Source organism: Sorghum bicolor, chromosome 4, assembly GCF_000003195.3.
Source record: "Sorghum bicolor cultivar BTx623 chromosome 4, Sorghum_bicolor_NCBIv3, whole genome shotgun sequence".
Lineage (NCBI taxonomy): Eukaryota > Viridiplantae > Streptophyta > Magnoliopsida > Poales > Poaceae > Sorghum > Sorghum bicolor.
In genome coordinates this window covers 35,392,862-35,464,950 of record NC_012873.2, presented here as the reverse complement: position 1 = coordinate 35,464,950, position 72,089 = coordinate 35,392,862, and positions in this window count along the sequence as shown.

The window sequence follows — 72,089 nt, the reverse complement described above, 5'->3', positions numbered from 1 at the left end:
CTTCTTCCATCACTATCTTCTCTGTCTCCAATATGGTTGCTTGCACTATCATGAGGTGGACGATGCCTTCTGATTTCAGTCATAAGATTCTGAAGATCTTGTGTCAACCTCTCTTGCTTTTCTTCCATGCTTTGTCGGAGTTTATTAAATTGTGCTATGGTAACACGATCTTTGATGTCCACTCGACCCATCTTCCTGTAAGGTTAGCTGAATACAAATAATTTGTATTTGTGGAATATGAAAATTTGGTGGCTCTCACAACTCACCTCTCTAACCACCAAAACTCTTATGAATTCCTCTGCTGCGGATTACATAGAAAACAAATGTGTGGTGGCAACTGAAAGTGATGGCGAGGCGAATACAAGAACAGAGAGTACCGATTACCAAGGTTTTTATGTGGAGTTTGGTGGGGAGTAATACACAAGGAATGCAATCTGAATTCTAGTTGTTGTAAAGTTAAGTAACGATCCAAACTAGAAGTTCTCTGCCTAGTGCTGATCAAAAGATTCGAAGTGTATAAATAGATCACACACACGCAAAGAAATTTCAAAATTGATGCAAACAAGGAGTATAATTGGGATGCAAGTGTTGCAATCAGACCCAACCAAAGTTTTGCACCAAACAAAGATAGCAAACTGGTTGTAGAACTTGATATGAAACTTTCAGCACTTGTGCAAATAAACCAACTAATCTTTCAGACTTTCTCTCTGAACCTTTCTCAACTTTTTTTTTCACTTCACATTTTTTTGCACTTTCTTTTCTTTCTTTTTTGACACAATTTTTTTTATATATATAGAACTAAAAACAGGGATCAGATTATGATACTTGCACAACTAAAGACAGAAATGAAACAACAACCAGTAGCTAGATAGGATCAAAATTAACACAAAGGATGATATAGGCAATAGAAATTTTTTTTGTGGGGATTTTTAGATATAAAAGAGGCACAAAGAACACGCGAAGGATAAATGATCAGCAACTAAAACAAAGACTCTAATGGACTGCGACTTAACCGAACTCACTAAAATAAAAGATTGAAACAAAGGTCTAAACAATATATTTTTCTGGCTTTTTGGTGGATAGGTTGAAGCAAAATATATATGTAGCTAGGGATAAAATTCCAACCGTGGTAACGAAAGCTTTGATACCAGATTATGCGACACGTTGTCCCGATCTTCACGACGTAGGATGAACACCGATAACTAGCTGAAGAACAGCCGGATAACTTGCTGCAAGCAGCGATAACTAGTGCAACCTGGCAAATAAAACTCGAAGTCAACCACCGTCTTTAACCGGCAACCTGAATCGAGGACTCGCCCAACCACACTCTCAAGGAACCAACCAACACAGCCTACAATCAATCAAGGAATACCTTGAAGGGAGTAGGAGCACCAATTGGGAGCGGATGAAGCCGCCGCCTATGTAATCCCGCGAGGAAATCACAAGAGCAAAGGAGTAGAGATCACTCTCTGGATTTGTTAGCACGCAGCTAAACAAAGGGGTTCTGTATTTCAATTATCAAAGTCTGATATTACAATGAGTCTTAGGGGGTATTTATACTAGCAACAGCCCTGCTAGATAGGTATGAAAACGAAATAGAGTTTCTGAGGGAAGGCAATGTGAAAGGTCCCCTCGAAATGGATTCCCGAAGTGGCTTCGCGTGACTGTTGGCCTCCAGAGCAGTTTCCAATAAACTGACCATAACTTTTTATTGGGAAGTCCAAATGATGAACTGTTTCTTAGGTGTGAAACTAGACTCAAAGGGCTTTCTAGCAAAGTATGCCAACCAGCACGAAATATTGTAGATTGGTATAATTTTACTTGGCAAGTTGTACCAACATTCTGTCACGACAGACTCTTGACCTTCTGAGCAGTCTGTACTAATTCTAGTCTACAAGCAATATGGAGTATCCAAACTGATCGCCACTAGATTCATTGGAAAGTAGACTCGTCAAGCTTTCCAACAAGTGCTCATGGACCTTCATAGCTTTTGTGAGTAAAAAGTTATGAAGATTCTTTGCACTAGTCCATTTTTGACTTCCACTGGTCTGTTTTTGACTTCTTCTGGAACTCGCACTGGTCCGTTCTTCATGGTCCGATTCTTCCTTCTCTTCTTTTATATACCTGAGTACAATCAAGGTACAACACTTAGGTAGTATATAATTCTCATTAGTGTGAAAATGAATCTCACAAAGTAGCGCGTGGACCTCTTGTTGTAGCTTCTTTGCACGACTACGTGTAATCGGTCCATCGATGACTTGAGCTGGTGTCGGTGTAGGTGAAACTTGAGTCGGTGTAGGTGAAACTTGAGTGGTTGTAGCTTGACTTGGAGCTTGTGACATCTTGCTTGGTGGCATGGTCGTATCACTTATGTTAATGTAATGCTCATGGTTAACATGCAAGCTAACACTAGGAGTGTTACAACCCTCCCCCCTTACAAAAATCTCTTCCCGAGATTTGAAAGACGTACCATTTTTCGTAGAATAAGGGGTAGGTTACTTGTAAATAGTCTTCCCTTTCCCAAGTGGCATCTCTCTCACTTTGACGGTTCCACAAAACTCTAAAAAGCTTGATCACTCTCCCACGAGTAACCCTTTCCTTGACATCAACAACTTGTACGGGCTTCTCTTCATAAGATAGATCAGACTACAACTTGATATCTCTTGTTTCAACTCTCTCTTTGGGCACACGAAGACACTTCTTGAGTTGAGACACGTGGAATACAGGGAAGATAGCTCTCATTTCGGGAGGTAGATGTACCTTGTAAGCTACCTTGCCGCTCTTCTCAATGATTTGGTAGGGACCCACATACCTAGGGGCAAGCTTCCTCTTTACACCAAAGCGATTCACACCTTTAATGGGCGATACTTTTAGGTACACAAAGTCACCTACTTCGAACTCGAGTGGTTTTCTTCTTCGGTCAGCATAGCTTTTCTGTCTAGCTTGGGCAGCTTTCATGTGTTGCTGGATAAGGAGAACTTGTTCTTCGGCCTCTTTGACAAAGTCAATTCCGTAGTACCTCCATTCGCCAGGTTTGACCCAGTTTAGAGGAGTTCTACACTTGCGGCCATACAAAGCTTCAAAAGGAGCCATTTAGATACTCTCTTGATAACTATTGTTGTAAGAGAACTCAGCTAAGGGTAGCCATTTCTCCAATGCACCCTTGGAAGATATCACACATGCCCTCAACATATCCTCTAAGATTTGATTCACACGCTCAGTCTGGCTAGAGGTTTGAGGGTGGTAGGCCGAACTGCGAACCAACTTTATACCAAGGAGTGAATGCAGATGCTCCCAAAAGCGAGTAGTGAACTGTGGACCTCTATCAGAAATAATAGTGCAAGGCACTCCGTGCAATCTAACAATCTGAGAGAAGTACAACTCAGCATAGTTGGAACGTCGGTACGTAGAACGTACAGGAATAAAGTGAGCTGACATGGTTAAACTGTCAACAATCACCCATATGGAGTCATGTCCCTTTTGGGTAGGGGGAAGGCTAACAATAAAATCCATGCTGATTTCTTCCCATTTCCAACCCGGAATCGACAAAGGTTGCAATAAACCCGCAGGTTTAAGGTGAACTGCCATTACCCTGCAGCAAGTATCACACCTAGCAACATAAGCTGCTATCTCCTTCTTCATCTTGGTCCACCAGAAATCAGGTTTCAAGTCTTGCTACATTTTGCTACTACCAAGATGAATGGACAACTTGGAAGAATGAGCTTCATCTAAAATTTTGTTGCGTAGGTCACGGTCTTTAGGTACAACTAGTCGATCGTCAAACCACAGTACACCCTTCTCATCTACCCTGAAGTGCTTGGTGTCTTGCTGTTGCATTTTTCTTTTGATATGGAAAATACCAGGATTAGACTTTTGGAGCTCTACGATTTGACTCTCTAACGAGCAGCTGACTACGATGTTGTGTAGGACCACCGGATGCAATAAATTGAAGCCTTCCTCTAGGAGAGGTCTAACATGTTGTTTCCGACTGAGAGCATCGGCCACAACATTGGCCTTACCCGGATGATAGTGTACTTGAAGATTATAGTCCTTTATCAATTCCAACCATCTTCTTTGCCTCATGTTCAACTCGGGCTGTGTGAAGATATATTTGAGGCTCTTATGGTCGGTGTAAATGTGACATAGATTACCCAACAGATAATGCCTCCAGAGTTTCAACGCATGTACAACGACTGCTAACTCTAGATCATGAGTCGAGTAGTTGGCTTCATGTTTCCTCAACTGCCGAGGGGCGTAGGTAATAAATTGGCCTTCTTGTATAAGTACACAACCTAGGCCAGTGCCAGAAGCATCACAAAAGACGTCAAATGGCTTTTCAATGTCAGGCTGTGCCAGAACAGGAGCGGTGGTCAGCAAATGGCGTAAAGTGGTGAAAGCGACTTCACACTCCTGGGACCACACAAACTTCACATCTTTTTGCAGTAGCTTGGTCATAGGCTTAGCTATTTTAGAGAAATCTAGAATAAAGCGACGATAATATCCAGCTAGACCGAGAAAACTCCGAACCTCGTGCACTGAAGTCGGGGCCTTCCAGTCTAGAACCTCCTGCAGTTTTGACGGGTCAACAGAAATACCCTCTTCGGATAGAATATGGCCTAGGAAAGGCACTTTCTTCAGCCAAAACTCACATTTGCTGAACTTGGCATAGAGCTGATGTTCTCGCAATCTAGTGAGTACAATCCGAAGGTGCTTCTCATGTTCTTGGGCATTTTCAGAATACACCAATATGTCATCGATGAATACCACCACAAACTTATCCAGTTCGGGCATAAACACCGAATTCATCAGGTACATGAAATGAGCAGGGGCATTAGTCAGACCAAAGGACATGACCAAATACTCATACAACCCATACCTGGTAGAGAAAGCCGTTTTAGGAATGTCTTCGGGTCGGATCTTGATTTGATGATACCCAGATCGCAGATCAATCTTGGAGAATACTTTGGCCTTAGCTAATTGATCAAACAGGATATCAATGCGAGGTAGTGGGTACTTGTTTTTAACAGTCACGGCATTGAGCGGACGATAGTCTACGCACATACGTAGAGACTTGTCCTTCTTCTTAACAAAGAGAGCCGAACAACCCCATGGAGAAGAACTAGGCCGAATAAGACCTTTCTCTAGGAGTTCTTGCAATTGCTTCTTCAACTCTGACAACTCGTTGGGTGGCATTCGGTACGGCCTTCTAGAGATAGGTGCGGTACCCGGAATTAGATCAATTTTAAACTGTATGTCTCTGTCCGGAGGCAACCCAGGCAGATCCTCTGGAAAGACGTCCGGAAACCACACACTACAGGAATCTCTGCCACAGTAAGTGGTCTAATAGCATTGGCAGCGTGACAGATGTCATCATTCTTGGGAAGCTGGACTAAGAAGGCTTCTTTGCTATCAGGCTCTCGCAACATGACTACCCTTGTGGAGGTGTCTATTAACAACCCATGCTTGCTCATCCAATTCATTCCCAGAATAACATCTATCCCTAAGCCTGGCAAGATTACTAAATCTGCTGAATAATCACGCCCTTCAATGGTGATATGTACGTCCCTCACTACTTGTTTTGTAGCTATTTGATTACCAGCAGCGCTAATGCAAAATTTGCCACTGTCAAGATCAACTACATGCTGCCTATGCTTAGATGCGAATGCTTGACTCATAAATGAATGCGAAGCTCCAGAATCAAACAAGACAACTACAGGGTTTTGATTAACGAGAAACATACCAGCGGTGACCACTTCACCTTCAGGGATTTCTTCAACAGTGGTATAGTGCACTCGGCCAGTACGGTTGTTACCTCCAGCTACAGAATTCCTCTTGGGATAAGGGCCCAGTGACCAACTTGTTTGCAATTGAAGCAAGGGCGGTTGTCAGGGGGAGTCTTGGGACCTCCTTGACCCATAGCACCCCTAGGAAGAGGAACTATGAAGGACTTACGAACTCCTGTTTTCACATTTGACTTTTTCTGCGGCGGCCTGTACCTAGTCACAGTATTGGGTGAGCGATAGGCCAGTTTGTTTGTCACCGGAGCCTTGGACTGCGAAGCACCTGCCTCATAGGCCCTTTTGCGGTTCTTGGACGTGGCATACACGGCATTGGAGTTCTCCTGAGTCAATGCATCACTCACAAACTTATTAAAGGTGGTACTCTTGTTACCAGCCATGTTCTTGGACAACTTGGGTCCCAGTCCCCTCTTGAAACTTGCAAGCTTATTGGCTTCAGTATCAACCATTTCAGGAGCATAGCGAGACAAATTATTAAAAGCATGAAGATACTCAGTCAAGCTTTTAGTGCCCTGTGGTTCATGAACTCCGTGTGCTTGATAGTCATTAAGCCTTGGGGAATATAGGTGTTCCTTAAAGTAGTTTTGAACTAATCCCAGGTCACAATAGCATTGGCAGGCAAGCTGGTCCTGTAATGACTCCACCAGACACCAGCTTTGCCCTCCAACTGGTGGGCTACATATTCCGCCTTTAGCTCCTCTATCACCCTTAGCAAGCGGAACTTCTGCTCGAGAGTGTTCAGCCACTCATCCGCTTCCAGAGGTTCAACAGCTTCCTTGAAAAGCGGCGGCTTTGTGTCCTGGAAGTCCTTGAAATTGCTATACTGATTTGCATCTCCGCCTTGGCGGACATGGCGTCCACCCCAGTTCTGCTGCGCCATAGTCTGCATGGCTTCATTGAGCAGTCGCTGGCCCTCAACAAGAGTTGCCAAGAGCTCAGCAGGCGTAGGCGGGGGAGGAGGTGGTTGTGGCGGCACCTCATTGTGACCGGAGCGAGTGTTGCGAGTCATCTGCACAAGGCATACCGAGTGACCGTTTAGGACAACAGATATAATTGCCATGAACCTCAATTGCTGCCATATGGAATTTAATGAAGTAAATTCACATAATGCAAGGCACGATAATCCATGTACAACAATAGAATATCGTCCACGACACTTGGTTATTCTCGCGATCAGTCACAGTCACAATCCACGAGGATTAAAGGCATTGCAGAAGATTATTTAAGCTCGACATAAACATAGAGCATCACAAATAAGTGCATAGGGTTACATAAAGTCATTGCCACAACTTAAGTCTTACAGGAGGGGCACCATGGCCAAATACATAGAGTCTCAGCTGAAATTCAGATTACATGTCCATTACATAAAGAGATGGAAACTGATACATGAGCATGAAAATCATTGCTAGGCTACATATCTTCCTCAGATTCTCCATTAGAAATGATGCCATCATTTCTGATCTTCCTCACTAGGAGCTTCTTCATGATTAAAGGGAACAGGATGTGGGATAGGATTTATGATATTATTTAGGCGATGTACATCTAACTGCATCTCAGCAATCCTATTGATCAGCTCTTCCTCTCTAATTTCAGCAAGGAACAAAGCTCTAACTCTAGCAGCTTCTCTATTCTCAGCCAAGCGCATAGCCTCATCTCTCTCCCTAGTCATTTGCATCATGCGGGCTTGTGCCTCATTGCGTTCCCTAACTGCGTTTTCAACTTGGTTGCGGCGGGCTTGCAAAGCGGTGTGATAATTTTGGATTTCAGCTTGTGCATCGCTAAAAGCCTTGCGGTGCTTACGCACACGCTTGCGCAGTTTGCGCTGCCCAACTTGAGCTTGCTGGAGCGCTAGCATAGCCTCTATGTAGGTATCCTGGCGTACATAGTACAACTTAAGTAAGCCAGCATGGCACTCATGGCGGGGCTAGAGCTATATCCTAGCATGGTTTCTCTCATTTCTAAAGGCTCAGTTCCTATCTGAGACACAAATGTGTCAGTCACACTCACTCTAGGAAATGATCCAGCTTGGCCATTAATTAGCTCATCCCCAAAGTCTTGGCATATCTCCAGCAATACTTCTAAGGCTGCTACTTGGGCACCCTCTCAGGGAGTTTGGCCATCGGATTCTACTATCCAACCTAGCCACTGTGGGTTGTTTGGACAAGGAGGAACTGTAATTCGGACATCTACCCAAGGTAAAGATCCCGCATGCTCGGCCTCTGTCCAAGTGTACCGAGGTGGTTCCTCATATCCAACTGAACTTAGCACCCTCCACAATAAGGTAGGAGTGCCAAACATGTCCAGAAAAGTCTCACTTGCGTGTGGGGCTGCCATCTGTAGGAAGACCACAATTGAGTAAGGGAGGTTAATTACAAGGGAAGGTAAATAGATATATTTTCAGAATTTAAGACTTAAGTAGTGCACAAGGAATGTATGAATGATTCATGATGCATGCACGTTCCATACGTCCTTTCCATTCCTAGCAGAAAGTTCTAACGGTATAGTCGGTGGCATACATACATGCACTCCTTATGCGCAACTACACGGTCTACACGTTTCGTTGTTAGTGTACCAGTAGAAAATTTCATTTCAACCCAACCCCACAATAGTATATGTGCAGAAATGAAAATCCAATCATGTACATTCAAGCTAGGTACTTTGATATATATTTCCGAACATATATCGCAGCACACTACCCATTTGGGATGCACCCACATATACATCAAATATGTATACATGGCTGCACCTACTACCCACAATTAAGTACCTTCATATATACATGTGTAAAACATGTAAATATTCCAGTAACCACAGCTAACACTCCCCTAGACCGACGGTTGGACGGTCATGCTCTCACAGCTCACACTTACCGTAGTGTAGAGGCATATAGATCCATGCATTACCACTCAAGTTAGTGGCATCCATACAATTTCATGCTGTATGGACGACGAAAGAAAACAATCATTGCTTACCATGGTGTAGAGGTATATGATCCATTCATTACCACTTAAGTAAGTGGCATCCATATTATTGCACGCCATATGGACGACGGAAGGAAAAACCCCCATGTTAGTAATATTAAGCCACCTAGAAGTCCTTATATGGGCATAAAGGGCATGACCACTGGCATGGTATAAGTTACTGAAACATTTTTAAAACAGCCCTATGAATAGTCTAATTTGCCAAATTATCTTTGGAAACCAAATTCATTTGTTTTTAAATACATCTATGATGGTTAAATGCTTAATCTTGCTCTGATGCCGGCTGTAACAGAACCGTCCAATTTATAAGAATTCAAGTGAATTAGCGACCACGGAGGCAGTCAAGCCAATGGACTTGAACCCATATAAACCCGGTAGTCCGACGAAATCTCAAAAGACCTCGATTCAACCAACATACAACCAAGATCGTACATGATCAAGCATTGCCATCATAGATTACATACATTCATCATAGAATATAGTTTTACATCACATCAGAGTTTTAAACAAGGTTATTACAAACTAGTTTAGTAGCGGAAACAAAGTAGTTTTTAAAACATCACATACTCAGTTTAAATTACATGCTAGTTCCATAGTCAAAACCCAACAAAAGCACAACTGAAGATAAAGAAGGTGATCACGCCCATGATCTATTCATCGTCCGCAGCCGGATGATTGCAGTTAGCACAGTAGCCGTGATAAACGACATCATCTGCAACATGGGTAAATAAAACCCTGAGTACGAGAATGTACTCAGCAAGACTTACCCGTCATAAACTAAAACTAAGGTGACACCAAAGGAGTATGCAAGGTTGATCTTTGTGGACTGGTTTGACTCACTTTTGCATAAAAAGCTTTAGATACAAGCAACTTATTTATAACATTTTAGCAGCAGGTTCATTACTTAACAACTATCCACTAGATTAGCACCTGTTCTAAGCACACACTTGAGTAATTAAGCATTTCAATAATAACCATATCTAGATTATCACTTTGCTATCAACATTCTTATCATAACCATTAAGTTTACTTAGTGAATTCTACGTTGCCGCTGCCCAAGTCAAGTTCTCACTATCCGGGAGAGACGGCGATTCGAATCGATTCCTATCCAGCTAGAGGGGTATTCCTAACACTCACCCAAGCATACTTCATGAGGACAGCTCGGATCACCTTTAGCACAACTCCGGACCAATTCGTGGGTCCGTACGGCGCCGCACCCCCAGGGACCGCCAATCTGCCAGGGTCAGGAGTCTAACCTGACACCTCGGTCTTACGCCATTGACTCCCCGCACATCCTTACTACCAACCGGGGTGTGCACTTTAACCAAATCGGGGTATCCGGCTGGAGATGCACTCGTAGGTTTCGCGGTCGGAACGACTTATCCGGCCAACTAAGTGATAGGCCTGCGTTCAACATGACACGGGGACGTACAGCGATTCGGTCCTTAACCGACACATACGGGGATAGATTCACACCCAAGACCTCCATGCCTTGTTGCTGCACTATCGTCTTCCCGCCCGGTCTCAAAGTTCATTATTAGCACATGGTTATTTCCACGATAGCAAATATAGCCAACCGTGATCAGCATCCACCTATCTCTCGCAAGTGACAGGAATTCACCCGACTTCTACCGAGCTAAGCATGGCTAAGCATTATTTCTATCCTGGACCTACTTAGGTAAGGTATGAGGTGGACAAGGTAGTCATTATGCAGCAAGGGTGTCGTATCAACGCCTAACACTTAGTGCAACAGTTCGTAAACATAGTCAATTGATAGCTGGATATGATATCAAAAATAGTAGGAGGCTTATAATGCTCCGGGGCTTGCCTTCAACATAGGTGGACGGGCGGTGGTCGGGACACTCCGGCAAGTCGTCCTCCTCAGCTCCTTGAGGTGGCTCCCCTTGCTGTTCTTCCGGCTCCGGCAGCTCGAACTCCAAAGCTGTCACGCTCTTGGGTACACCTATGTAAGCATGTCAAGGAGATAAATATAGAGAATGCACATATGATGCATGATGTCATGATGAAGAGCCAAAGAACACACAACAAGGTATAAACATGAGCATAAACTCCTACAATTAAGTGAATCATAGGATGACAAGTAAGTGCCTACTTCTTCTCTGGTAGAGAGGCTAACTAGACAATTAATCAACCTTAGCCACTCCTACTCAGTTACTGGTTTTATAGACAGACCAACTTGTCACAAGTTTCAGCTGTAACTTAAGCATCATTTGGCCAAACTAAACAAATAGATACTTTCTGGAAAGCTTAGTAAATTGTCCATAATTCACTTTTAGATATCCCAGAATGATTCCTAACCGAAATAAGCTAAAACATACAAAGTTGGCTGGCTGTCCTGGAAAATCCAGAGAGCAAGCACTTTGCAGCAGCTACTTGTAACATTTATAACTTTTAAACTACTCAACCAAATGTCATGGAACATGGAAACGAAGTAGATAAGCAAGTTAGCTACAAGTTTGTTGTAGACAAGTTTCCCAGAAAACATCATCTTTAATTAGTTCTCAAGCAATTGCTATCAGCTACTCAGAATTGCCCTAGGAAAGGCATAAATAGCAAAAATAATATTTTGTACATAACAAGAATGTATCAAAGGGTCAATCCAAACGCACCAGTAGATAGAACATGTCTAAGAAACACTAGAAAACATCATGGCAAGGTCTAAAATTATTTCTATCATCACCTATTTCATTTATTTAGTTATTAAGGTGATTTAATGAACATGCATCCCAAGTGTTCCAAAAAATTCTAAGAAAATTTCGGCAAGCTAATCATGCTAACACAATGCTACTGTAAAATAACAGATTTCAAGGCATAAATGTGAAACCCTATCAAAAAGTGTCAAACAACAGATTTTATATTTTTCCTAGCTTTGATTACACATGAGTACAACATTCAGCAAGTTTCACCATAAAAGAAGTTATAACTTATTTATTAAAAATACCACAAGAAACTCCTATTTGATCAAGAAATATTTATAACTTCACAATCATGCCTCCAAAAATCATGATAAATTTATCAGAGCCTAATCAAGTCAAAAGTAACAACACCCTAAATTTGCATGGCCATCAGATCAACAGATTTCAAGATATAATTGTCTCCTATAAAATCAAGATTAAATCATATATATTTATTTCTGCAAAAACATGGCATGTTTCATATTTTTAATAAAAATTAGACTTATACAGGAACCTAACAAAATTGGAATCACATCATCTGGATCTGTATTACTCAAGATATGAATTTTACAAAAACAACACAAGATCTGCAAAACAGTGAACCAGGGATGTGTGAGAGAGAGACAGGTGGGATCCGCTGACACACGGGACCCACGCGACAGAGAGACAGAGACAGGGGAGACGCTCGTCGCCGGCGAAACTCGACGACGGCGAGGTCTCGGTCGGATCCAAGGGCATCTACGTGTTCCTCTCCTCAAGGCGACTCTGTTGACCTACTTCACTCGCGCTCTACTGGACCATAGGGTGCTCGCCGTCACGAATGGCGGAGCAGCGGCGCTGCGCGGCGTTATGCCGGCGAACCTAGGCAACGGCGACACGGTAGAGGTTGCGGACGAGCAAGAGCGACTCAAGGCGAAGCTATAGGAAGAAGAATCATGGCCAGAGGTGAACCAGAGAGGTCTGGCCACATTGCCGGTGATCTCTGCGAACTCCGGCGAGGTGGAGCTCGCGGCGGGGTTGGCAATGCGGCCTCACCGTTGCTCGGCGAAGGGAAAGGAGTGGACGTCGAAGTAGAGGACGTCGAGGCAGAGCTCTGGACGGACTGGCTTGGCCGGAGACGTGGAGGAACGGCTGGGAAAGCTCGCCGAAGCGCGGCGGAGCTCGCCGAGGACGAAGGCGGACGCAATGTGCCGCTCTGAGCGAGTGGAGGTCGCGTCTGAGGCGTCCACTCGGTGCGTGGCGACTTGAGGACACCGTGGGAGCTGACAGGAGGGACCGTTGATGGCATACGGCTGACACCTGGCCGGACACGCGGCGGCGGACGGCGACTGTCCAAACTGAATCGTTTTCTGAATCGCCCGACCCCGACGACTGAAACCCGATCTTCATCAACGGTTTACTCTCAGTTCAATCGATGGTTTTGGCTCAGATTTGATCCTTTGGATAGAGCTACACGAGTTCTACAAGTTTGCTTACAAGATCAAAGTCTAACTTGGTCTGGATTTCAATCTACAAAGCTCCCAACAACCCTACCTCGAAACTGTGAGATTCCAGACTTAGCCAATTTTGGCTAAGTGTGAAATCAGCACTGATTTTTTGGCTTGGGGGCAGAATTTGAATGGGTTCCAAGCTTTTTCATGAAAAGTCATCAACATAACTTTTGTAGCTTAGGAAATTTACGACAACTTTGTTTTAGGTGTCATTTACATGCAAGGTCTCTAACATTAGTTTCGTAAAACATCTTTAAAAAGAGGTATAGGGAGTCAAATAGGTCACTATAGAGTTAACCATGACTTAGGGGCATTTTTGGCCAAAACTTCCAACATGAACTTTGTTCAAAATGTTGTTCTAAACCTGATTAAAGTATTTTTGAAGACATTGTACACTTGTATGCATTGGTCACCCACTAAAGTCACTCAAAACAAGTCACACAAGCAATTTAATTATACATGGGACACATAAGATGACATATGATCATGATGGATGCTTATGAATGATCATGATGATGCTTATGTTGATGCAATGCTCATTGTTAACATGCAAGCTAACACTAGGAGTGTTACAGCGATGTAACACCCGGCCCAGGGCTTAATAGGAGACTCATACCAATAAGTTGCAACTTCTTTTCCGGGAGTCTATCTCGAAAGAACTCTAAAGTTAAGCGTGCTTGGCCTAGAGCAATTTAGGGATGGGTGACTGACCGGAAAGTAGTTCCTGGGTGCGCACGAGTGAGGACAAAGTGTGCAGAAAAGACTAGTGTTGGTCTGTGGGGGCTGACTATGTCCTACAAAAGCTGCCAGATGTAAGCGGGCCTGGCCTCGTGGAGGCGGGACGTTACAGAATGGTATTAGAGCCGACTCTCGCGGTTTCACGGGCGCGTGTGTCGCAGTTGCGCAGGCAAGGTGTGCATGGCTGGTGTGGACCCAGAGTGGTCGCACAGCATGGCACATGCACTGGCACTGGATGCACGGACGTGGCCAAGAGGGGACGTTCCTGGCTTGGGGTTGATCGACGAGGACGTCGATCTCTTAAGGGGGTGAGGATGTAACACCTGGCCCGGGGCTTAATAGGATTAATAGGAGACTCATACCAACAAGTTGCAACTTCTTTTCCGGGAGCCTATCTCTAAAGAACTCTAAAGTTAAGCGTGCTTGGCCTAGAGCAATTTAGGGATGGGTTACCGACCGGGAAGTAGTTCCCGGGTGCGCACGAGTGAGGACAAAGTGTGCAGAAAAGACTAGTGTTGGTCTGTGGGGGCTGACTATGTCCTAGAAAAGCTGCTAGATGTAAGCGGGCCCGGCCACGTGGAGGCGGGACGTTACAGACGTATTCCACCTCGTTCGGATCGGTGTTTGTAGGACCGTAGTCAGAGCTTCCTAGCCCCCTTCTCATCTCTTTCTATGGTTAGTGTTTTGATGTCCCGAAATAAATAGTCTTTGAAGTAATTCTTGATTCTTAGATCAACTAGAGAACTCTTAGGAAACTTCCTCTCTTCCAACCAAAAATAATTATATAGTTATCCTTGGGCGATCTTGAATCTTAATTAGTACACTCACGTTCCCTGTGGAAAATCGATACTCTGGAATACTCCCGGGTGTACATCGGTATCCGTGCGCTTGCGGATTTTTCTGTTTGCATTTAAAATACCCAACACACCAATTGATAAGGTGAAACTTTAGTTGACCCATGACATGTCATCCGATATGACCATAAAGCCTCACTTTACAATGTATGCTACCTTCTAGGATTTTGTTGAATCTTTCGTTTAATAAGGTTAATAATTCCTTTGTTAGACGCCTCGGCCTGCCCGTTGGCTTGGGCATAATAAGGGGAAGAATTCAACACTTTAATCCACATACCAATTGCAAATTCATCAAACTCCCCTGATGTAAACATGGTACCCTGGTCGGAAGTAATCGTTTGAGGAATACCAAATTGGTAAACAATATGCTCTTTCACAAAATCAATCATATTGTCCAATGTTACTTTCTTCAAAGGAATAACTTCAACCCACTTAGTGAAATAATCAGTGGCAACTAAGATGAACTTATGCCCTTTGCTTGATGGTGGGTAAACTTGGCCGATCAAATCAATAGCCCATCCCCGGAACGCCCAAGGTTTAATAATGGGATTCATAGCCGATGCGGGTGCCCTTTGAATATTGCCAAACTTTTGACATCCTTTGAAATATTTAAAGCAATCTTCGAGTATGGTTGGCCAATAATACCCGTTTCTCTTAATCGTCCATTTCATTTTAAAAGCCGACTGATGTGCTCCACACACTCCTTCATGGATTTCACCCATCAAACTTTTAGCTTCATCATCACCCAAGCACTTGAGAAGAACTCCATCTATTGTTCGAAAATAAAGCTCACCCCCAAGGAGTACATACTTGGTAGCTTGGAACCTGACACGTCTCTCAACTTTTTTAGATGGATCTTTTAAATAATCAATGATCTCCTTTCTCCAATCACCGGCAAAGATTGTTGATAACGTGTTCAATATGGGTTGATATCCTGAGGCATGCTGAGCCAGCCAATTAGCCTCCTTGTTATGTAATCGAGGAACATGCTCTAATCGGAAATCCTTGAATTCCTTTAATAGCTGCATACTCTTTTCATAGTAAGTTATCAAGACCTCGCTTCGGCATTCATAAATTCCAGCCAATTGATTTATAACAAGCATAGAATCACCAAAGATTTCAATAGCATCAGCACAAACCTCTTTCAACAATTCCAATCCTTTGATCAAAGCTTGATATTCGGCTTGATTATTCGTTGACGTAGCAACAATCGGCAAAGAGAATTCATACTTTTTCCCCTGAGGAGAAACCAATACTATACCGATTCCTGCCCCCCGGTCATAGGTAGATCCATCAAAGAAGAGTGTCCAAGGAACAATTTCCAAAGACTCCACTACACCGCAATGTTGAGTCACAAAATCAGCCATAACCTGCCATTTAACTGCCTTAGCCGATTCGTAACATAGATCAAATTCCGATAGCGCCAAAATCCATTTGTCGATTCTACCACTCATAATCGGCATAGACAACATGTATCGGACTACATCATCCTCGCATCTAACAGTGCATTCGGTCGATAGCAAATAGTGCCTCAACTTAATACATGAAAAGTATAGGCATAAACATAAATTTTCAATTGCCGAATACCTAGTCTCAGCATCAATCAGTCTCCTACTTAAGTAATAAATCACACGCTCCTTCCCTTCAAATTTTTGAATGAAAGCCGAACTGATGACCACCTCATCGGTAGACAAATATAATCTGAAGGGCTTTCCTTGCTGAGGTGGAACCAGAACTGGAGGATTTGTCAAATAATTTTTTATTTCATCCAAGGCTAACTGTTGCTCTTTTCCCCATACAAACTCTTGATCAGCTTTCAATTTGAGTAAAGGACTAAAAGCACGAATTCTACTAGACAAATTAGATATAAACCGTCTGATAAAATTTACCTTACCGATCAAAGACTAGAGTTCAGTTTTATTGGTAGGAGCAACTATTTTGTTGATGGCATCAATAGATCTCCTGCTAATTTCGATTCCTCTTTGATGTACCACGAAACCAAGAAAGTGCCCTGCCGATACACCAAATGCACACTTGTTAGGATTCATCTTTAAACCATGCTTCCTTGTGCACTCCAACACCTTTCGCAGATCGGCAAGATGCTTTGTGAAATCCCCAGACTTAACCACCACATCATCAATGTAAATTTCTACTAGCTTGCCGATGAATTCATGAAAGATAAAATTCATAGCCCTCTGATAAGTAGCACCAGCGTTTTTCAAGCCAAAGGTCATGACTATCCATTCAAACAAACCAACATGACCAGGACATCTGAACGCGGATTTCGGAATATCTTCTTCAGCCATGAATATATAATTATGTCCTGCATTGCCATCTATAAAGCTTATGATTCGATGTCCAGCCGTGGCATCAACTAGCAAATTGGCAACTGGCATTGGGTAACCATCCATCGGCGTAGCCTTGTTAAGATTCCTGAAATCAATGCAAACTGGAAGCTTCCCATTCTTCTTGTAAACTGGAACGACATTGGAAATCCACTCGGCATACCGACACTTCTGAATAAATTTAGCTTTGATAAGTTTAGTTATTTCGGCCTTAATATCAGGAATAATATTAGGATTACATCGGCGAGTTGGCTGCTGATGTGGCCGAAATCCAGATTTGATAGGCAACCGATGTTCAATAATAGATCGGTCCAAACCAGGCATCTCAGTATAATCCCAAGCAAAGCAATCTTTATATTCCTTTAATAAAACGATTAGCTATTGCTTACACTCAGAATCTAACTTAGCCCTAATAAAAGTAGGCCTAGGCCTATCACCATTACCTATATCTACCTCTATTAACTCATCAGCTGATGTAAACCCCTGGCCCTATTTTCCATCATCGGCGAACCTATCCATTAAAACTCTTCATCAGAACCGACTGCTTGGATCGGTGGAATTTCATAATCGGCAACCTTGAGAAAATCCTTTTCCCAAATCTCCCCTGAAATGCATCTGGTCCTTTCATAGGTATCTGTCTCTACCGATGCTATAACATATGAAGAATCTCCAGGGATAATCTCAATATTGTCACCTACCGACTAAACCAAATATTGGTGCATTGTAGACGGGATGCAACAATTGGTATGGATCCAATCTCTTCCCAATAGTAGATTATAAGCACCCTTCCCACTGATAACGAAGAAAGTTGTCGGCAAGGTTTTGCTGCCGATGGTCAACTCGACACATATTGCTCCCTTAACCGGAGACACATTCCCTTCAAAGTCCTTCAGCATCATATCAATCTTGGTCAAGTCTTGATCTCCTTTCCCAAGCTTCCGATAGACTGCATATGGTATAATATTGATAGCAGCCCCACCATCAACAAGTATCTTGGTCATTGGCTGCCCATCAAATCTTTCTTTGACAAATAGAGCTTTAAGATACTGTCTTTCATTGTCGGCAGGCTTTTCAAAGATAGCCGTCATTGCATCCAGAGCCAACTGAGCTATCTGGTCGGAAAAATCCGCCAACTCGGCATCACTGGACGGCACAAGGAACTCCCCGGCAACATAAATACTATATTAACATCTGCCGATGGCCCTTCTCCTTTAGGATCTGGCTGCTGCTGACCTTCGGACTTAGCAGAATTCTCTCCTTTGCTCAGCTCTTCTCGTCTTTCGCGATGCAGTCTCCTTTTCTGTGTCCTAGTCAACACTTCTGGACACCACGGAGGAAGTTGCGGCTGCCTTACCGATTGACGATGATTTCCTCTTGATTCTACCCAATAAGTGTTAGCATCCCTGCAAAATATGAACTCATCGGGAACTCTTGCATCTGCCATTTCCTCAAGCTCTTCTTGATCCCTAGGAAAATATCCGACACGATCACCAAGCCTATCATGCACACTGAGCCTGCCCCCCAGCCGATCATGAACTGAAGCTCTCCCCCTAACCAACCCATTAAATCGCAGATCATCGTCTTGATACTGCCGGTTGGGTCTATCATACCGATCATAAATGTTGCACTCAGGGCAAACTCTAACAGTGGGCAGTTTGATGTTTTGCTCCCAACAGTGGATAAAGAACGAGCAGTTCCAGTGATCCTTGTGCCGATTCCACACTTGTCGGCGTCTTTCTTCTTCCCGACAACGATTCTCCTGTTGCCTCCGGTACCGATCTTCACGTTGTTGCCAGGTCTCCCGATGCCTTCTATGAGTTATCACAATGCCAGATTGGGTAGGTCTTCCTGAGCTAGTTCCTTCCTGAATCAGACCCTTGCTTTTAGTGTCATTGGTAGTAATCTGATGTTGGGGATCCACCGATGCGCTTCTTTCAGCTGCCTCTGACTTCAAGACCTTGGTTTTTCCCTTAGCATCCAACATATTGGGAAAGGATGTTGATCTATCTTCATCGGCTTCTGAGCTTTAGAATTATCAAACTTGATTCTCCTAGATTCTATAGCTGATTGCAGCTGCTGCCTGAAAACCTTGCACTCATTTGTGCTGTGAGATGTTGCATTGTGCCACTTGCAGTATTTCATCTTTTTTAATTCTTCAGCCGATGGAATCACATGATTGGGTGACAACTTGATTTGCCCTTCCTGAAGTAGAAAGTCAAATATCCTATCGGCTTTGGTGATGTCAAATGCAAATTTGTCTCGCTCTTTATGCTCAAAAGGGCAAGTCATCGGCTTCTTATTTTTTACCCACTCTGCCAAGCCGATGACTGGTTCTTCATCAGAGTCTGAGCTTGCTGCCTCATCGACAAATGACACCTTTTTATTCCATGCTCTCTTGGGTTCAAAAGGTTTAATATCTTGGTCAGAAATCCTCTACACAAAATGACTTAGACTCTCGAACTCTTGAGAAGCATACTTGTCTCTGATATGTGGCAACAATCCCTAGAAAGCCAAATTGGCTAGCTACCGATCATCCAGAACCAGACTACAGCACTTATTCTTAACCTCTCGCAACCTTTGCACAAAACCCTCAACCGATTCATCATTGTGTTGCTTCAACCTGACTAAATCAGTAATCTTCTTCTCATGAACTCCAGAAAAGAAGTATTTATGGAGCTGTTTCTCTAGATCGGCCCAAGTGATCACTGAATTAGGAGGTAACGAAATAAACCAAGTAAAAGCCGATCCAGACAAAGACGATGAGAACAAACGAACCCTTAACTCATCTCTATTAGCAGGTTCTCCACACTGGATGATGAACCTATTGACATGCTCCATAGTTGATGTATCATCCTGTCTAGAAAACTTGGTGAAATCTGGTACCTTGTACCGATTTGGAAGTGGAATTAAATCGTATGCGGGAGGATACGGTGTCCGATAAGAGTAGGTGTTGACTTTGGGTTTTATCCCAAATTGGTCTCTCATCACTTTAGCTATCTTATCGGCCTAATAGGCATCGGCATCTTGCCGATGATGTGGTTCTGGATCTGACACTTGCTGATAAGCTTCCATGTGTTTCTGAGGTGCACGATCTCCATGGAACATTGGATTAGCCATCACGTGCTGACCATCAAGCTGCTGGCCAAGATTCATTGGTTGGTTGATCAACCCTTGATTCTGAAACCCAGGTTGGACTGGTCCTTGTTGAAACCCTACAGCCTGATGATTCTGCTGAGGCATCTATGGAAAGACGAACTTCCCTGTCCATCCACTATTAACATTCATCAGCGTAGGTCCTGCCGATGAGTGGTAATTGGGCATCATCATTGAATTGACATACCCTGGCTGTGTCATAAACCTTTGTTGCATCAGCATAGGATCTGCCGATGCATTAGGCATCTGGAACGTTGGTGCTTTAGAATTCCTAGTAAAAGGTCTTGCAGTAGCAGTCGTAGAATACTGGGGGTTCTGATTCATCGGCGTGTTTCGAGGTGCCGATGCCATAGGAGCCTTGCCTGTCACGTCAGCCACTTGAGATGTTCCAGGACTTCTTGCCATCAATTCTGGGGGCATACCATTGCCCCACCAGTTGGGAGGAACAGTCCCTGACATCGCTGATGCCAATAGATCTGTGGCAAGCTTGATTTGCCCATCTGATGTTGATGGATTGGTTTTCATCGGTGTAGATTGCGCGTTAGTCATCCCTAATGTGCTTGGAGGGGAATTAACTTCTGCACCTGTTGATGCAAAAGCTGATCTGCAAGCACAAAGGGCTAATACCCGATTTAAACGTTAAGGCGTGCCAGCCGATTTGACCTTACTATCGGCAAGGATGATAACTCGAATACTTTGGTCCTGACAACAGCGATGCGCCCGGATGCCACGGCCAAGAGGTATTCACGCGGAACTTGAGAATACGCCGAGCTTAAGTTGACGAACTCCTAAGAACTCGTAGTAAAAGGAAAAAACTATGACGAAGTCATCGAAAAGTAGATGCTTGGAATATGAGTAAAAACGTGTGTTTGATTGATTGATCGATAGATTACAAAGCCCTAGGGTCTACATTTATACCCTGCTCCGAGAGCTACAACCAGACACGACTAGAATTCGAATTCCAAATTTGGACAGAATCCGTGTACAAAACGATTTAAACAACTAAGGAAAACACAAAACTATCTTGCCGTGACAGGCTAGAACACCACTACGGACCACTTGGTAACCTCCAAGTCTTCCTTCTATGCCATCGGTAGACCCCTCATCGGCAACGATCAATACTAGCCATCGGCACGAGCACATCACCACCCATGGACTTAGCCACATCCAGCTATCTCTTCATCGGCAACCATCTTGTAGACCAAGCCCTACCGTCTTGTCTTGCCGACCTGCATTCTACCGATCATGGACACGTGCCCAAAAATGGTGTCAACACATGCCCCCCAATTTCGGAGTATGAAATCATTAATGCTCCGAAATTCTCCGCAGTAATGATGTCTTTTCAGAATTAATTCGCCCAATTTGGTAACCGACAACCTCAATCTGAACAACTCTGATCCTATTCCTCTGCAGATTCCTCGAAATCCTCGATCTCCCCAAATAGACATTTCCACTTTAGTCGCGCATCGGCAATATTACCGTTACAGGGACTTGCCGATGGACGTCCGTACCTTATCCTGCCAAATGGCTATCTCCACTTTATTCGTCCATCGGTAATATGACCGTTACAAGGCGCTGCCGATGGACCAACCAGGAGATCTCACACAGTGAAATATCTATGGATAATGACCGCTTCCTGTCAAATCACCTGCACAATCCCTTGATTACCGTGCGAACAGTTACCATATCTACCTAAGTACCCTCGGATTTCACGGATATGGCAAGGAGATAAGTCAGATTTGCCCTTGCCTGTTTTGTATTATAAATAGTTCCTTCTCGGGTACTCCTTCCCCATCACATCATTCCACAGCACCAACTCCACTTTCCTGGCGGCGGCACTGTTCGAGAGCTCCAAGATCTCCAACGAAGTCCTTCTTCACCAACTCCGAAGCCCTCGATCATCCTCCTCGTGGCGATATGGCCATCAACTTCTCCGTTCCTGAGGTCAGTTCTTCACTCCACTTTTTGTTCTTTTTCTCGCATCCCTGTTCATTCGCAATCTATTTTACTAAACATCTTCTTTTCTTTCTTTGTTTTTTTTCTTTTACCTTCAAAACCATTAGAATCTGTCCAACAAAATCATCATCCCCACCGATCAACCACACCTCCAATGTCTTGGTCCGTTAGGGAATCCAGATCCAACCGACCTTGTTAACGCAGAAACCAACAGGATCCCTTTTAGAGCCGAGAATTTCTCTTTGGATCTATGGAAGGATACCTTCCGTTCCTGGCCCAGTCCTACCGTGGGATGGAAGGATTGGTTCTTGAGGGTGAGCCACTCAAATGAAGTCCATTGGGGCGAGAGAAAACTAGACCAATGCATCAGGTTATCTATTGCCGATATGCGTAGGAATGAATCACTGCTGATAGTTGCATCATACATCTGGTCAGACACGCTCAATGCCTTCGTCTTTGGCCACGGCCCAACTTCCCCTACACTTGCCGATGTAGTTATGCTCACTGGTCTAGATGTATCTTCTGTCGATAGCACCCATTTCTTTGACACCACGCCTAGTGCCAAGGTAGAAACCCGCTCCATCGGCGGCTAGTCCGGGTATATTCAGAAGTACCGCAAAACGGGGTCCGTCGATATAAAGGAACAAACCACCTTTCTGAACATGTGGCTGGACAAGTTCGTATTCTGTGGCCGATCGGCAGGCCCGACCTCCGTCTATTTATCGGCAGCAGAGAGACTGGCTAACGGTGGCCGATTTCCCCTCGGCCGATACCTGCTCGGTGCAGCCTATCACCTCCTTCACCAAGTGACCAGAAAACTCCTACTCGGCCAGCCCATCGGCAACTTGGGAGGTCCCTGGTGGTTCATCGACATGTGGCTCAGCCTCCACATGCACAAGCGTGTCGAGTTTGATCTTTTTGCACAGCGTTTCCCAAGGGACATAGCCGAGGACCATGAACTGGATGAAGAAGAATCGGCAACACGTCCTCCCCTAAACTTCGGTGAGGCTGCCATAGCTCTGCCTGGCACAGGAGGTAATCCAGATCAGGTCAGCCGATTCTTCCAAACCTTGTACGAAGGCTTGACCAGAGAGGAGCGAGCATGGTTGCCTTATGATGACCCAGACACCATGTTTCCTCTGGTTTTCAATCCGTTCAATGACGCTCTCAACAAGGATCATGAAGTGATGATGGCACTGATCACTCCTAGAGCTATACCAGTGAATTTCTTTGGCAGTGGGAAAACCTCTGTCCAGACCTATGAGTTTTACAATCCATCGGCACTAGCTCATCAATTAGCTTTCGGCCAGCTGCCGATTGCACTCTGTTATGCCGATGTGATAAAACCCAGGGAAACCATCACCAGCCTCCTTGAATGGACCCGAGTAGCCCAACTGCCATCAAGTGCCGATACAAATGTAGATTTGTCAGAGTGGGTTCCAGCCACCTTTATCTCTCAGGCGTACAAGCAATGGTGGGCAGAATGGAAGGAGCATCTGTTCTGCAGATCGGCTCTTACGTACCGCGGCATGATCGACCCCGAGTATGAAGTTCCCGATAATACTGTAAGTATCTTCAAACCGATGTTTCAATTTTCTCAATTTTATTTCCATCAGTGATTCACCTTTGTATCATCTTGCAGGTTGACAACACCCCTCCATCGGTTAGCAGGAGTGGCAAGCCGATTGACCTGTTTCCATCAGGCCCAATCTCTTCAATCGGCAACAACGCTCCCACCCTAGCCGCTATCATGCATCGAGGTGTTCACCTCAAGAAAGTTACCACCAAGAGGACTCAGATGTCCTCACCGGTAGCTGCCTCTACCTTGGCACAGGCGTTCAAGGTACACCTTCGATTTTTATACCGATCTTATTCTTATATTTGTCAAACTTGTACTTACGAGTCTTTCTTTCTGTATCAGCACTCCAGCGCATCGGCAAGGACCAAAAGCAAAGGTGCTGATGCCCCCCAGTCCAGCCAGCAGAAGAGAAAAGATACCAAGAGTACCAGAGCATAGACAAAGCGCCAGAGAGTAGCAACTCCTCCTCCTCCTCCGGTATCTCCAATCCCGGTGGAATCCTCTCCTTCTCTAGAAACACAGACACAGCAAGTACCATCTCCCTCTCCAATGCAAAAAGCACCACAAGTGGAAGAACCCCAACTAGAAGAACCTCAACCAGAAGTACCTCAGCCAGAAGATACATCGGCTGATGTGCATGAACAAACTACCGATCCAGCAGGTTCCATTATAGCATCGGTGGTCTGTTCCATCCCGACAAGTACTGCTCCTCCTCAAGGTGACACACTTTTATAAGATTACTGCCGATGAACTTGTCTTTCCTGCCTCACAACCACTTCTGTTAATTTTTCAGCTGACATAGTTCCATCGGCAACTCTGGCCGATCAACCCGTGGCCCTATCGGTATCTTCAAGTCAGATGCGGGAGATTGCCCTAAAACAAGTAAGTTATCCAACCTCTGTTTGCATCATTTATCAATAGCTGACCATAGAATAACTCATTCTATTTCCTTTTTAGGAGCAGGACTCCCCGATAGCTTGTTCTCTTTCGCCATCGACATCTCCGAAGACGAGGGTGAAGAAGCAAGCTCTGCTCGGGCAGTTGGGATCACATCGGCAGATGTCAGGGCAAAGCTGGAAGAATTATCAGCTCTCCTCCACCAAGACACAGCCCAGCTAGTCGACGATTCCGATCCGGCCAAGGCTTTATTCAAGACCCTGAGAGGCCAAATTCCCGCCGATGCCGAAGAAGTTCTCTTTCAAGCAGCACACCTGGAGAGCCGTCAACTGCATTACCAGAGAGCTGCCCGGCGCCTTGCCGATAGAGCCGCTCAGACTTGTCTTTCCGAGGAGATGATGAAAGAAAAGCTCCTGACCGATGAGAAGCACAAGAACATCGGCATCTTGAAGTCCTCAGGAGACGCACTGAAGCAGAAGATCTCTGATCTATCGGCAAAAAGAGAAGCCCTGTTGGCAAAACTCAAGCAAGTGGAGGATGCCCTATCCCAAGCCCAACAGGAAGAGAGTCAACTGCCAGAGACTATAAAGCTCTTTGAGCAAGAGCGAAATGCCCATGGTCGCAAAGCACTGCAGTTGAAGAAGAAGTTGAAGCCGATAGAAGGTTCTGCCGATGAAGACGTCAAAGAGATAGAAGCAGCCAACCAGATCCGCCTACGTGCCATATCGGCTATCCAAGCGCTGCTAAACATGTGAGCCCTTCATCGGCAACATACCCGCTTCTTCCTGCTTTCCAGCCTTCTTGATGTTTAGTCTAGCCGATAGGACTGTTATCGGCATCTTTTGAAACATTAAGTCCGGCCACATTTTAATCCAGCCGATAGGAGTGCTAAAATGTAGGCATTACCAGGAGCCGATTGACTTATCCGATAGGGACCCTCCCAATTGGGAGACCACTTCCCAAACTTTGAACTTTTAGTCCTGATCGGTAAAATTAATTTCCATACTAAGTCTCCATCGGCAAACTCATTAGCTTTTACCTTCTTATCATACCATCTGGCAACTCTTTTCTTATTCTCTTCTATACTCATCAAAGCCCTCAGCCGATGCCCTGCTAGATCATCCAACTCGTCTGTCATCAAAGTAGCATAATCATCGGCAGCCAACTGATCTTGAAAAGATAATCGCCTAGACCCAGCCTTAATCTACCAAGGTAACACGGCATCATGCCCATACACCAACTGATAGGGTGAAACCTTGGTCGATCCATGACAAGCCATCCGGTATGACCATAAAGCTTCATTTAACAACGTGTGCCCCCTTCTAGGATTTTCTTCAATCTTCCATTTAATAAGCTTAATAATTCCTTTGTTAGATGCCTCGGCCTGCCCATTAGCTTGAGCATAGTAAGGAGAAGAGTTCAACACTTTAATTCCCATACCGATTGTGAATTCATCAAACTCCCCCGATGTGAACATAGTACCCTGATCGGTAGTAATTGTTTGAGGGATCCCAAATCGGTAAATAATGTGCTCTTTCACAAAATCAATCATGTTAGCCGAGGTAATTTTCTTCAAAGGAATAGCCTCAACCCATTTGGTGAAATAATCGGTGGCAACCAAGATAAACTTATGCCCTTTGCTAGATGGCGGATAAATCTGACCGATTAAGTCAATAGCCCATCCCCGAAACGGCCAAGGTTTGATGATGGGATTCATGGCCAATGCGGGTGCTCTTTGAACGTTACCAAATTTCTGACATCCTTGACATCCCTTGAAATATTTAAAGCAATCTTCAAGTATGGTCGGCCAATAATACCCGTTCCTCCTAATCATCCACTTCATCTTGAAAGCCGACTGATGTGCTCCACATACCCCTTCATGGATTTCTCCCATCAAACTGCTTGCTTCATCATCACCTAAGCATCAGAGAAGAATCCCATCAATAGTTCGATAATACAATTCATCTTCGAGGAGCACATACTTGGTTGCTTGAAACCGAACTCGTCTTTCGACTTTCTTAGATGGATCTTTCAAATATTCAGCAATTTCTTTTCTCCAATCATCGGCACCAATTGCCGATATTGCATTAATCATAGGCTGATATCCCGAAGCATGCTGAGCCAACCGATTGGCCTCTTCATTATGCAATCGAGGAACATACTCTAATCGGAAATCCTTGAATTCCTTTAACAATTGCATACTCCACTCGTAATAAGTTATGAGAACTTCACTTCGGCATTCATAGTTTCCAGCCAATTGATTTATAACCAGCATAGAATCCCCGAAGACCTCAACAGCATCAGCATGAACTTCCCTTAACAATTCCAATCCCTTTATTAAAGCTTGATACTCAGCCTGATTATTCGTCGACGTGGCAGCAATCGGCAAGGAAAACTCATACTTCCTTCCCCGAGGGGAAATTAATACTATACCGATTCCTGCCCCCCGGTCACATGTGGATCCATCAAAGAACAGCGTCCAAGGTACAATTTCCAAAGCCTCCACTGCACCGCAACGTTGAGTTACAAAATAGGTCATAATCTGTCCCTTAACTGCTTTAGCTGATTCGTAACACAGATCAAATTCCGACAGCGCCAAAATCCATTTACCGATCCTGCCACTCATAATCGGCATAGATAGCATGTACCGGACCACATCATCTTTGCAAATAACAGTGCATTCGGCCGATAGCAAGTAGTGTCTTAACTTGATACAAGAGAAATACAGGCACAAGCATAGCTTCTCAATAGCCGAATACCTGGTCTCAGCATCAATCAACCTCCTGCTTAAGTAATAAATTACACGCTCTTTCCCTTCAAATTCTTGAATTAAAGCCGAACCGATGACCATCCCATCGGTAGACAAATATAATCTGAAGGGCTTCCCTTGCTGAGGTGGAATGAGAACTAGAGGATTTACTAAATGATTCTTGATTTCATCCAGAGCCAACTGTTGTTCTTTCCCCCAAACACATTCTTGATCGGCTTTTAGCTTAAGAAGAGGGCTGAAAGCACGAATTTTACCAGACAAATTAGATATAAATCTCCTGATAAAATTTACCTTGCCGATCAAGGATTGGAGCTCAGTCTTGTTGGTAGGGGCAACTATTTTGTTGATGGCCTCAATAGATCTTCGACTGATTTCAATCCCCCTTTGATGCACCATGAAACCAAGAAACTGCCCTGCCGATACACCAAATGCACACTTATTGGGATTCATTTTCAAACCATGCTTCCTTGTGCATTCCAACACCTTTCGTAGATCGGCAAGATGCTTTGTGAAGTCCCCAGACTTAACCACCACATCATCAATATAAATTTCCACCAGCTTGCCGATGAACTCGTGAAATATAAAATTCATGGCCCTTTGATAAGTAGCACCAGCATTCTTTAAGCCGAATGTCATAACTATCCACTCAAACAATCCAACATGACCAGGACTCCTGAATGCGGTCTTTGGAATATCTTCTTGAGCCATGAATATTTGATTATATCCTGCATTGCCATCCATAAAGCTAATAATCCGATGCCCAGCCGCAGCGTCAACTAGCAGATCGGCAACTGGCATTGGGTACCCATCCATCGGTGTAGCTTTGTTAAGATTCCTGAAATCAATGCAAACCCGAAGCTTCCCGTTCTTCTTGTAAACCGGAACAAAATTGGAAATCCACTCGGTATACCGACACTGCCGAATAAATTTGGCTTCAATAAGTTTAGTTATTTCGGCCTTGATGTCAGGAAGGATATTAGGATTACATCGGCGAGCTGGCTGCTGATGTGGCCGAAATCCAGACTTGATAGGCAACCGATGTTCAACAATCGATCGGTCCAAACCAGGTATCTCAGTATAATCCCAAGCAAAGCAATCTTTATATTCCTTCAACAAATCAGTTAACTGTTGCTAACACTCAGGATTTAACTTAGCACTAATAAAAGTAGGTCTAGGCTTATCACCACTACCTATATCTACTTCTACCAAATCATCGGCCGATGTGAACCCCTGGCCTAACTTTCCATCATCGGCGAACCTATCCATTAAAAACCATCTTCAGAACCGACTGCTTGGATCGGTGGAATTTCATAATCGGCAACTTTGAGGAAATCCTTTTCCCAAGCTTCTCCTGAAATACACCTAGTCCTTTCATAGGTGTCTGCTTCTGCTGATGCGATGACATAAGAAGAATCTCCTGGGACAATTTCGATCTTATCACCTACCAACTGGACCAAACATTGGTGCATTGTAGATGGGATGCAACAATTGGCATGAATCCAATCTCTCCCCAGCAACAGATTGTAGGCACCTTTTCTACTGATCACAAAGAAGGTCGTCGGCAAGGTTTTGCTGCCGATGGTCAATTCTACACAGATAGCTCCTTTAACTGGGGACACATTGCCCTCGAAGTCTTTGAGCATCATATCAGTCTTGGTCAGGTTGTGATCTCCTTTCCCAAGCTTCCGATACACTGTATAAGGCATGATGTTGATAGCAGCCCCACCGTCAATTAAAATCTTGGTCATTGGCTGACCATCAACCCTTCCTTCGACAAACAGAGCCTTAAGATGTTGTCTTTCATCATCGGCAGGCTTCTCAAAGATGGCTGTCATCGGATCTAGAGCCAACTGAGCTATCTGGTTGGAAAACTCCAACTCACCATCACTGGATGGCGCAAGGAACTCCATCGGCAACATAAAGACCATGTTGACATCTGCCGATGGACCTTTCCCCTTAGGATCTGGTTGTTGCTGATCCCCAGACTGCCCAGAGTTCTCCCCCTTGCTTAACTCCTCTCGCCTTTCGCGCTGCAGCCTTCTTTTCTGTGTCCTAGTCAATCCTTCTAGACACCATGGAGGAAGTTTCTGCTGCCTGACCACTGAGCGACGATTTTCCTTTGACTCCACTCGATAAGTATTGGCATCCCTACAAAATATGAACTCATCGGGAACCCGTGAATTAGCCATCTCTTCAAGTTCTTCCTGGTTCTTGGGGAAATACTCAACACGATCTCCAAGCCTGTCGTGCACGTTGAGCCTGCCCCCCAGCCGATCATGTATGGATGCCCTCCCTCTAATCGGCCCATTAAATTGCCTACCATTATCACGATAGCGCCGATCAGACCTGTCGTACCGGTCATAACCGTTGCACTCAGGACAATCTCTGACAGTGGGAAGTTTGATATTCTCCTCCCAACAATGAATGAAGAACAGACAATTCCAGTGATCCCTATGGAGATTCCACTCCTGCCGGCGTCTTTCTTCTTTACGGCGATAGTCCTCTAGCCGGTGCCGGTGCCGATCTTCACGTTCCTGAAAAATCTCCCGAGGCTTTCTGTGAGTTATTACAATACCAGATCGGGGAGGCCTCCTTGAGTTAACTCCCTCCTGGACTAGACCTTTTCCTTTCGCGTCGGCGGTAGTGATTTGATGTTGAGGATCCACCGATGCAGTTGTTTCAGCTGCTTCCGATGTTAAGACCTTGGCCTTTCCCTTAGCATCCAACATGTTTGTTGGGAAAGGATGTTGATCAATTTTCATCGGCTTCTGAGCTTTGGAGCTGTCAAATTTGATCCTCCCTGACTCTATAGCCGATTGCAGCTGTTGCCTAAACACTTTGCACTCATTGGTGCTGTGTGAAGTTGCATTGTGCCATTTACAATACTTCATTTTCTTCAACTCCTCGACCGATGGGATCACATGATTAGGTGATAATTTGATCTGACCCTCTTGAAGTAGAAAGTCAAATATCCGATCGGCTTTAGCGATATCAAACGCGAACTTCTCTGGCTCTTTATGCCCAAAAGGGCAAGACATCGGCTTCGTGTTTTTCACCCACTCTGCCAAGCCGATGACTGGTTCTTCATCAGAGTCCGAGCTTGTTGCTTCATCAACGAACGACACCTTTTTGTTCCATGCTCTCTTGGGCTCGAAAGGCTTGATATCTTGGTCAGAAATTCTCTGCACAAAATGACTTAAGCTTTCAAACTCCTGAGACGCATACTTGTCACTGATCTGTGGCAACAAACCCTAGAAAGCCAAATCGGCTAGCTGCCGATCATCCAGAACCAGGCTATAGCATTTATTCTTGACTTCCCGTATTCTCTGCACAAAACTTTCAACCGATTCATCATTGCGTTGCCTCAAATTAACCAAATCGGTGATCTTCTTCTCATGGACCCCAGAAAAGAAGTACTTGTGGAATTGTTTCTCCAGATCGGACCAGGTAATCACTGAGTTGGGAGGTAATGATATAAACCAAGTGAAAGCCGATCCAGACAATGATGATGAGAATAAACGAACCCCTAACTCATCCCTGTTACCAGCTTCCCCGCATTGGATGATGAACCTGTTGACGTGCTCCATAGTTGACGTGTCATCCTGCCCAGAAAACTTAGTAAAATCCGGTACCTTGTATCGATTTGGAAGCGGGATCAAATCATATGCGGGAGGATACGGTGTCTAATAAGAGTAAGTGTTGACTTTTGGTTTTATCCCAAATTGATCTCTCATTACCTCGGCAATCTTATCGGCCCAATAAGCATTGGCATCTTGCCGATGAGGCGGTTGCGGATCGGGCGCCTGCTGGTAGGCTTCCACGTGTCAATGCGGCGCACGATCTGCATTGAACATCGGGTTAATCATCTGGCCCCCAATCTGTGGACCACCAAGCTGTTGCCCGCCAATCAGTTTTCCGCCGACCTGGTGCCCAAGATTCATTGGCTGGTTGGGAATCCCCTGATTCTGAAACCCAGGATAGATCTGGCCTTGCTGGAACCCTGTAGCCTGATGACTCTGTTGGGGCGTTTGCGGAAAAACTTGCTGCCCAAGCTATCCATTATTAGCATTCATCGGCATAGGTCCTACCGATGACTGGTAATTGGGCATCATCATCGAATTGACATACCCAGGTTGAGTCATAAACTTCTGTTGCATCAGCATTGAGTCTGCCGATGCGTTAGGCATCTGGAACGTTGGAGCTTGAGAATTCCCAGTGTAAGGTCTTGCAGTAGTAGTTCTAGTATACTGGGGACTCTAATTCATCGGCATGTTTGGGGGTGCCGATGCCATAGGAGCCTTGCCCCTCATATCGGTTGCCTGAGATGTGCCAGGTGTCTTCAAGTATTCCGGGGGCATACCATAACCCCACCAGTTGGGAGGAGGAACTGGTCCTGACATTGCCGATGCCAATAGATCTGTGGCAAGCTTCATCTGCTCATCTGAACTCGGTGGATTAGTTGTCATCGGCGTAGATTGTGCATTAGTGACTCCTAATGTGCTTGGAGGAACAGGAATTTCTGTGCCCGCAGCGGCTGTAACAGCCGATGGAGCTGTAACCACCGGTGATCCTGGCTGATGATGAGAGGGGCCCACGTAATCTGGTGGCAATTGTCCTTCCTTGAAAGTTCTAGCTACGGCGTTGAAAACCGTATTGGACAGCACACCAGCTTGGTTGATCAAAGCACGGTTGATAGCGCTGTCAACCATCTCTTGAAGTTTACCAGGATTGGCTTCAAAAGTAACCTGCCGAGGTGCCGGCAGTGCATCCTTCTGGATCACCTCGCCGCTCTTGTTCATGCTGAAGGACCTCAGGCATTGCTGCTTGTAATCCTCCATGGCTTTAGCAATAGCTTGCTTCTGCTCATCCTTGAGATTGGCTTCCGTCACGGGGATGACGTTCTCTTGATCAAACTCAGAAGTCGACATGTTGATCTTGATCTTGGATCTGTCCCACTGGGCATGCCAAAAGATGTGTTGATGCAAAAGCTAATCTGCAAACACAAAGGGCTAATACCCGATTTAAACGTTAAGGCGTGCCAGCCGATTTGACCTTACTATCGGCAAGGTTGATAACTCGAATACTTTGGTCCTGACAACAGCGATGCGCCCAGATGCCACGGCCAAGAGGTATTCACGTGGAACTTGAGAATACGCCGAGCTTAAGTCGATGAACTCCTAAGAACTTGTAGTAAAAGGAAAAAAGTATGACGAAGTTGTCGAAAAAGTAGATGCTTGGAATATGAGTAAAAACCTGTGTTTGATTGATTGACCGATAGATTACAAAGCCCTAGGGTCTACATTTATACCCTGCTCCGAGAGCTACAACCAGACACGACTAGAATTCGAATTCCAAATTTGGATAGAATCCGTGTACAAAACGATTTAAACAACTAAGGAAAACACAAAACTATCTTGCGGTGACAGGCTAGAACACCACTACGGACCACTTGGTAACCTCCAAGTCTTCCTTCTACGCCATCGGTAGACCCCTCATCGGCAACGATCAATACTAGCCATCGGCACGAGCACATCACCACCCATGGACTTCGCCACATCCAGCTATCTCTTCATCGGCAACCATCTTGTAGACCAAGCCCTACCGTCTTGTCTTGCCGACCTGCATTCTACCGATCATGGACACGTGCCTAAAAACGGTGTCAACAGCACCCGCAACGGCCGTAGTAGCCGATGGAGCCGTGACTACCGATGACCCTGGATGATGATAGACAGGACCCACATAAGATGGTGGTACTTGTCCTTTTTTGAAAGTTCTAGCCACAACATTGAAAACTGTGTGGGACAGTACACCAGATTGATTGATCAAGGCACGGTTAATAGCACTGTCAACCATGTCTTGAAGTTTACCAGGATTGGCCTCAAAAATAACTTGCCGAGGCATCGGCAATGCTTCCTTCTGGATCACCTCGCCACTCCTATTGATACTAAATGATTTCAAGCATAGCTGCTTGTAGTCCTCCATGGCTTTTGCCATAGCTTCCTTCTACTCATCTCTGAGATTGGCTTCCGTCACGGGGATAACGTTCTCCAAGTCGAAATCGGTGTTCGACATGTTGATCTTGATCTTGAATCTCTGTCCCACTGGGCATGCCAAAAGATGTGTTGATGCAAAAGCTGATCTACAAACACAAATGACTAATACCCAATTCAAACGTTAAGGCGTGCCAGCCGATTTGACCTTACAATCGACAAAGGTGGTAAGTCAAACACTTTGGTCCCGACAACAGCGATGCGCCCGGATGTCACGGCCAAGAGGTGCTCACGCGGAACTTGAGAACACGTCGAGTTTGACTCGACGAATTCCTAAGAACTCATGATAAAAGAAAATATGACGAAGTCACCGGAAAAGTAGATGCTGGAATATGAGTAAAAACTTGTGTTTGATTGATTGATAGATGTCTCATTACATTGTCACGGGGTCTAAATTTATACCCTGCCCTAAAGAATTACAACCAGACACGACTAGAATTCGAATTCCAAATTAAACGGAATCTGTATACAAAACAAACTCTAACAACTAAGGAAAGCATTAAACTATCCTCCACCACCGATCGGTGAACTGCTTATGAGCCAATCGGCAACCCTTGCATCTTTCTCCACGACCATCGGCAGACCGCTTTTCACCGTCATCGGCAACCATCAGTGCTAGTCAATGGCACGACCCCGTCACTACTTCCTAGACTTAGTCATATTGCGTCGTTCTCCCATCGGCACTATCCCTCATCGGCAACTCTTTGGTAGACTGGTCACTAGCCAGGCGCGCATCCAAAGATACGTGTCCAAAAACGGTGTCAACATCAGGTATAAAGCTAGTTACCCGCTGTTCACAGCAAGTTATCCTTGTTCTTTTGATCTACTGTCCTGAAGATCGGGCCACCCTCGTACTGATCCAGATCGGTAACCTATCAACTGGTATCAAAGCTTTCGTTGTCACGGTTGGTCTTACAATCATCCACATATCTACCTGTAGTTTATCTATCGTTTGTTACTATTTTGTTCATTACCTATAGTCCACTGAAAAAGCCACAAAAAAAATCCTAAAGCCCTTTGACGGTACTGTTATCTTGTGTTTTTGTGTTCATCAAGTGGCTAGTCATCCTCTTTACATATATTGTGTTGTGTTTCATTTGTTATCCGCACCCCTATTAGTATAAAAAAAGAGTTCAAAAAATCAGAAAAAAATTCAGAGAAAAGAAAAGAGAAAGAGCAGAAAAAATAGAAGAAGAGGAAAGGGGTTGTATTGCAGTTTGCTCACTAGAAAATTCAGTTTACATATTCAGATTCTTGTTGATTTATATAACAGCAACATTATATCTTTTGAGCAAATCAAGCCACTTGATTTTCAGTACCGTAGCCTCCCTTGTTTAGCCACCTATAGCTCTACCAAAAACTAAAACCAGGACATTTGACTCGTAATCCTTGCGACCTCGGAATCACTTCTGTTGAGCTGCTACACTAGCACAATTCACTGTCCTTGAGAACAGGAAAGAGCATTGGTAAGTAAGAGGTGAGGTTGTGTGATTCCACAAGTTTACCCATTCCACTATAGCTTGCATAAGTGCTAACATGTCCGGATCCAATTCGAGCGTTCGTGGTGGTCGATATGGAGAAAAAGAAACATCAGCCTGAGTTACGCCAACTACAAAACTCACTAGTGGAGGCCATGGAGAAGATGTTTGATGAATGTCTTCCTGTGGTGCGCGGTCGGGCTAAACAACATAGCTCAGCCAACTCTCGTCGTGGTCTCTTTGGCCATAGTGGACAACATGGAGGAGGTGCTCATGGGCATAACATTCGCCCCCGTATGCTCATTGATGATGAAGATTACTATGTGTCCCCCAAAAGAAAAATTCAGCAAGAGTGCCACCAACCAAAATTGAGTGAGAGAAATCAAAAGGAAAAGATGAGACATTCCACCATACGTGAGAAATAGTGGCACCAACCAAAATTCAGTGAGAGAGTTCAAAATAAGAAGATGAGAGACTCCACAATATTTAAGGAGAGCCACAAAATTCAATGTGAGAGTGATCCACAAAAATTGAGAGAAAAAAGAGATGAATCATGTGAGGAATTATTTACTTCTAACACCATAATACCTTCTATTCTTGTTCCTTTTGCGATGCAGGTTCATGAAGAAAATGATGTTGTGAATTATGATCAGCCCCCAATCTTCGATGAGGAAGAACAAGTGATTGTCAATGACAACGATACACATGTATATGTGGCTTCACAAGACGTTGCAGTAATTATGCATCAAAATCTATGTGAGAATGAGAGCCACATTGCCAAAATGAGAGAGAGTCAAAACAAAAGTGAGTTGAGTGATTCCACCCACTATAAGGTTGAGAGTGTCAGCAATGAGAGTGTGAGGGATACACCACAAAAAAATAGATATTTAGAATGCAGGCCAAGTGAGGATATCTTTGAAACTAACACTCTCATCTCTACTTCTAGTTTTCTTTCCAAATGTGCAGGTTGGTGATGAGAATAGGGAAGAGATGGATGCTCAAGACAACACCATACTTGTTGAGAAAAATGAGAAGGTAGCCATTCAACTAAACATATTGTCTGTAGCCCAAAACATGAAACATGACATGGATAACGGTAAGATTTCAGAGGTGCAATCCTTGGTACTTGGACCACCAAAAATTCTAAAAGTTATTGAAAATAAATCAGATTTGAGTTTGCAAAATAAAATGGCAAGTAATTGTGATAACACATATGGTTCAAATGGGATTAACCATACACGAGATATTTGCACTGATTTGATTATTTCACATGTTCACCTGTGTGCTGAAATTTTGCATGTTGATAACCAAAGTTCAATCATACATGATCTTTTCTATGGTTTGATATGGTTCATATACATGATGATTTGCATTCATATGTGTGATACGGAGCATTATTTTTCAATACTCATACATCTTAGAGATGGCTGTACATTTCTCAATCCTTTAGTTAAATCATCAAAACCATCTAAGATCAACAATGAAGGTAAAAATTCAGAGATTCAAACCTTGGTACATGTAGAATCATTGGATATAAAATACATGAAAAAAATCAAATCTGATTGTTCAACACATACTAAGTACTTGTGATATCACTGTTTCAGCAATAAACCATAACCAAAACATTTGTGTTTATTTGACTGGAACTCATGTTGATACAAGTGCTGAATTTCTTCTTGATGAGAGTCTTTGTGCTTTGAATGATCCTTGCAACACTTCATATAACTACAAACAACACCTCATCCAGTCAGGTACTTGTGCTGATTTGTTTACATGGATATCTCCTCTTGAATGTTTGTGTTATACTATGCTCAACATGCCTATCAATATTGAACAAATGCTTGAGAAAATTTCTAACATAACATCTTTGAGTTCATTGAATACTACTCATAGCTACCAGTTTACATTTGTCTTGATTGGAGAACTTGTTGTAGATACCTTCCGGGTTCATGCCATTTGTGTAACATATAACATGCTTGCTGATTTAGACTAAAAAATGTTGAGAGATAAACAAAGTGAGAAATCTTTTAAGATGCAACAAATGCTTGGTGCTTATGGTTTCGATCAATTGATACTGTCAGCATGTTCGCACCATCCACATAAAGTTAGAAATCTTGTGCAAAGCAAAGCCTATACACCGAAAAGTTGTTCATCCACACCTTGGAGCATTGAGTTTAAAAATTATACTTCTAAACCCTTGAATAAATTTTGCTGCCTCAATAATTTTTGGAATAACATTAGTTCTCAACATCCATTTGATGAAAAGTTTGATCTTCTAAAGATAAAACATGACAACATGAATCAAATGATTGGATTGGAAGAAATTTTTGTGCTACCATCCTCTAAACTGTTTGCAGGTTCACCAAAGTTGAGAGAATGTTTCTTACATGGAAAAGAAAATAATGCAAAAATATTTCATAATAGAACAAATGAACAGAACAAAAGAAATAATTATTGGAATTATCAAGTACATCCACCCTCTATTTTGTCTAAGCTGTTTTTAGGTAAACAAAAGTCGTGGACGACTTTTCTGGAAGGGAGGGAGGATGATGAGACCATACTAAGGCAATCAACATTCAAGCATCCACTCAAGGTGAAAGCTAAACTTAATTCCAAATCATTTAGGTTTCCACATATAAGGCTACTACTTGGTTTATATGATTATAGATTTAAACACCTTGCTATCATGGAACAAGAATATTGTGATATTATCACAACATTACAAACCGATGTCCTAGCACAACTCTTTGGATCAGAAGAGTTAGAGTCGAGGACGACTCGTTTTCAAGAGGGGGAGGATGATATGACCACGCCAGCAAGCAAGATGTCACAAGCTCCAAGTCAAGCTACAACTACTCAAGTTTTATCTACACAGACACCAGCCCAAGTCATCGATGGACCGGTTACACGTAGTCGTGCAAAGAAGCTACAATAAGAGGTCCACGCGCTACTTTGTGAGGTTCACTTTAACATTAATAAGAATTATATACTACCTAAATGTTCTACCTTGATTGTACTCAGGTATATAGAAGAAGAGAAGGATGAATCGGACCCTGAGGAACAGACCAGTGCAAGTCCTAGAAGACACTACAAAACAGACAAGAGAGTCAAAAACGGACCAGTGGAAGTCAAGAACGGACCAGTGCAAAAAAATCTTCATAAACTTTTACTCACAAAAGCTATGAAGGCCCATGAGGACTTGTTGGAAATCTTGTCGAGTCTGCTTTCCAATGCCTCAAGTCTCATCTCATTTGGACGTTGCAATCAAGAGTTATGCTTAGATTAGTCAAGACTGCTCAGAAGGTCAACAGTCTGTCGTAACAGAATGTTGGTACAACTTGCCATGCAAAACTGTACCAATCTACAATGTTTCATGGTGTATATCATATATTATTGGAAAGATCTTGGAGTCTAGTTTCACACCTAAGAAACAGTTTGTCATTTGGACTTCCCAATAAGAAGTTATGGTCAGTTTATTGGAAACTGCTCTGGAGGCCAACAGTCACGCGAAGCCAGTTCGGGAATCCATTCCGAGGGGACCTTTCACATTGCCTTCCCTACCTCTAAGCTATTAGAAACCTTTGATCATTTGATAAACTACATGATATTGCAGCCGCGCTGCTGAGTGCCTTACTCAACCTTTGTTCTTCCTTGTTCTTCTTGGACTTGTGAAGTGAATCCTCTGGGTTCCCTTACTACGTGCTCTACGGCTTCCGTTCGGCTACGCCGTATTGTGTGGATTAGTTCCAGATTGTGGTTCTGCGGTCATTCGGAGATCGAGTCGAAGTTTTCGTGGTTTCGGTGCCTCTCTCCCCGTCGCTTGGTCGCATCCAACCTTTGTCAGGTATAAAGCTAGTTACCCGCTGTTCACAGCAAGTTATCCTTATTCTTTTGATCTGCTGTCGTGAAGATCGGCCACCCTCGTACCGATCCAGATTGGTAACCTATCATCAAGGAAGATGAGAAACATAGCAATCACTCCCCTGTAATAATGTTGCTCTGCCTGCCCTATACGCGAGAGGGGGACTATATAAGAATCAACGAAGCTTTCACCACCACGAACTACCCCGCAATCCGGCATATAGGGTACAATCGCAGATAAATACGGTATAGGCACCACACCTACACAATACTTATCATTTACCCACTGTACACATTGATAAACGCTATACGATCCTAAATATGTATATAATTCCAATCTAACTAAGTCAAGCATATAACTATGATAAACTAAGAACAATATAATTGCAAATATAAACAAGTAGAGCAAAGTCATAATCAATATATTGAAGTAGAACAAAGTCATATTCATAATATTGAAGAACAATGATGAACAAATGAAGAACAGTAGAGGAATTACCAAGAATCCTCTTGACAAATCCGGAAACCAATCGAAGATTGACTCCTTCTAGTTCTAATCCTATGTAGCTATGCTAAACTAGGGATCTATTGATGTGGTGGCTCTAGGGCTTCATAAGAGGCTTCTTCTCCTGAGATGGATAAGTGAATTAGGGTTTCTTCGGTCCTCTCCTCCAGGGGCCAGGGGGTCTGCTTATATAGTCCTTCCAATTGAATATGGACCGTCGGATCAAACCGACATTAATCGCACGGTTTTCCTTAATCCCGGGCACGATCGGCCTCCCGCTCGTTCCCGTGGCTTCTGGACTCTTCTAGATGTTGGATAATTGTGGTGCACGTTAATATCTCTATGTAAACCTAACATGTGGCCCTTTCCTCCATATTTCCTGATAACCCCCTATAGAAATAGACAAACACCAAAACTCGTGGAATTCTGTCAGATAAAACCCTAAGTCTGGGTGTCGGTTGCATTTGGATCCTTTTCTTTGTTTATTTACTGATTATATTTGATACTTTAGGACCATCAAAAACTCCCCCAAGCTTACCTCTTGCTCGTCCCTGCGCAAGGATAGACCCAGTAATGGATCAGAAGTTGCTGTAATGCCTTTGAACGTTGACGGTACACATGCTTTCAAATAAGGCATCATCTCTTAGTTAGAGTAAATTGTCAAGACTTTAAAACTTACTTATTTTACCTTTCACCATGGGACTTGTAACTGTTACTTCTATCTTGAGCAGTTAAAAGATAGAACGGTCTAGTCAAGCGCCATGTCTCTTATTCTTGATCAGCTATAGCTCTAGAGTTTTTGTAGATTTTCATATAAAATTCAGAGATTCCTTGTATGACTCTCTCAGATCTCTCTTTTGTGGTATTTCTAGATCCTCACCAAGGCAGTGATGGTATATGCCTTGTCTCAGAGTTGTAGTATTTGTGGTATGAAGCATAGTGACCTTCCCTTCTCTCTCACCCTACTTTAACAAGGCTTTGATATCTGGAGGTCATAGGTGGGAGATAAAGTATACATACTTACAAGACATTTATTGCATAGTCAAACCATGGATCCAGAGAAACAAGTCAATAAGTTAAATCAAGATGTGCATGTGTGGCGAATAAATGGTGTATAGTGATGATGGTGATAAGAATGGTGAAAGTCTAATTCTACTTTTGCTCTGTTGAGGGTATACATACTGTTCTTGCTCTTTTGAAACTTTTTGAGGAGAATGAGATGCTCTACATTTTCTTTTTCTTTCCTCTCAGGTGGGTATCTTGTACCCCTAATTCTACTGTCGGTCACTTGTCCATTTTTACCTCTCGTCTTACTTTTTTTTTCTTTCGAGGTTCCGTGCACTTGCCCCTTTTTATTTCCTCGTATCCTTTCTCTCTCTTTTTTTAGAGTACTCATCTACTGAAATAATATAGCAAGTGGTAGTAACCAAGATAACTTGAGCATTTATTTCATAGGGAAAAACAGAAATAGGAGAATGTTTTTGGCTATTCTCTCCCGGATTAGGAGTAGAATACTTTTGGGTGGCTTTGGAGATGGAAATGAGTGGATATATGTGGATGCGTACTTCCGGAGTAGAAGTAGCTTGTGTGAGTGAACATGCAAGTGAATCTTGATTTAACCACATGACAAGCTCCTAAGGGTCTACACAGCTTGACCACACTCAATGCTCATAAGCAGTAAAAAGTAAATGTGTGGCTCAAAGTCTAGCAAGCATGTATATATGGCTATGGTAGAAATTTAAACTCTCATCATACAGGAACTCATCATGTGATATTTTAAAGATTTTCAAAGATAAAATACTCTAGAATTCTAGCATCTCTAGGAATAGATAAACAACAACTCAACCTTCTCATATCATATTCGTTAACAACTTAGACTTCAGATCAAGCTCTCTTCCCACAAGTTCAGGTTTAGAGCAAGCTTTAAATTATAACAGTTATGTCTAAACTTGAGAGAGAACTTCAAGTTTGAAAATTAGGCAGAGCAACTATTCATCATGTCCATGCTAGAGTTGTATTAAGATTCAGTTTAGCATAGCTACTTTATTTATTTATTAAGCACACTAAGCAAATGATATATATATATAAGCACAAAATCTTTATTTGGTTTTTCATGGTTATGTATATTTTTATTTTAATATATTACAAGTATATAGATAGATAGAAATACTTAGCGGGATAAATAGGGGTGCTCTCCCCCGAGCTGAATTTTGACGTAATTTCTTCTGATATAGCTAGCAGGTGGCAGAGGTGTATTTGAAAGTCGGCAGCACCCTGACAGCGATTAGGATATCCTCCGTCTGCTAGTCTTCTTGATCCTTGAATTCTGTGGAGCTCAAATAGACAACAAAGCTTTGTGGAACTGATTAAGTGTTAGCATAAATATCTAGCCTTTATCGTGTTGAGCCTCCTCAATAAATGTTACTCTCTTTGGTAGGATCACAATCTTATTTTTATATTTTATAGAGCAGAAGAATATTTTTATTTTATTTTTATGCCACCACAGTGAATGTACTTATGGGTTTTATGTCACTCGTATACTAACATGGGGCTTACTATTTTTTAACATTTTTATTTTCTTTTTAGGATAGTATGAACATGATTAACTACGCAAACTATTTTAAATAAGTGAAAAGAAAAGGATAACTACCAAGTTCACCTCTTGGCAAAAGGCGTTCGGTGTTTTTAAGTCCTCCGAACGGGACTCTCTGTTTTCTCAGTCGTCCTAGGATTCGTTGGATGGCGTAGTCGGTGCTTCTGGCGGTGCCTCCTCTTCATGTATAACTATCTTCTTTCTCCACACGTGACTCGGTGCTACGGTCTCCTCAAGGTAGTTCTGTTCAAGCTGTATGTCTTCAGATCTTACCACTTCTCCTTCATAGTCCGCCCATCCGTCCTTGATGATTTGCCTCCTCTGGTTGCGGTTGCGTCGTCTTCTTCTTGTCCTGACCTACTTAGAGTCTTCAACCATATAATTAGGGTTAGTGAAATAGCGGCGTACCTTCTCAGAGGGGAAGTGCATGTGAACTTCTCCAGTTCCAATGTAGATGGTTGCTTTAACAGTGCTGAGGAAACGTCTCCCAAGGAAGATGGGTGGATCGTACTCGTCTTCTCCCATGTCAATAACCTGAAAGTCTGTATGGACAAAATGATCGTCTATTTTGATAGGGACGTCAGTTACTATACCTTCAACCTTTCGGAATGTCCGATCTGCCATCTGGAGCTGAATGTATGTCGGTTTTAGGGCCATGGTTCCGAATAGAAGATGATAGGTGACTGCGGCCATTATGTTGACGCCTGATCCGGTGTCGCAAAGCATCTTGTAGAAGTTGTATCCATTAATGGAGCACTGGATGCTTGGCATACCTAGGTCGTCCTTCTTGGTCAGGAACGGTGACTTGAGTCGACAATCTTGACCTCCTTGAACTGCAGTGACCATCTTAGCTGACTCGGTCCACACTTGCTTGTTCCTGTTCCTCCTGTTGGTTCTCTTTTTTGGTTCATGTCGGGATTGCTCTAGGATTTGTGTAGTCTTGTTCTTGAAGGAAAACATCTCCTTCCTCCCTTTGATGTAGAAACTGATCTTGGCAGCACTAGCGTAGATGACAGCTAACGAGGTGTTCAGGAATGGCCTCCCTAAGATGACGGGTGCCCTCTCATCATTACCGGTCTCTATCACCACGAAGTCTGCTGGGGTGTACAAGGTACCAACTCGGACGCAGAGGTTCTTCAATATTCCTTTTGGGAAACTTAGCATCCAATCTGAAAATTGCAAACACATGGTTGTTTCTAATAAAGGATATGTAAAGAATTTTTTATAGAGTACCCTGGGCATAATGTTGACATTAGAGCCAAAGTCGCAGAGTGCTTCTGGGAAGTCCACCATGCCAATGGAGATCGGGATGATGGGGCGTCCTGGATCGCCTCTCTTGACCGGCAGAAGGTCATTAGTAACTTCCGGGGTTACTCCAGTAGTTACCTGTATCAAACATGTCTACAAGATTTGCAGATTCTAATCCTTCCGGTTGTGATGGTATACCGGGGTTAGTAGCAAGAACACCAGCAGCTATTTGATTTAACTGAGATTCAATCATTTTATTAAAGCTAATTTGATTCTTGATGGGAGTAGAGAAATTATCCATTGTATTATTTATATTTTCTAGCATTTTATCATTAGATGCCAATTTCTTAGATAGGTTATCCATTAGCTTTCCTTGATTAGACACTAACTCTCTGAGAGGTGAAAAATTATTATTATTGTAAGAATTGTTACCTTGATAGTTACCTGAGTAGTTCGGCCTTTGTTGATTCCAACCTTGATTTTGTTGAGGACGGTTGTAGTAGTAGTTGTAGTTATTGTTGTTGATGTAGTTCACGTCTGTTGGGTATTCTTAACATCACTACCAAAAGTAGACAATTTTCTAATTCTGATAACGGTGCCAAAAATGCCAAACCTATCCCTCATACCACTTAAGCCAAGTTGTCATCCCCAGCATGACATGAGAGACGCGGTATTGAAATATGCAATTGCTCATCTTAAATAAATAATGAATGGGATCTGCAAGCACACAGATTAATACCGATGTAGCATTTTAACCGGGAAGTATTCCAGGTATCGTTATTTATATTTTTACCACTGAGAAGGGATTAGTAATCATCAATGTTGATTATAGAATGGAATACAAGATTGAGTATCTATCATTTCTTGTATAATTGAGAACATTTATCTAACTCTTTCATACAGGGATAAGTGTCACATAATGGATATATAAAGTAATGAATAGTGACAAAGATAATTAATCTGATCAACATAACTTAGCCTGTAATATGATAAGCATCTCAATTAGATATTCTAGCAAGTAATTATCTTGGAATTAGGATGAACTACAAGAAAATTTCCTAAGTTATTCTTAACTATACAGTCTAGCATTATCATAGTTAGTGCAAGTATACTTAGCAATCATTGCGAGACAAGACTACGCCCATGCATAGTGATATTACCAAGGAATATGAGAAACATCGTAATCACTCCCCTGTAATAATGTTGCTCTGCCTGCCCAATACACGAGAGGGGGACTATATAAGAATCAATTAAGCTGTCACTATCAAGAACCACCCCCACGATCTGGCATATTGGGTACAATCGCAGATAAATACGATATAGGCACCACGTCTACATAATATCTATCATTTCCCCATGGATCCGATGGATAAATGCTATATGATCCTAAACATGTATATAATTCCAATCTAACTAAGCCAAGTATATAACCATGATAAACTAAGAACAATATAATCTTGAATATAAACAAGTAGAGTAAAGTCATAAGCAATATATTGAAGTAGAACAAAGTCATATTCATAATATTGAAGAACAAAGATGAACAATTAGAAGAACAATTAGAGAATTACCAAGAATCCTCTTGACAGATCCAGAAACCAATCGAAGATTGACTCCTTCTAGTTCTAATCCTAAGTAGCTATGCTAATCTAGATGTCTAATTGATGTGGTGGCTCTAGGCTTGATCAGAGGCTTCTTCTCCCTTGAGGAATAATGAGTTAGGGTTGAGAGGCTCTCTCCTCTAGGGGCCAGGGGTCTGGTTTTATAGTCACTCCAAGTGAATATGGGCCCTCGGATCAAACCGACATTGATTGAACGGTTATCCTTGATCCTTTAGGTCGGTGGAGCGTAATCCCGAAAGAGTGTCCTGATTGGACTCCAACAAGGGGCGGGCGCCCTGGTCTCCTGGGCGGGCGCCCTAGGCCAGGCCCCATTTCGCCTCCGCTTCGTTCTCGTGGCTTCTGGAGTCTTCTAGATGTAAGATAATTGCACGGCACGTTAATATCTCTATGTAATCCCGACGTGTGGGCATTTCTTCCATAATTCCTAATAACCCCCTGCAAAAATAGACAAACACCAAAACTCGTGGAATTCTGTTAGATAAAACCCTAAGTCTGGATGTCGATTGCATTTGGATCCTTTTCTTTGTTTATTTGATGATTAAATTTGATACTTAAGGACTATCAACAAACTCCCCCAAGCTTACCTCTTGCTCTTCCCTGAGCAAGGATAATCTCAGTGATGGATCAGAAGTTGTTGGAATGCCTTTAAAAGTTGACGGTACACATGCTTTCAAATAAGGTCTCATCTCTGAGTTAGAGTAAACTGTCAAGACTTAAAACTTACTCATTTTACCTTTCACCCTGGGACTTGTAACCGTCACTTCTGTCTTGAGCAGATAAAAGATAGAACGGTCTAGTCAAGTGCCATGTCTCTTATTCTTGATCAGCTATAGCTCTGGAGATTTTGCTGATTTTCAAATAAAACTCAGAGATTCCTTGTATGACTCTCTCATATCTCTCTTTTGTGGTATTTCTGGATCCATACCAAGGCAGTGATGGTATATGCCTTCTCTCAAAATATGTAGTATTTGTGGTATACGGCATAGTAACATTGCCTTCTCTCTCACCCTACTCTAATAAGGCTTTAGATATCTGGAGCTCATAGGTGGGAGATAAAGTATACATACTTACAAGACATTTATTGCATAGTCAAACCATGGATCCAAAGAAACAAGTCAATAAGTTAAATCAAGATGTGCATGTGTGGCGAATGCAGGGTGTATGGTGATGATGGTGATAACAATGGTGAAAGTCTAATTCTACTTTTGCTCTTTTGAGGGGATACATACCTTTCTTGCTCTTTGAAACGTTTGAGGGGAATGAGATGCTCTTCTTTTTCTTTTTCTTTCCTCTCAGGTGGGTATCTTGTACCCCTAATTCTACTGTCGGACACTTGTCCATTTTTACCTCTCGTCTCACTTTTTTTTTCTTTTGAGGTTTTGGGCACTTGCCCCTTTTTATTTCCTCGTATCCTTTTTTCTTCTTTCTCTTTTTTTAGAGCACTCCTCTCCTAAAATAATATAGCAAGTGGTAGTAACCAAGATAACTTGAGCATTTATTTCACAGGGGAAAAACAGAAATGTTTTTGGCTATTCTCTCCCGGATTAGGAGTAGAATATTTTTGGGTGTTTCTGGAGATGGAAATGAGTGGATATATGTTGATGCGTACTTCCGGAGTAGAAGCAGCATGAGTGAGTGAACGTGCAAGTGAATCTTGATTTAACTACATGACAAGCTCCTAAGGGTCTACACAGCTTGACAACACTCAATGCTCATAAGCAGTAAAGAGTAAATGTGTGGCTCAAAGTCTAGCAAGCATGTATATAGGGCTGTGGTAGGAATTTAAACTCTCATCATACAGGAACTCATCATGTGATATTTTAAAGATTTCCAAAGATAAAATTCTCCAAAATTCTAGCATCTCTAGGAACAGATAAACAGCAGCTCAACCTTTCCATATCATATCCGTTAACAACTTAGACTTCAGATCAAGTTCTCTTCCCACAAGTTTAGGTTTAGAGCAAGCTTTAAATTATAACAGTTGTGTCTAAACTTGAGAGAGAACTAAAATTTTTAAAAAAATAGGCAGAGCAACTATTCATCATATCCATGCTAGAATTTTATTATTAAGATTCAGTTTAGCATAGCCTCTTTATTTATTTATTAAACACACTAAGCAAAAGACATATATATTTATATAGGCACCAAATCTTTATTTGGTTTTTCATGGTTATGTATATTTATATTTTAATATAGTATAAGTATAAATATGTAGATAGAAATACTTAGCGGAATAAATGGGGGTGCTCTCCCCCAAGCTGAATTTTGACGTAATTTCTTCTGATGTAGCTAGCAGGTGGTAGAGGTGTATTTGAAAGTCGGTAGCACCGTGACAGCGATTAGGATGTCCTCCGTAGGCTAGTCTTCTTGATCCTTGAATTCGGTGGAGCTAAAATAGACAACAAAGCTTTGTAGAACTGATTAGGTGTTAGCATAAATATCTAGCCTTTATCATGTTGAGCCTCCTCAATAAAGGTTACTCTCTATTTTTTTATATTTTCATTTTTATAAAGCAGAAAAAATATTTATTTTATTTTTATGCCACCACGGTGAATGTACTTATAGAGTTTATGCCACTCGTATACTCACATGGGACTTACTGTTTTAAACATTTTTATTTTCATTTTAAGATAGTACGAACATGATTAACTAATCTAGCTATTTGAAATAATTGAAAGGAAAAGGGATAACTACCAAGTTTACCTCTTGGCAAGGCGTTCGGTGTTTTTAAGTCCTCCGAACGGGACTCTCCATTTTCTTAGTTGTCCTGGAATTTGTTGGGTGGCGTAGTCGGTACTTCCGGCAGCGCCTCCTCTTCATGTATAGTTATCTTCTCTCTCCACACCTGACTTGGTGCTACGGTCTCCTGTGGATAATTCTGTTTAAACTGTATGTCTTCTGACCTTACCACTTCTCCTTCATAGTCTGCACATCCGTCCTTGATAATTTCCCTCCTCTGGTTGTGGTTGCGTCGTTTTCTGACCTGCTTAGAGTCTTCAATGATATAGTTAGGATCAGTAAAATAGCGGTGTACCTTCTCTGAGGGAAAGTGCATATAGACTTCTCCAGTTCCAATGTAGATAATTGCTTTAACGGTGCTGAGGAATGGTCTTCTAAGGATGATGGGTGGATCATACTCGTCTTCTCCCATGTCAATAACCTGAAAGTCTGTGTAGACAAAATGATCGTCTATTTTGACAGGGACATCAGTCACTATTCCTTTAACCTCTCCAAATGTCTGATCTGCCATCTGGATCTGAATGTATGTTGGTTTCAGGGGCATGGTTCCGAACAAGAGCCGATAGGTGACTGCGGCTATTATATTGACGCCCGATCCGGTGTCGCAAGTCGTCTTGTAGAAGTTGTATCCATTTATGGAGCAATAGATGCTTGGCATTCCTGGGTCATCCTTCTTGGTCAGAAACGGTGACTTAAGTTGTTGATCTTGACCTCCATGAACTCTAGTGACCATCTTAGCTGACTCGGTCCACACTTGCTTGTTCCTGTTCCTCCTGTTGGTCCTCTTCCTTGGTTCACGTCTAGATTGGTCTGGGATTTGTGTAGTCTTGTTCTTGAAGGAAAACGTCTCCTTCCTCCCTTTGATGTAAAAACTGATCTTGGTAGCACTAGTGTAGATGACAGCTCCCAAGGTGTTTAAGAATGGCCTCCCTAAGATGATGGGTGCCCTCTCATCATTACCGGTCTCTATCACCACGAAGTCTGCTGGGGCGTACAAGGTACCAACTCGAACACAAAGGTTGTTTAATATTCCTTTTGGAAAACTTATCGTCTGATCTGCAAACTGCAAACACATGGTTGTTTCTAATAAAGGATATGTAAAGAATTTTTCATAGAGTACCCTGGGCATAATGTTGACACTAGAGCCAAAGTCGCTGAGTGCTTCTAGGAAGTCCACCATGCCGATGGAGATCGGGATGACAAGGTGTCCTGGATCACATCTCTTGACTGACACAAGGTCAGTAGTAACTTCAGTGACGGGGTTACTCCAGTTACTTGCATCAAACATGTCTACAAGATTTGCAGATTCTAATCCTTCCGGATGTGATGGTATACCGGGGTTAGTAGTAGGAAAAGTAGCAGCTATTTGATTTAACTGAGATTCAATCATTTTATTAAAGCTAATTTGATTCTTGATGGCAGTAGAGAAATTATCCATTCTATTATTCATATTTTCTAGCATTTTATCATTAGATGCCAATTTCTTAGATAGGTTATCCATTAGCTTTCATTGATTAGACACTAACTCTCTTAGGGGTGGAAAATTATTATTATTGTTGTAAGAATTATTATCTTAATAATTACCACAGTAGTTAGGTCTCTGTTGATTCCAACCTTGATTTTGTTGAGGACGGTTGTAGTAGTAGTAGTTGTTATTGTTGATGTAGTTTACATCATCAAGCATCTCAGGGCAGTGATTGCCTGAGTGTCCAGTGTCTCCACACTCCTCACAAGTCATGTGAGAGTTGTAGATGTGCATAACTTCTTTCTTGTCTCCAGCTCTATCTTCGAGCTTCTTCATGAGCAGGTCTAACTTTGCAGACAGCATGTCTACCTCCTTGAGCTGATGCATACCTCCACCTTTCTTGCGTGTCTGGGTCCTCTCTTCATTCCAGCCTTGGTTGGACGCCATCTTCTCCACAAGAGTTGTGGCTTGTGATATGGTAAGTGATAGGAATGCTCCTCCAGCTGCAGCATCCATGGTCTCTCGGGCACTGTTGCCGAGAGCATGATAAAACGTCTGCATCAGTAGCCAACTCTCCATTCCATGATGGGGACATTCTAGGATGTAGTCTTGGAAGCGCTCCCATGCTTATGGAACAGATTCGTCATGTTGTTGCTGAAAACTTGTAATTTTCCCACGGAGAGCATTGGTCTTGCCCATGGGAAAGAACTTAGCCAAAAAGTTTGTGGAGCAGAGTGCCCACGTAGTATTCTTCTCCTTTGTAGCGTAGAACCACTGCTTCGCTCTCCCTAACAGTGAGAATGGGAAGAGGCGAAGTAGTATAGCATCTCTAGGGACACCTGATATGGTGAATGTGCTGCAAATCTCTAGAAAGTGTTGGAGATCAGCACTAGCATCTTCGTGTGCCTTCCCACAGAACTTGTTGGATTGCACCATGTTGATAAGTCCAGGCTTGAGCTCAAAGTTGCCATCGATCTCCGCAGCAAGTCTAGTGCGGATGTTGTCCGTAGTGGGAGCTGAGAACTCACGGATCGATTTTTCGCCATGGCTTCGAACTCTGAAGACAGGTTCCAGTGATCTTCTTGATTGGATGAAGCTTCTTGCTGAAGTGTTGATGATCTCTTCTTGAGATAGGCTCTAGTTTTTCTGAATAACGCTTCGGATTGTCAACAAAATTTCCTAGAAGATGTCTTCTATTCATACATTACCCTACATAAGATAAAATAGAGAAATATTGGGGTAAAACTGTATGAGAGAATTGATAAGCTCAATCATATTAGTGATGCGAATGATAACTCAAAATCCTATATTCATTCCTGATTAGTAATCAACCTTCCCCAGCAACGGCACCAAAAATGCTTGTTGGGTATTCTTAACATCACTACCAAAAGTAGACAGTTTTCTAATTCTAATAACGGTGCCAAAAATGCCAAACCTATCCCTCATACCACTTAAGCCAAGTTGTCATCTCCAGCATGACATGAGAGACGCGGTATTGAAATATGCAATTGCTCATCTTAAATAAATAATGAATGGGATCTGCAAGCGCACAGATTAATACCGATGTAGCATTTTAACTTGGAAGTATTCCAGGTATCCTTATTTATATTTTTACCACTAGGAAGGGATTAGTAATCATCAATGTTGATTGTAGAATGGAATACAAGATTGAGTATCTATCATTGCATGTATAATTGAGAACATTTATCTAACTCTTTCATACAGGGATAAGTGTCACATAAAGGATATATAAAGTAATGAATAGTGACAAAGATAATTAATCTGATCAGCATAACTTAGCCACATATAAATATGATAAGCACCTCAATTAGATATTCTAGCAAGTCATTAGCATGGAATTAGGATGAACTACAAGAATATTTCCTAAGTTATTCTTAACTATATAGTCTAGCATTATCATAGTTAGTGCAAGTATACTTAGCAATCATTGCGATACAAGACTACACCCATGCATAGTGATATTAGCAAGGAATATGAGAAACATCGTAATCACTCCCCTGTAATAATGTTGCTCTGCCAGCCCAATACACGAGAGGGGGACTATATAAGAATCAATGAAGCTGTCACTATCACGAACCACCCCACGATCTAGCTTATTCGGTAGAATCGTAGATAAATACGATATAGGCACCACGCCTACATAATATCTATCATTTACCCATGGATCCGATGGATAAACGCTATACGATCCTATACATGTATATAATTCCAATCTAACTAAGCCAAGTATATAACCATGATAAAATAAGAACAATATAATCTTGAATATAAACAAGGAGAGTAAAGTCATAAGCAATATATTGAAGTAGAACAAAGTCATATTCATAATATTGAAGAACAAAGATGAACAATTAGAAGAACAATTAGAGAATTACCAAGAATCCTCTTGACAGATTCGGAAACCAATCAAAGATTGACTCCTTCTAGTTCTAATCCTTTGTAGCTATGCTAATCTAGATGTCTAATTGATGTGGTGGCTCTAGGCTTGATCAGAGGCTTCTTCTCCCTTGAGGAATAATGAGTTAGGGTTGAGAGGCTCTCTCCTCCAGGGGCCAGGGGGTCTGGTTTTATAGTCCATCCAAGTGAATATGGGTCGTCGGATCAAACCGACATTGATTGAACGGTTATCCTTGATCCTTTAGGTCGATGGAGCATAATCCCGAAAGAGTGTCCTGATTGGACTCCAACAGGGGGCGGGCGCCCTGGTCTCCTGGGCGGGCGCCCTGGGCCAGGCCCCGTTTTGCCTCCGCTTCGTTCTCGTGGCTTCTGGAGTCTTCTAGATGTAAGATAATTACGCGGCACGTTAATATCTCTATGTAATCCCAACATGTGGGCCATTCTTCTATAATTCCTGATAACCCCCTGTAGAAATAGACAAACACCAAAACTCGTGGAATTCTGTCAGATAAAACCCTAAGTCTGGATGTCGATTGCATTTGGATCCTATTCAGATTATCACATAGCCATGGTCATTCTCATCATAACCACTAAGTTTATTTAGTGAGTTCTACGTTGCCGCTGCTCGAGTCAAGTTCTCACTATCTGGGAGAGACGGCGATTCGAATCGATTCCTATCCAGCTGGAGGGGTATTCCTAGCACTCACCCAAGCATACCTCGAGAGGGCAGCTCGGATCACCTTTAGCACAACTCCGGACCAATTCGCGGGTCTGTATAGCACCGCACCCTCAGGGACCGCCAATCTGACAGGGTCAGGACTCTAACCTGACACCTCGGTCTTACGCCATTGACACCCCGTACATCCTTGCTACCAACCGGGGTGCGCACTTAAACCGAATGGGGTAACCGGCCGGAGATGCACTCGTAGGCTTCGCGGTCGGAACGACGCCAACTAAGTGTTAGGCATGCGTTCAACATGACAAGAGGACGTACAGCGTATCGGTCCTTAAACGACATAGACGGGGATAGATTCACACCAAAGACCTCCATGCCTTGTTGCTTCACTATCATCATCCCGCCTGGTCTCATTTCCTTATTAGCACATGGTTATTTCCACGATAGCAAATATAGCCAACCGTGATCAAGTATCCACCTATCTCTCGCAGGTGTCAGGAAATCACCCGGCTTCTACCGAGCTAAGCATGTTTAAGCATTGATTCGATCCTGGACCTACTCAGGTGAGGTATAAGGTGGACAAGGTAGTCATTATGCAGCAAGTTTGTCATATCAATGCCTAACACTTAATGCAACAATATATAACCATAGTTAATTGACAGCTAGACATGATAACAAAATAGTAGGAGTCTTATAATGCTCCGGGGCTTGCCTTCGATGTAGGTGGAAGGACGGTGGTCAGGGCACTCCGGTAGATCCTCCTCCTCCTCAGCTCCTTCTCCTTGAGGTGGCTCCCTCTGCTGCTCCTCTGGCTCGGGTGGTGCAAATTCCAGGACCGTCACGTCCTTGGGTACACCTATGTATGCATGACAAGGCGATAAACATAGGGAATACACATATGATGCAAGATGTCATGATGAGGAGCCAAAGGAACATAAAACAAGGTGCAAACATAAGCACAAGCTCCTAAGATTAAGAGGATCGTGAAATAACAAGTGCATACTTCTTCTCTGATAGAGAGGCTAACTAGACAAGCTAATTAACCTTAGCTACTCATACTCAACAACTGGTGTCATGGCAGACTGGGTAGTCATAAGTTTTAGCTATAACCTAGTCATCAGTTGGCCAAACTAAGCCAGTAAGCACTTTCTGGAAAGCTTAACAAATTATCTACAAATCACTTTTAGACATTAGAGAGAGATTCCCAACCGAAATGGACTAAAACAGACAAGGTCTCCTGGCTGCTCTGGAAAATCCAGAGAACGAGCACTTCACAGCAGCTACTTGTAACAACCACAACTTTTAAACTACTAAGCTAAATGCTATGAAATTTGGACATAAGGTAGATAAATAAGTTAGCTACAAGTTTGTTATAGACAAGTTTTCCAGCAAGCTTCATCTTTAAGCAGTTCTTAAACCATCTCTATCAGCTACCCAGAATGTGCTCTAGACAAGGCATAAATAGCAAAATAATATTTTAGCACATATTAAGAATGTAACATTGGTTCAAACCAAAAATACCAGTAGCTATAACATGTCTAAGAAACACCATAAAACATCATGGCAAGATTTAAACTCATTTTTATTGTCCCCTTCCTATTTATTTAATTATTAAGGTGAATTAATGAGCATGTAGTACAAGTGCTCCCAAAATTATAACAAAATTACAGCAAGCTGTCTAGGCTACCACAAGGCTACTGTATAATTTTCATGGCTCTTGCAGATGCAGATTGTGAGGTACAAAAATGACAAGCTACTCATGGCATTAGAGGCATAAATGTGAAACCCTATCAAAAAGTGTGAAACAACAGATTTCAGTTTTTTCTTAGCTTTAACTTCACATGTTTACATCACCCAGCAAGCTCTATCATAAGAGGAGTCCTAATTTATTTATTAAAAATACCTCAAGAAACTCCTATTTGAACCAGAGCTATTTATAACTTCACCACAAGGCATCCAAAAATCATGGCAAATTTATCAGGGCCTATACATAGCATTATTAACAATATCCTAAATTTTCATATTGATAGGACTTACAGATCTCAAGATATAGTTACCTTCTTTTTATCAAGGATTAAATCATATCTATTTATTTCTGCAAAAACATGGCATGCTTCATATTTTTATTAAAAACTAGACTAACTCAAGAGTGTGACAAAATTTGAATCACCCCATTTGGATCTGTCTAACTCAAGTTATGAATTTTTTAAAACAACATTGAATCTGCCCAAAAACAGAAATAGGGGGAGAGAGGGACAGTGGATGATAGAGGGGTCCCACTCGTCAGCGACACACAGAGCAGAGGCGAGCTCGGCTGCCAGAGATCTCATCGACGGCGAGGTCTCCGGGGAAACCGAGGGCATCTACGTGATCCTCACATCAAGGCGAGCCTGTTGACCTACTTTGCTCACACTCTACTAGACTCTAGGATGCTCGTCGTCGAGAATGACAAAGCGGCGGCGCTGCGCGGCGGTACGCCGGCATATTGGGGCCATGGCGACCCAGTAGAGGTTGTGGACGAGCAAGAGTGAAGCAAGGCGAAGGTGTAGCAAGAAGAATCACGGCCAGAGGCGAACCAGAGAGGTCTGGCCACGTTACCGGTGATCTTTGTGAACTCCGGCGAGGTGGAGTTCGCGACGGAGTTGGCAATGTGACCTCACCGATGCTCGGCTAGGGAAAAGAGGTTGACGTCGAGGTAGATGACGTCGCGGCGGAGCTCTGGGCGAAGCAGCTCGGCTCGGGACGCGGTGGTGCGGCCGGGAGAGCTCAAGTGGACACAAAAGTGGACGTGCTGGGACTGACTGGCGGGGTCGCCATCGACGTACGGCCGACAGGTGGCCGGACACGCGGCGGCGGGTGAAGCTCTGTCTAACTGAAATGATGTCTGAAGCTCGCGATTGCAGTGACTGAATCTTGATCTTCGTCAACGTTTTACTCGTGAATTACTCAGTGCTTTTTGCTCAGATTTGTCCCAATGGATAGAGCTACACGAGTTCTACAAGTTTGCTAAAGGATCAAGGTCTGGGTTGGCCTAGAATTCAAACTACAAAGCTCCCAAGTACCCTACCCCGATTCTGCAAAACCCAGACTTAGCCAAAATCGCCTAAGTGTTGGAAACAACACTGATTTCTCGCTTGTGGGCCACTTTTTGTCAGGTTCCAACCATTTTCATGAAAAGTCACCAAAACAACTTTTGTAGCTTAGAAATGTTACTACAACGTTTCTTTAGATGTCATTTACATGCAAGGTTTCTAACACTGTTTTCATAAAGGATCTTTAAAAAGAGGTTTAGGGGGTCAACTAGGTCAACCTAGGGTTAACCATGACTTAGGGCAACTTCGAGTGAAACTCCCAACATAAACTTTGTTCCAAATAATATTCTAAACATGAATAAAGTATGTTGGAAGACAATGTTCAATTGTATGCATTAGTCAATCATTACTTACACATATAACAAGCCATATAAGCATTTCAATCACATAGTGTACACACCAAAATGACATATGATCATGGTATGACGCTCAAGAAACAATAGGAGTATAATGATGCTTATGTTCATGCAATGCTCATGGTTAACATGCAAGCTAACAATAGGAGTGTTACGCTATAGGTCTTTCTCAGACTCTCCATTAGAGATCATTCCATCATCCTTATCTTCTTCACTGGGTTCCTCCTCAGGATCAGCTGGGACACGATGGGGAATAGGATTGATCACATTATTAAGGCGGTGTACATCTAGCTGCAGCTCAGCAATTTGGTGAATTAACTCTTGCTCTTTAAGTTCATCCTAGAATAGGGCTCTAACTCTAGCAGCTGTTGATGGTAGATAAGTACTCTTTTTAACCATCAACATAACATGAGAAAGGATTCAAATTACAATATTATTTAGCTATAGGGGTTATCACTAACAGGAATCCACAAGTTTTGGTTTTTATCTATTTTTGCAAGGGGTTATCGGAATAAGAACAAAAGGAGGTCCACATGTTAGATTTATATAGAGAGAACACATCAAACGTCAACTCAGAAATACTCCAGAAGTCTCGGTAAGACACCACCTGAAAGGTGCAACCCACCAGCCATAGGGCAGAGGCGGGCACCCCACCATGTCAGGGGCGGCTGCTTGAGGGGAACAACCAATCAGGTTGTACCTCGCGGATCCTGCCTCCACCAACTTTGAGAATTAATCTTAAGCGCACGTTTAAGTTGGTTTGATCCAAGGGCTCTGGTGATTCCTAGGGGGCTATATATAAAGACCCTAACCCTACCCCTAGAGGAAGAGTTCATTATTCTCTGAGAAGATCAAGAGAAGAAGAATTAGACAGAGAGGGGTCCCTCGAATGGATCTGTCTCTATAGGATTCTTAGCCACCATCTCAATTAGATCTTTATAGTTCTTTATCATAGCTGGAGAGACTGCGATTCCTATCCAGCTGGAGGGGTATTCCTAGCACTCACCCAAGCATACCTCACGAAGGTAGCTTTAGGTCACCTATAGTACAACTCAGGACTCTAACCTGACACCTCGGTCTTACGCCATTGACTGCCCGCACATCCTTGCTACCAACCGGGGTGCGCGCTCAAACAGAACGGGGTATCCGGCCTAAGTTGAACTCATAGGATTCGTGGTCGGAATAACTGATCCGGCCAACTAAGAGTCAGGCATGTGTTCAACATGACGAGAGTATGTACAATGTATCGATCCTTAAACAACACAGACGGGGATAGATTCACACCCAGGACCTCCATGCCTTGTTGCTTCACTGTCGTCATCCCGCCCGGTCTTCGTTTATCAATAGCACATGGTTATCTTCACGATAGCAAATATAGCCAACCGCGACCAGTTATCCACCTATCTCTCACAGGTGACAGGAAACCTGGCTTCTACCGGACTAATCATGGCTAAGCAGTACTTCGATCCTGGACCTACTCAAGGTGAGGTATCAAGGTGGACAAGGTATATTATTTATGCAACAAGGGTTTCATGTCAACGCCTAACACTTAATGCATCAATATATAACCATACGTAATTGACACTAGAGCATGATAACAAAAATAATAGGATGCTTATAATGCTCCGGGGCTTGCCTTCAATGAATGTAGTAGGATGGTGATTAGGTGACTCCGGCAAGTCTTCCTCTCCTACTTCACCCTCCTGAGGTGGATCCTTCATTCGCTCCTCTGGTTCTGGCGGGGCGAACTCCAGCAACGTCACACCTTGTGGTGCACCTTGATATGCATGACCAGGTAATGAACATAAAGAATGCATGTAGGATGCAAGCATGTCATGATGACGGACTATGGAAGCATTTAACAAAGTGCAAACATGACCAAGAGCCTTAGGATTAAGTATCTAGTAGCTTATGGAGTAAGTGCATACTTTCTCTCTGGTAGAGAAGCTAATTCAACAAGCTACTTAACTTACACTATCACATTTAGGCAGTGGGGCTGTTGGACAGAATTGGTAGTCACAAGATTTACCTATAACTTGGGCATCTCATACCCAAATTAAGTGAGTGATCACTTTCTGGAAAGCACATCAAATTGCCTACAACTTACTTTTAGACATCATAGGTTGATTCCCAACATAAACAGGTCAAACAATCAAAGTTCCAGATCTGCTCTGAAAATTGCAGAGAGCAAGCACTTTGCAACTGGAACTTGCAACAGCTACAACCTCTAAACTATTTAGCTAAATGTCATGAAATTTGGACAGAATGTAGATGGGTAAGTTCTCTACAAGTTTGTTATAAACAAGATTTCCAGCAAACCTAATCTTCATGTAGTTCTCAACGAAGTTCTGTCAGCTACACATAAATTGCTCTAGACAAGGCAAAATTAGCAAAAATAATATTTTACCACATAGAGAAAGTAACATTGATCCAAACCAAATGTACCAACAGCTAGAGTATGTCTAAGAAACATTGTAAAACTTTATGGCAAGACCAAAACTCATTTTTAATATACCTTTTTCTATTTATTGATTATTAAAGATGAATTAATGAGCATATAGCATAAGTGCTCCAACAATTTCAAAACAATTACAGTAAGCAACATATGCCTCAAAAAGGTTACTGTAAAGGTTTCATGGCAATTGGACCTATAGATCTTAGTTTACAAAAATAACAAGCTAACAGAGGCATTAAAATCATAAATGGGAAAACCTAGAAAAAAGTGTCAAACAGCAGATTTCAGACTTTTCACAGCTTTCTATTAGCATACCTACATCACCCAGGAAATTTCATCTCAATAGGAGTTATAACCTATTTATTAAAAATACCACAATAAACTCCTAATTAAACAAGGGATAATGATAACTTCATCATACAACATCCAAAAATTGTGAACAATTTACTAGAGCCTACTCGTAGCACAAGTATCATCTCCCTAAATTTTCATGACCATAGGACTTACAGATTTAAAGATATAATACTCCTCTTTTTATTAGGGAATAAAAGAGATAATTTATAACTAATTATTTCTCTAAAAAACATGGCATATTTTATATTTTTATTAAAAACTAGGCTATCACAAGAATATGAAAAAAAATTAAATCACTCAATTTGGGTCTGCCAAACTCCAGATATGATTTTTCTAAAAATAGCACAGAAATAAGCATAACACACATGAGAGAGACTGACAAGGGGACCCACTGTCAGCGGGACCCGCTTTCCAGTGACACAGAGACAGAGACGAGCTTGTCGCCGGTGAATCTAGACGACGGCGAGGTCTCTACAGAATCCAAGGGCATGTTCGTGTTCCTCTCCTCAAGGCGGACCAAACGAGTTAAGTTACCCTAACTCTACCGAGCTCTTGGGTCCTTGCCAGCGCCAATGGCGGATCGACGGCGCTGCGGGCTGGACGCCAGCGTGCTCGGCCAAGGACGGCGCGGTTGAGGTTCACGCCGAGCATCAGTGAGCCAAGAGGAAGCAACTGGGACAGAAAGGAGAAGGAATGCTGGACCAGAGAGGTCTGGCCACATCATCGGTGAGCATGGCGGAACTCCGGTGACATGGAAGACGCGCAGAGCTCGGCAATGCCGCCTCACCTATGCTCAGCTATGGCAATAGAGATGACACCGGGGTAGAGGACGCTCTGGCGGAGCTTTGGGCGGGTTGGTTTGGTCGGAGATGCGAAGGTGAGCGAGCTCGAGTCAGCCGATGTCGTGGTGGTGCTCACAGGAGAAGAAACGCTCGAGAGAGAAGGCAAGGATGGGAAATGAGATGCTGTCCTCGCTCGGGGTGTGTCGTGGTGTCAAGCAAAGCTCGCCTGGGCTGACAGGCGGGGTCACCATCAATGTACGGCTGCCACGGGGTGTTCCACACGTTGGCTGGCCGATGTCTGACGAAACAGAATCGCGCCATTCAGTTGCCATCTATGCCGACTAAAACTCAAAGTTCATCGATGTTTTACTCCCTATCTGCTCCATGGTTTGTCCAACCAATTGTTTCATTGGTGTCGGCGTTTTCCCCACGGGGGGTCACACCAACAAGTAAATTTGTATGCGTGCTTCCTTTTCCAGATGGTGATGCAAGAAGACACAGAGATTTATCCTGGTTCGGGCAAGAGAAGGCCCTAGGTCCAGCGGGGGAGAGAGATTTGTATTATCTTGCACCTAAGTGCTTGTATAGGGGTGAATACAGGCGTGGTGTGGTATGTGTGTTCTACTGCGTATGTGTGTAGTATTGCGTGGTGATGTCCCGTGTGTTCTATTCCTGAGTCCCTCCTTTTATAGTTCCAAGGAGAGACCCAGGGTACATGTATAGGCGTCAGAATAGGAGTCGATAGCAGTATGGAGCGCTGACCTACTCGAGGCTTCCGTACCAGCATGGCCTCGAGCCGTCCCGTCTTAATAGCCTGGTGATGATTACGTGTGCCCCTGCATTCTGCTCTGCGCGCCGTCTTGTACTGGTTCAACGGTCGCACGCTCGTACGGTTTGGCGGCAAATCCGGCGGAGTGGTTGCGGCGTGGCCAGTCGACGTCCGACCCGTCCCCAGGAAGGAACCACGTTAAGTTGAGGGTCGAACGCCGTATGTCGTGCTGATGTCGGAGCGCTGACCTTGGCTACCTCGAGGGGGTCTTGATTAGACGTGCCATCTCTGTTTCCCACGTCTTGACACGCCCTGGGCTGTTTGGTGGGGAAGGCTGCAAAAAGATCGATGGGACGGATGCCTGTTCCCTATCACGCCTCCCGTGACCCGTGTGTTAGGTGGGGAAGCATCAGGCGCATTTAATGCCCCGACTCTCGTGCGCGCGTCAGGCGGCGGGCGACGTCCTTGCGCTCGACGCCTCCCGGTTCGCGTGAGCCTGCTCCGTATTCGATGGTAACCAGAGCTCGACGCCTGATTAATTCGCTCGACGCTATTTCCGTCTTCGAGGCTGTGGCCGTCGATGGCTGCGCATACGTACGGATGGAGCGTCGAATCGAGGGCCTCGTCCTACGTACGGATAACCTTGTTTTATGCATTGGTGAGGATACCCCTTGTTGATACCCTTGACAGTAGCCCCCGAGTCTCCATTCGAGCGCTGGCGCTCGAGTGGAGACTTTTGCTTTTACGGTCGAACTTCCGTGGGGGCGCGCGAGCGACCCCGCGGGGGTAGCCCCCAAGCCCTCGAGGGAGTTTTTAACTCCTTCGAGGGTTATTTTGCCAAATTCGCAGAAACACTGTCGACACCAGTGGTGGAAGGTTCTGATCGGCTTTGCCTTACAAGGAGGTTTCGACGTACTCTCGATAGAGCGAGCGTATTCCACCCCAGATTGAGTTCCTAGCGGGTAGTCCAAGTGAGAACCTGTGCCCTTTTCGAGGGGGTCAGCTGTAGCCCGGAGGCGTTCTCATAAAGCCGGGTTGACGTGGTCGGGGATACCGGTCTCATTCGATAGAGTCCAGCGGCTCGATGCCTCCCGTCGGGGGGATTCCTCTCGACTGTCTCGACCCTACCTTGGACATCGCCAGCGAGTCTTCGAGGCGGGCCTCGATCTTCGACCGCTCGCTGGAGATCCCTGACTCTGGTGCTCGAGATCGGCTGTCGAACCCTTTCGGTGGGCCAGCCTGCGACCTCTTGAGGCTTTCGCGGGTACGCCCCTTGGCTTACAAGGGAAGGAAGTGGCCGTGGCGGTTCGCCTTTTTGCCCGTTGGGCGCACCTTTTTAGGCGTTTGACGTTACGACATTGTATCGGCGTGGAATTCGGAGCGCCCGGCCTGTGAAGGTGGAAAGACTGTTAGGTAGCGCATTTATGGGGGGACGTTACCTCATTTCTCAGATCTGTCCGTTGGCGGATCTTGGCTTATAAATACGCCGTGGCACCGCCGCCGTTCTTTCTTCCGCCTCCCATCTTCACTCTTGCCTTAGCCTTCTTGCCGCCCTAGCTCTCTCGTCGTCTCATGCGCACACGACTCCTCGAGCAGTAGCGGGTCCACCGTCCCTCCGGTCGTGATGCCTGTAAGACTCGTCGCCGCCGACGACTGGCGCCCGTCGTCGATGACGGAGCGCCGGTTGTTAGAGCTCGAGAAAGAGGGACTGCTGTGCCGCCTTACCTCGTTATCGTCGCCAGAGTGGATTGCGCCGCCGGCGAATCACAGGGAGCCCCAGCCGCCCGAGGGCTACGTGGTGTCGTTCGCCAAGTTCCACCGCCACGGCCTGGGCGCGCCCCCTATCCACTTCATGCGAGCCCTCTGCTTCCACTATGGGGTGGAGCTCCAGCACTTCTCCCCGAACGCCATCACCATCACGGCGGTCTTCGCCGCCGTGTGTGAGGGCTACTTGGGGATGATGCCGCACTGGGAGCTGTGGCTCCACCTCTACAGGGGCGAGCTTTTCCATGCCCCCACCGGAACCACGGGCGTAAGGAAGCCCGTGCGGGCGGGATGCCTCAACCTTGTGTAGAAGACGGGGAAGACGGACAGGCCACGTGAGTACATCCCGGTAGGGTTATCGACCAACCACGCCGGCTAGGACTCCCAGTGGTTTTACCTGCGGAACGACGACAACCTCCTGCCTTCCTACTCGGGCCGTCTGATCATGGAGCGTCCAGTGGACTGGACATACGGCGTCGTCCAAGCTCATCAATCTCGGCTCGATCCCCTCCTCGACGCCATGAAGAAGCTGCACTCGGAAGGCTTGACCGCCGCCCTCGTCCTCTCGGTCGTCCATCACCGGAGAGTTCTCCCTTTGATGTCTCGGCCATTGAGGATGGATGAGATGGGCCCTGGCGTCTCATCTCGGGACCTCGAGGCGTGCCGGATGTCCAACGAGGCTCCGGTGGATGACGAAGTCGCGGCCCGAGTCAGGGCTGCAATTGCTGGTGATTTTCAGTTGGAGCACGTTAACGGCTTCCCCATGAGGCCAGATGCTGGCTCGATCGATCTGGTATGTTTTCTCCATGCGCGTAGCCTCGATTCTGGGTTTCTTTTCTTCCGCTCTCTTTTTCTTTTCTAAGTCTGCCTTTATTTCGACAGGGACGGATTGACGTCCGGTCCTCGAGGCCTCCGGTAAAGGAGGACGAGGTCGATCGCGACAAACGGCGCCAATCCGCTGAAAAGCTAAAGTCCGCCAAGGACTCTGCCAAGAAGGGGGAGAAGAAGAAGAACCTCGACCGTCAAGCGTTAGAGGCGCGTCGAGCCAAATCCAAGCAGATGGGGGAGCCTGAGGAAGAATCCCCCAACGACGACGATGACGACGACGACGACAGCGACGATTCCGTGGGGATGGCATCACGCCTTGACCGAATCCTCGAGGGTCCACCTCTAGGTGATGTCGACGCTCCTCGGACGGAAGTTCCGACGGGGGGTCCAGGCGGATCCCACCGTCCGCGCGCCGACACCCCTCCTGCGCCCGCGGCTGGTCAGGTCGCCCCGCGCCCTCCTCCCGTGCCCAAGACGGGTGGCCACGCTAGGTCCCAGGCGACGGGGCCACTGACTCGTGGTCGCGCCGCGGCCTCCGACAAAGGAGAGGCCGGTCGCAGGAGCGCCAGTCCCGGCGCCCGCCAGGCAGGAACTGACGTGCCTGGGCCAGCGCCTGCCCTCGAAGGGTCTGGAGCCTTGACGCGGGGTGGCTCGAGGCCACCGGTCGGGGCGGCGGGAGGCGAGCTGTTCTCCCTGTGGGGTAAGCCTTTTCGATGTTGTGGCTTTTGTCTTCCTCCTCTTCCGCCTTTCCTCATATGCTGATATTTTTCGCGCTCATTTCTTTCTTTTCTCAGGCTAAAGCGGACCCTCGAGTAGGCCCAGCCGTCCATGGCGAAGAGGCTCAAAGCGGGTGCCGCCTCCAAGGAGCCAGGTATGTGGCTTACCTTTGGGATCTGTGATGCTCTTGCACTAACCATCGTAGTCACCGGCCTTTATTCTTTATTTTGTAGGCTCCTCTGACTTCCAACCTCTAGGAGGCGCTGAGAGTGCTCCGCCTCGTTCCGAGCCTACCCCGTCGTTGCCGGCGTGTGGTGAGGCACCCCAGACGCAAGTGCCGGAGGGAGCCCCGAGCCTCCTTGATTGGGGGTCGAGGGGGAACCCATCACCATCAGTGATACGTCTGATGGTAACGAAACGCCTGGAGGCGCCCGCCCTATGGAGGAGGAAACGTCGACCTCTCACGTCGCGGGGCCGACTCCCTGGCCTGCCGGCCTCCGCGCCCTCGAGGAGCAGAAGAAGAAGAGGGATGAAGATGAAGAGAGGGAGCGTGAGGCGGCGCGGCAGCCGCAGGAGCAGGGCCGCGGGCAAGAGCCGCAAGAGCACAAGGCGCAACAATAGCAACAGCAGCAGCAACAGCAACAGCAGCAGCAGCAGCAGCGGCAACAACAGCAGCAGCAGGGGGGCCAAGAGGAGAGACCGCTCGAGCCCCCGCCCCAAGATCCTGCCCAGCCAGTACCGCCGGAGCCGCAAGGGCCCGGCGAGCAGGAAGAGGATCTGCTGGTGTACGGCCCCCTGACCCCAGCGTGGCTCCTCCCGGGGGCACCTGCCGCGATCCGGGCAGAGCCGGGGCGAGCAGATGGAGTGGTGGCGCTTGCCTGTATGATGCGCACCCCCACCGACCCCGAGTCCGAGATCAAGAGAACGATCTACGGCATGGACGGAATCGCCCCAGGGTTCCTCCGGGAGCGTCGGGCGTGGGAGGACCATTTTCCTTCTGAGGAGGATGAGATCGGAACGTCAGGAACCAAGGACGGTACCTGGAAGACGGTGGACGACGACGGGCGGTTCCCATGCCTCGTCGACCTGTTCCTGCGCCATGGGGGTTCCCTTGAGACCGTCGAGGACCTCATCCGTGGCGTAAAGGCGCGGGCCGACCGGGAGATGGAGCACTGGTGCCCCGATCGGATCCGCATCCGGGCCTCCCACAACCCGTCCGAGCCTAACATCTTCCTGGACGATCGGAAGGAGGCGGAGAAGTGGGAACACGTCGAGGAGCTCCGCCTTTGGATGAAGCACGTGGTGGGGCTCCTCGCAGACGTTATCAACAACGGGCTCGGGCCGGCTTATTTCGTAAGTGTTTTTCGATCTTCAACCCTCATGGAGTCTTTCGGTTTTTGTGCTCTAACCGCTCGACCCTTGGTTCGTAGGATATGAAAGAGACCTCCCGCATCAAGTCCAGTTTCATTCACGCCACGAGAGGCGGCTGGGAGCAGCTCCCCCTCCTTAAGGATCAACTCCTCGAGTCGCAGGAGAAGCTCTTTCAGGCCTACAAAGACCTCATAGCGCTCGGGGAGGAGAAGAAAGCGAGGGAGGCTGCCTTGGTCGAGGCTCGAGAGGCCTCAAGGAGGGCGGAGGAGGAGATGACGATGCTGCGGGAGCGGGCTCTTACGGTCGAGGAGGCCGCGTCCAGAGCCCGGGAGGAGGCCCTGTCCTACAAGAGCATCATTGCAGACCTGGACAAGGAGAAGGGCCTTCTCAAGACCGACCTGGACTCCCTCCGCGACTCCTTCCAGAAGATGAAAGTGGCATACGTGGACAGTGAGGTCGCCAGGGGTGCCGCCGAGGATGTAAAGAAGAAGGCCCTCGAAGACCTCGAGGCGGAGCGGGCTCGATCCCACAGTCTCTCTTACGACGTCGAGCGTCTGAAGGGAGAATTGCTGGAGAAGAGTGGAGCCATTGCTCAGGCTGGCAAGGTGATCGAAGATCTCCGTGTTTCCAATACTGAGCTGGCGCGCTCCAACAGAGAGATCGAGCGTGCCAACACCAGATTGGTCGGCGAGAACACGGCCCTGGAGGAGAGCATCAGAGGTATGTTTCCTTGGTCGAATTTCTTTTTCGAGGTGTGCTTGAGTTTTTCCTAAAGCTTCCTTGTATTGGCATTTACAGGGCTCAAGGACGAACTCCTAGCCGCCCAGGCCGAGGCCCGTAATGCTAAGGCCCAGCTCGAAGCGGAGGTCGCTTTGAACCGTCGCGTGCTGACGGCGATAAGCGAACTCTCGACCACGTGGGAGGTCGAGCCTATGGACGAGTCGAGGGAGGGAGCTCGAGGCAACGCACTGGTCGACCAGCTGTGCTACTTGGGCGCAACGCTGAGAGACCGAGTGCGGGACGCCCTCCACATCGGGGTGAAGCGGGCGATGGCAGTTGTCTGCTCGGGCTTCTCCTATGACATGGAGGTGGTGTCCCACGGCTTCGTCACCGACATCTCCAAGACCGACGCGGAGAACGAAGAGAGGCTCCACGCCTTGATCGACGACGCGGAGGCTCCTGGAGAGAGGCTGGCCAAGCTTTTTGAGCATGAGGTGCTTCCTCCTGAAGCTGGCTCGGGCGGAGGCGAGGGTGGTGAGGATCGTACCACGGACTGAGGCCTGCGAGCCTGCTCAGGGCGCCTGGGGCCCTTTGTATGATACTTTATTAATTCTGCTGTTAGGTGATACAGTATCTTTTTGTGATTGTTAAGTGCCTATTTGTCTTTCTGCTCGAGGTTCTTTTGTTTCTCTTTGTTCCTACGTTTGTATCCCTTGCTCGATCTTTCATCAAAAACAACCTCGATCACCTCGAGGGTGAGGAAGTGAGTAGAGTTTCCGTAGCCCGGGGGCGTGGGAGTTCTCCAGCTCGTTATCCCTCGGCCTTTGAGGGGCTCGAGGCGCCTTAGCTACTCGAACCGTGCAAGGTTTACTAAGTAAGAAAAGAAAATTTCTTGGCTTTTTCGACGCTTGGGGGGGGGGTCGTCCCCCTGGTAGCCCCCGAGGGGGTGTTGACTATGATGGGTCATAGTCGGCACCCCCTTCTAACGTCGAGATTATGACTTGTAAATCTTTTGGCGCAAAAAGAAGTTGCTCGAGGGAAAGACTTTATTTATTCATTCATTCGTTTACAAAGTCTTGGTACAAAATGTACGTAGGAACATAAGTTTAGAACTTCTAGGGGTAGAATCAACGTAGCTGTTCGATGTTCCATGCGTTGGTGAAGACTGCCCCCTTCTTGTCGAAGATGCCTCCATCCGGAGGGCCTCGAGGTTTCTTTCGCTCCATGGCGGCGACAAGATTATCGTTGGAATCCTCCCGCAGGGACTGCCGTGCTTTCTGCTTCTTTTTATTCTTCTTGAGGCCTCGACTGGGGGTCCCATCTTCATCGATGGGCTGCTTGCCTTTTCTTCCTTGAGAGCTGAAGAAGGCGCCGACTGCCTCCTCCCCTGCTGCGTAGTTGGCTACTACGTCCATCAGCTCGTCGACAGTCTGAGGTCGATTACGACCTAATTCCCGCACCAAGTCTCGACTGGTGGTGCCAGAGACAAACGCCAAGATGACGTCGTGGTCAGGGATGTGCGGCAGCTCGGTGCGCTGCTTTGAGAAGCGTCGAGCATACTCTCGAAGAGTTTCTCCTGACTTCTGTTTGCATTTGCTGAGGTCCCACAAGTTCTCGGGCCGTATGTAGGTCCCTTTGAAATTACCCTCGAAAACCCTGACCAGATCAACCCAGTTGTGGATCTGATCAGCTGGGAGTTCCTCGAGCCATCGGCGGGCGGTGTCGGAGAGGAAGAGGGGTAGCTGTCTAATAATGGCTCGATCATCACCTCGAGCACCACCTAACTGACAGGCCAGCCTAAAATCGGCCAGCCATAATTCTGGTTTGGTCTCACCATTGTACTTTGCGATGCTGGTCGGGGGTCGGAATGGACTGGGCAGGGGCGTGCTGCGGATCGCCCTGCTGAACACTCATGGGCCCGGTGGCTCGGGGGCCACCCGATCTTCGTCGCTGTCGTACCTCCCACCGCGATGTGCGCTGTAACCACGCTCTTCCGCGTCTCCGTGCCGGCGGGGTCGATTCTCTTCGATGTCATGCCGCGCGTCGTGTCGGCGCTGATTGTCGACGGGGAGAACGAGAGTGGTCTTTCTGCCTCGAGGTGGAGGCTGTTGATGGACTGACACCTCCTTTTCATTTTGAGGCTGCTCGTCGCGCTTTTCAGTGGCAGCTCCTCGTCGTCGAGAAGCTGAGCTTTCGGCTTGTTGAACTGCCGCCACCTGGAGCAGGGTCTGTACCTCGTCTCGAATGCGTCGAGCCTGGGAGTTCGACGGCTCTGGCATGTTGCGCAGCAGCATCATCGCCGCCACTACGTTTTGGCCTGCTCGAGGGAAGCGGCTGACGGGCTGCTCTGGCTCTGCGTCTCCGACGATTTGTCGATGCACCTCTCGAGCACGCCTGCGGACACTTCCGCCCGGCGGATATGGCAAGTCTTGCTCAAGGATTTGCTCAAGCAGGATGAGGCGCTCTCGGTCTTCGTCAAGCTTCATCTTGAGCTCTCGCAGCTGCGCTAGCTGTGCAGCCTTGTCTTCTTGTGGAGGGGGGTCGACCTGCCCGTCGTTCCCAGGCGTCCTGGGGTCTTCTCGTGCCGCGGGGGCCCGACCGCCCGTAGCAGCATCTCGCGTCTCGTCGGTAGTTTCTACCGCCCCGTCGATGTGATAGCATTCCCTTGTAGGGTCGTAGCTATCAGTTTCGGAGTCGGAGTCCGGTTCGGCGGCGTAGAAACATCCACATCCCTCCTCCAGCAGCTGCTGCCTGAGTGAGGTGATCGTGTATCGTCCGGGGCCTAGACGACGGAGGCCTCGTACCCGGGAAGGATTCGGCAGCTCGGACGCCGGCCGCAGCGCTTCATTGTCATGTGGGAGGACCATTGGTCTTTCCACGTACGTCTAGTCGTTTGGGCATATCGCCCTGGCGAGCGACGCCGCGGCGTTATCCAGTCCGAATGGCAGTGCCCTTCTTGGAGTGAACAACCCGTGTGGAAGCAGCCTAGCAGCGGTGGGGGAGAGCGCGTGGGATGCGTCCCCTCTCGTTGTTGTGCGGTGCTGAGCCGTCGCACTCGTTGCTTCGACACATGGTGCTGCCGACTTGTGGCCCGCTTCCTGCTTCGCACGAGTTGTTGGTCGTGATGAAGCAGAGGGGCTGCGGTGGTGCTGTCCGCGCCTCTTCTTAGGCGGGGAGGCGAGGTGGTGAGGGCGTCTCGGGGCCCTCAACCGTGCTGGCGCAACGCGGCCTCCTCCTGGTCCTCTGACTGAGAGCAAGATCATGTCGTAGCCGGAGCCCGTAGACATGAACTCGAGACTCCCAAACCAAATCACCGTGGAGCGCGGAATCGGCGAAGCGAGAGTAGCCATCTGGAAAGGAGTGGGAAATCGATGAAAAACACGCAGATCCCCTACCTGGCGCGCCAACTGTCGGCGTTTTCCCCACGGGGGGTCACACCAACAAGTAAATTTGTATGCGTGCTCCCTTTTCCAGATGGTGATGCAAGAAGACACAGAGATTTATCCTGGTTCGGGCAAGAGAAGGCCCTACGTCCAGCGGGGGAGAGAGATTTGTATTATCTTGCACCTAAGTGCTTGTACAGGGGTGAATACAGGTGTGGTGTGGTATGTGTGTTCTACTGCGTATGTGTGTAGTATTGCGTGGTGATGTCCCGTGTGTTCTATTCCTGAGTCCCTCCTTTTATAGTTCCAAGGAGAGACCCAGGGTACATGTATAGGCGTCAGAATAGGAGTCGATAGCAGTATGGAGCGCTGACCTACTCGAGGCTTCCGTACCGGCATGGCCTCGAGCCGTCCCGTCTTAATAGCCTGGTGATGATTACGCGTGCCCCTGCATTCTGCTCTGCGCGCCGTCTTGTACTGGTTCAACGGTCGCACGCTCGTACGGTTTGACGGCAAATCCGGCGGAGTGGTTGCGGCGTGGCCAGTCGACGTCCGACCCGTCCCTAGGAAGGAACCACGTTAAGTCGAGGGTCGGACGCCGTACGTCGTCCTGATGTCGGAGCGCTGACCTTGGCTACCTCGAGGGGGTCTTGATTAGACGTGCCATCTCTGTTTCCCACGTCCTGACACGCCCTGGGCTGTTTGGTGGGGAAGGCTGTAAAAAGATCGATGGGATGGATGCCTGTTCCCTATCATGCCTCCCGTGACCCGTGTGTTAGGTGGCGAAGCATCAGGCGCATTTAATGCCCCGACTCGCGTGCGCGCGTCAGGCGGCGGGCGGCGTCCTTGCGCTCGACGCCTCCCGGTTCGCGTGAGCCTGCTCCGTATTCGATGGTAACCAGAGCTCGACGCTATTTCCGTCTTCGAGGCTGTGGCCGTCGATGGCTGCGCATACGCACGAATGGAGCGTCGAATCGAGGGCCTCGTCCTACGTACGGATAACCTTGTTTTATGCATTGGTGAGGATACCCCTTGTTGATACCCTCGACAATTGGATAGAGCTACATGAGTACTACAAGATTGCTTATATGATCACGGTCTAATTTGCTCTAGATTTCACACTGCAAGCTTGCAAAGTACCCTAGGAGCAAACTGTGTAAACAGACTTAGGCACAGATTTGGCTAAGTGTTGAAAACAGTCCCAAGTCTGTCTTGTGGTCCACTTTTGAGCATGTTCTACAAATTTTCATGAGATGACCCTAGAACAACTATTGTAGCTTATAAACTTTACTACAACTTTGCTTAAGGTTGTACCTCCATGCAAGATCTCTAGCACTATTTTCATAAAAGGTCTTTGAAAATAGGTCTAGGAGGTCAAATTGAGTCAAACTAGGTGTCGATGAAAGCTAGTCGGCAGTCTACCATAGGATATACCCACGGTAGTAGTTTATCGGCAGACAGGTGCACAAGCTATGAACTCGATGGTGACACAAGACATGGACAAGGATTTTATCCAGGTTCGGCCACTGTGTGGGAGTAATACCTACATCCTGCGTCTGATTGTATTAATCTGAGATGTGTTGAATTGACTAAGGGGGTCCCTGCCTCTCCTTATATAGTCCAGAGGGCAGGGTTACAAATCTGGAAACTAATCCTAGTCGGCTACAATTGCCATAGATAGAATGATATCAATTCCTATTCTAACCAACTAGAATCCTTCTTGATCTCTGTTGACACTAGCTAACACCATTTAGATACTAGGTTGTCATCCCCAGCATGGTGCTAGAGTGTACAAAGGTATTTATAAATGTAAAGGCTCTCTATTAAATAATCTATTCTATCCGCAAGTGCACAGATAAAACACCTCATTGTAGCATTTAACCAGGATAAGTATTCCAGGTATCGTTATTTATAATTTTGCTTAAGAGAACAAAAGGGATGAAATTAAAATAAGGACAAAATCTATCAAGGCATAGACTAGAGATAAACTTGCAAGAACATGATTACTAATGAGAAACTCGTCACACAGTCACTTACTTTAGCAGGGGGTAAACCATAAAGATGATGATAATGAATTATAAGTTCAAGGGTAAATAACACAGCGATTAGAAAATAGATTACTCCTCATATATGTAGGTGACGTCGGATTAGCTAGAGAATGGATTCTAAGTTATCTACTATCTACTAAGTCACAATCTACTCTAGTTATCTACGAGATCATGTATAGCATAAAAGACTCTTCATTCATGTATAAGGAACATTGCTAAAGTAAATCAGAGCATCGCAAGACTTACTCCACAATACAAGTTCTGCCTGTCCTATCAACGGAGGGTGGACTATATAAGAATCAACGAAGCTGTCACTATCGCGAACTACCACACAACCCGGCCAATAGGATACACTTATAGGTAAATAACATCTAAGCACCATGCCCACATGTGATCTACCACTTAACTCCCTCGCGTCGAGAGCTAAGCGCTTTGCAAACTTATACATAAACTCATTATCAATCATAACTATATCAAATATAGAACTAGAGCAAACTAAGATCATAATAAATAGAGACATAATGCAATTAGAACAAAGTATTAGAGAAAGATATGAACAATACCAATCTTTATTACCGAAGTACCGAATCCAGAGCGTAGTGCTCTACTTGTCTAATTGCTATCTAATCAAACCTCTAAACTTGAAGGATGAGGGAGTAGCTAATTCTAGTTCTATGTGGGAGAGAAGCTCTAAACCCTAACTTTGATGGCTACCTCTGATAATGATTTCTCCTCTTCTCTCCTCTAGGGGTTGAGAGGCCTTGGTTATATAGTCCTTTCAAGTGAATTTGGGCCGTTGGATCAAACCGACATTGATTGTATGGTTTAGATTCATCCTTTAGGTCGGTGGAGCGTAGTCCCGAAAGAGTCCTGATTGGACTCTAACCCTGGGCGGGCACCCAAGGGGGGTGGGCGGGCGCCCTGCCGCCGAGCCCGATCATCTTCTCGTTCGTTCCCGTAGCTTCCGGACTCTTCTAGATTGAGGAAAATTGTGCGGCACGTAATTATCTCGTTGTAAACATGACATGTGGGCCTTCTCTCCATATTCTCTGATAACCCCCTGCAGAAATAGATAAACACCAAAGCTCGTGGAATTCTGTCAGATAAAAACCTAATTCTAGATGTTTGGTGCATATTGATCCTTTTCCATGTTTATTTGATTGTTAATTTTAGTACTTAAGGACCATCAACAAACTCCCCCAAGCTTACCCTTTGCTCGTCCCTGAGCAAATAGCTAAACTCAGATGGATTAGGAATTGCTTCGATGTTTTCTTTCCTGACAGGCACACATGCTTTCCTGACAACCCTAATTCAAGATTAGAGTGAAGTGTTATGGAGCTTAGTACCTGCATTTAAGTCTTGAGTAATCGAAAGACAAAATAGTTAAGTCAAGCACTATTCCTCCTGTCTATACTTCACCTTTGTTCTAGAGTTTTCCATAAATTTTCAAAATAAAACTCAGAGTTCCCAGCAATGATTCTCTCAAGTCTCTCTATATGTGGTATTTGTGGATCCTTACCAAAATGTCACTTACCTAT